Source organism: Papaver somniferum, chromosome 2, assembly GCF_003573695.1.
Source record: "Papaver somniferum cultivar HN1 chromosome 2, ASM357369v1, whole genome shotgun sequence".
Taxonomy (NCBI): Eukaryota; Viridiplantae; Streptophyta; class Magnoliopsida; order Ranunculales; family Papaveraceae; genus Papaver; species Papaver somniferum.
In genome coordinates this window covers 215,495,478-215,567,566 of record NC_039359.1, presented here as the reverse complement: position 1 = coordinate 215,567,566, position 72,089 = coordinate 215,495,478, and the positions used below count along the sequence as shown (strand labels likewise).

At 37.4% G+C, this 72,089-nt stretch overlaps 5 protein-coding genes, 4 non-coding genes and 1 pseudogene across 10 annotated transcripts; 5 read left to right on the top strand and 5 right to left on the bottom strand.

The window, feature by feature from the left end:
• Window positions 1-10,487: 10,487 nt before the first annotated feature.
• On the bottom strand, window positions 10,488-11,069 carry LOC113352842. Its single transcript, XM_026596607.1, has one exon. The coding sequence runs from the start codon at window positions 11,067-11,069 to the stop codon at window positions 10,488-10,490; it is 582 nt and encodes a 193-aa protein (XP_026452392.1).
• A 22,987-nt stretch (window positions 11,070-34,056) lies between these two features.
• TRNAK-UUU lies at window positions 34,057-34,128 on the top strand. Its single transcript has one exon. It is a non-coding gene; the product is annotated as a tRNA-Lys (tRNA).
• A 391-nt stretch (window positions 34,129-34,519) lies between these two features.
• On the bottom strand, window positions 34,520-35,720 carry LOC113350493 (receptor kinase-like protein Xa21). The gene is made up of 2 exons (XM_026594638.1): window positions 35,039-35,720; window positions 34,520-34,964 (listed from the first exon to the last, which is right to left on the bottom strand). The coding sequence occupies exons 1-2, from the start codon at window positions 35,694-35,696 to the stop codon at window positions 34,558-34,560; spliced, it is 1,065 nt and encodes a 354-aa protein (XP_026450423.1). The 5' UTR covers window positions 35,697-35,720; the 3' UTR covers window positions 34,520-34,557.
• A 45-nt stretch (window positions 35,721-35,765) lies between these two features.
• LOC113352840 (probable LRR receptor-like serine/threonine-protein kinase At3g47570) lies at window positions 35,766-37,820 on the bottom strand. The gene has a single exon (XM_026596606.1). It carries the CDS (start codon window positions 37,818-37,820, stop codon window positions 35,766-35,768), a length of 2,055 nt encoding a protein of 684 aa, XP_026452391.1.
• A 6,196-nt stretch (window positions 37,821-44,016) lies between these two features.
• On the top strand, window positions 44,017-44,087 carry TRNAK-UUU. The gene has a single exon. It is a non-coding gene; the product is annotated as a tRNA-Lys (tRNA).
• An 11,429-nt stretch (window positions 44,088-55,516) lies between these two features.
• Window positions 55,517-56,537, bottom strand: LOC113352839 (F-box/kelch-repeat protein At3g06240-like). The gene is made up of 2 exons (XM_026596605.1): window positions 55,732-56,537; window positions 55,517-55,583 (listed from the first exon to the last, which is right to left on the bottom strand). The coding sequence occupies exons 1-2, from the start codon at window positions 56,535-56,537 to the stop codon at window positions 55,517-55,519; spliced, it is 873 nt and encodes a 290-aa protein (XP_026452390.1).
• A 337-nt stretch (window positions 56,538-56,874) lies between these two features.
• LOC113352838 lies at window positions 56,875-67,386 on the top strand (annotated as a pseudogene).
• On the top strand, window positions 62,321-62,392 carry TRNAK-UUU. Its single transcript has one exon. It is a non-coding gene; the product is annotated as a tRNA-Lys (tRNA).
• On the top strand, window positions 65,711-65,782 carry TRNAK-UUU. The gene has a single exon. It is a non-coding gene; the product is annotated as a tRNA-Lys (tRNA).
• Window positions 67,387-67,885: 499 nt separating the features above from the next.
• On the bottom strand, window positions 67,886-69,859 carry LOC113350492 (protein ALP1-like). 2 transcript variants are annotated; one of them, XM_026594637.1, is made up of 2 exons: window positions 69,448-69,859; window positions 67,886-69,294 (listed from the first exon to the last, which is right to left on the bottom strand). In XM_026594637.1, exons 1-2 carry the CDS (start codon window positions 69,643-69,645, stop codon window positions 68,092-68,094), a joined length of 1,401 nt encoding a protein of 466 aa, XP_026450422.1. In that variant the 5' UTR covers window positions 69,646-69,859; the 3' UTR covers window positions 67,886-68,091. The 2 variants fall into 2 exon arrangements, with proteins under 2 accessions (XP_026450422.1, XP_026450421.1); XM_026594636.1 differs by having other exon boundaries at window positions 67,886-69,859.
• Window positions 69,860-72,089: the final 2,230 nt, after the last annotated feature.

Genomic DNA, 72,089 nt, shown 5'->3' with positions numbered 1-72,089 from the left:
TACGCCTCTTTGTGCTACTACGTACAAAACGTCGAAGGGGACTTGGAAGGCGTTAGGTTGCAGGTGTATCAATCTTTCTAGAACTCGCCAGTAGAATCAAACCACCCCGTGGTAAAAGTAAATACGAAATAAATCCTTAATCGATATAAAGTATAAGAACCAGTTAAAACAAGAAAAACTACTAACTAGCTAGAAGAATCCTCACAAACAATCCAAGTAAGAGAAGAAGGCGAGCAGCCAGAGCTGAAGGAACGTTGTACACCTAAAGGGAGCATTCCAGCAAGTGCACCAATATCTATCACTCCATTGTCACATCCAAGAGTGTAAACCTCAACCTGTTGGGGATTTCTGGAATACTCGTAGATCTATTGTACTTATTAGTTAAAGGACAGTAGCCAAATCCGGCCACCAATTCCATTTATGGGGTTACTATAGGGGTTAAATATCGCACCCATAGGTATCATGCGAAGCGGTACTAATATAAGGGGTCGAACGTACTCGCACGTATTATATCCCAGATGACGGAATCAATGACGTCGTAAGGTCACAAGTAAAGTGTGAAGCCAGTGCGAAGTTCAAGAGCACGTGCGAGAAGATCCAATACGCGGGTGCGAACACACGCACGTCAGATCCGAAAATTAATAGGGGCATTATTAGCTGTCCTCCACTATGTAAAACTCCTATATATAGGACCAACCCCTGTGTTGAGGGAGATCTTTTGGAGAGTTGAGGTAGAACTATAAGAGAGAGAAAGTTATTTGCTCCCCAAGTTAGGGTTTTATCTTCTTCTTTCCTTGTATTGATTTCTAAGCTTAATAAAATTCTTTTAAGTACTTCATGATGATTTCCTAGTTTGTTTTATATATTATCTAAGGGGTGTAGTAGTGAGATTTTTCACTACCACATTTTGGCGCTAGAATACAGCTCGGGGAAGAGATTACACCTGTTTGCGAAAGTTTTAAACTGATTTCTCGAAGATTTCTTATATTCTTGTTTTTTGTGAAAGATTTTTTTGCCTCTTTTCATTGAATTTCGGTGTGTAAAACAGATAAGTTCATAAGTTTTTTCTTGAGTACTCGCTGATTTCAAACCTATGGAGTAATCCCAAGGGTTATATTCTTCAAAGGTTTCTTGTTGTTCTTGTTTTCGTGAAAGATTTCGACTGTTCTCTCGGAATTTCAACATTTGAATTCAATCATTCAAAACATAGTTTTCATTTAGGAAGGAAGTCTTAGTTTACATAAATTTGCGAGAAAAGTGTTATTTCAGGAACACAAAATGGTGAGACAAGCATCTGCAGGAGAAAATGCAACACCGAGTAGGAGGAGTAGAAGAATTGCAGGTAGAAGAAGAGGCGAAATCGCAGAGACATCAAAAGTGGGAGAGAGGAACAACAGATCTCAAACGGTCAGATTACAGATCCATCAGGAACCAAGAGAGACCGATCAAAGAAATTTTGATGTAAGTGTTCACAATACGGATACTGATACTGCAGAAGAAAACGAAGGGAGAACGCAGGAGGAAGGAATGGTAGGAAAAAACGAGGAGAACATGACCGTTGCAGAGTTGAGGCAAAGGATGGTCGATGAAAGAAGAAGGGAGGAGGAAATGCACGCGAACTTGATACGCCAGAATGATGAACTAAGACAAGAGAACCACAGACTACAGGAACAAAGGTCACAGTCACGATCCATAACAACACGTGTGAGATCAAGATCAAGGACAAGTACAAGTACCTCCAGACGAAGCAGATCTGGTCACAGAAGCGATGAACGTAGACAATTTATAGATAATAATTTGGTTAATAATCTTCAGGTAGGTGACAACATGCAGGAGGAGCACAAACACAATCAAATAGAAGATCGATACGTACAGGCAAGAGAGAATGAACCCAGGCGTCGCATAGAAGATAAACTAGAGAGAAATGGAGAATATAACTGAATCCAAGGCGATTCAGAACAGGAAAATGACCCAGAACAAGCAAGGATGATACTCCATGGAAGAGAAATGTTGAGTCAACAAAATGAGAGAGATAGGAGAGCACGAAAGGGATGAAAGAGACAGGTGAAAAAGGAGGAGAGAAGAAGCTGAGCAACGAGAATTAGAGGAGGTCGTGCGTCAAAACAGGCATGAAAACAGACTAAAATAGGCAATCTTGAAAAGGCCGATACAGCAACAAGAGAACCCATTCTCTAACGATGAAATCCTAAGAGAAATAACAGAACTAAGAGAGCTAATGGCTAAAGGGAAAGATGGAGGAAAAAGGCAGCTAGAAGAGGCAATAGCAGAAGCAGCAAAGACGCCCTTCGCACGGCGGATACAATTAGTAACAATACCCACGAAGTGTACACTAACCATATTTCCTAGTATCTTTGATGGACCTACATGCGCAATCCAACACATAACGACGTACATATTATCTTTACTACAATATGAAGATAACGATGCGGTCTCATGCAAGTATTTCCCATCAAGCCTCGCAGGAGAAGCTTTAAAGTGGTTTGAAGGATTTCCAGTAGAATCAATAATATCATTCCAGCACCGGCAGAGTTTGTTCTTAAGACAATACATCAACAACAATATGCTAAGGCCAGGAATCGAGAAAGTATTCAGCCTAAGGAGGAGAACTAATGAAAGCCTGCGAGCTGTGACAACTAGATGGAGGACAATGTGTAGCGAAATGGCAGGATGAGTGGATGAAAGAAATATCATCTTAGCATTCATCATTGCCCTGTTTCCTACTGACTTGTTGTACACATAGATATTCAGTATGAAGGACAGGATAACAATGGAGGATCTACGCGAGTACCAGGAAGAGTATATTGCTCTAGAAGAAAAGCAGAGGGATATGGAATCTTACTCGGTTGCAGTCGCGAGTGAAAGAGAAGGGAATGCGAGTCTATTACCAAGAATAGCGAAAGCTGTTGGGAGCACTTCGCAGGGAAGCAAAGAGAAAATGATCATAGAAGATCAACAAAAACAGGTAGCAATGAGTAGCAGAGATCAAGAAATGTATGAGCGAGAGTACAGAGAGAGGCAATACAACAATCATGGAGGAAACAACAAAGTCGCAAGATACGACAATTAGGGAGACAGATATGGAGGAAATATGAGGTATTACAATCAAGGCGCGAACTACAAAGTCCATGAGGAGGTCAGGATGCCACCTCTTAACACAACAGTGGATAAAGTCTGGGAAGCTGTTGTATTCATGGAGGAGATAACAACAACACCTAATCTAGGGCAAGAACCACCATCAGGAAGAAGAAGTAAAGAATTTTGTTCTTATCATCGTTTCCATGGCCATACAACGAATAACTGCAAGAACATACAACGAATCATATTAAAGATGATTGGAAAAGGAAATCTTAACCACTTCCTAGCTACACCACTACCTCCTCCACCACCACAACCAACAACAGGTGGACAGACGTCAGGAGCGGAGAAAGGAAAAAATACCTTTCTGATAGAAGTGGGGGAGAATGCCAAGAATTTACATTGTAACTCAATAATACACTCATTCTAAAGTATAGAAGACTTTCACGACAATGTGTTAAGCCGAATATTTGCAAGGGATGTTGAAGGGAAGGAAATAATGAACCTAGCAAAGATACTAAAACTAAAAGAATGGCAGAAGCAGCCAATCACATTTAGCGTAGAAGAAGTATCTGGAGGAGGCGAACTCCACGAGAGTCCCCTGGTGGTTAAGTTAGAGATAACACCAAAAGAAAAGCCGGATAAGGAAGAAGGTGAATAGGATCTCACATGGGAGATAAATAGAATACTAATTGATTCTGGGAGCTCGGTGGATATTTTGTTTTATCATACATATAAGACAATGGGAAGAAAAGATGAAGATTTGATTCCTTCAACTTATAAAATATACGGCTTCAATGGATCAACTAACAAGCCAAAGGGAGAGATTACCATGCGAATCCCTATTAAGACAATCTTTACAGAAATAACCTTTTGTGTCGTGGACGTCGAATCTCCATACAATGCATTAATTGGAAGACCATGGTTACATAGTATTCTGGGTGTGGCTTCCACATATCATCAGTGTATCACGTCTCCATTACCACAAGGCGTTGGAGTCATCAGAGGAGATGTTAATGAAGCGAAAACATGCAATGAAATTGATGTTGAGAAAAGTGAAGTGCGTGCGAGTAAGAGAAGAAATTGAAAGCGTGATGCAAAAGAAAGTAAGTGATGCGAAAGATTGATGGTGAACTTCATAGAAAAAGAAGGAGAAGTCGATGATTATCATAAAGATGAGGAATCATCAAAGAAAGAAGATGTTGGGATCGAAAAAGAGAGTAAGGAAAGAACTAGTACAGAACCAATTCAGATGAGGACGGTCAACATAGCAAAAAGGCATGAATACGCGAAGAAATCTGAAAGGGAAGAATTACAACCAAGAGAGTTAGTCATGAGCCAAGTACCACCATATCGAAAGCAGGGGAGTAAGAATAAAGAAAAAGTAGCATGGGCGGGACCTTATGTGGTGAAGAAATATGTTGGTAATAGGATGTACAAGTTAATGGAAAGAAATGGAAGAAATATGGAGAAAAGGGAGAGTCTTCTCTATAACAAGAAATATCTAAAGAAGTTTTTTCGGTTAGGACGCGCGACTTAATCAATCCAAAAATATTACCTGCATGCGAAGTGAGTGAAGAAATAAAAAGGGTGAAGTAGCTAATAAATTATTATAAAGTATTAGTAAGATATTTCTATTTGTGCGAATAAAGAAGAGAAAGGAATATTAGAATTGTACAAGCAAAGATTATTAATAGAAAAGTTTTGTTCCTTCTACAACACATACTCCTAACATGCAAGTAGAGAAACGAGGCAAAAATAAGACCTCCAAAATAAGACCTCATTAGGGGGCAACAAAATTTAAAACCTCTAACTAGGGAGGCTAGGAATCCAATTGTGGCGTGCACCCTAGTTCGCACTTGTGCAAGAGGCAATATAAATAAGCCCTAACGCGCGTCATAATTGGGGAAAACCTAGTAATGCATGGCTCGGGCGAAAGCCACACCATCCCTGGAACCTGAGTCATGGATATTGGGGGCGAAATAAAATCCTATCCAGTAGAGACTCCTTAGTCGAAAGGCTAAGGTACTAAGTTCTCCATCACAGAGTGTAGAAACTCGACCAGGGCGTCGCGGTACATGGTTGAGCCAAGGGTGTCAGGGGCGTCTGGAGCGTACCTCACCGCTCTTGGTAAGTTCTGGCTATGATACACTCGGTCCTCAATATACCCCACTTAGGGTGCAGTCTCGAAAGAGACCGCGAAAACAACTTGTTGTTGCATCACTGGATGGGAGGATCCCACCCTAATCTGGTAGGGGTACGCCTCCTTGAAAGGACAACCATGGGGAAAATAAGGATGGCACCCTCCATTAGGGAGATGAATTGTGTCAAAAGACGTCAATATCATAGGACTATAACTCAAACAAGAGTATCGACCTGTCGTACTGGTGCATAAAAAAATCCTGCAGAGGCAATAATACGAAAGATGATAAGACGAGATCAATGGGTCGTTGCGCGAAAGCGTAGAGACCTCCTGCGATTTCGTCGCATGACCAAAATGAATACCCTGAGGCAGAGATAAGTCCTATTAACATGGGAGGCTGATTAAGACCTCTAATTAGGGAGGCTCAATAAGACCTCATGAACAAACACAAAAGACTGCACTAACACTATTTTTGCAGGATGAAATAAAACTAGAGGCAAAGGTATGATTTTGAATTTCAAAGGTAACATGCATAATTAAGGATTTAGCAGAGGCAATTGCACTCCTGCGATTAACAGAGGCAAGAATGGGATTATAAACACAATAAAAATATGTTATTCACACTAGTGTGATTGCCTCGTGTCAAACATGATAGAAATCGTATATTCGCACACGTGATAAAATCATACACATGTATCGTTATATTCGTGCACATAATCGTATATTAGCACACATGATAAACTCATACACATGTATTGTTATATTCATGCACATAATGGACTTACACACATGTATTACTATATGATAAACTCATGCACATAGGTTATTATATTTGCTTCTATAAGTTACCCTGAAACTACCACAAATTATTAGAAAGGAAAGCATCTTTCTTTTGATAAACAGTCAGGAGAAGGAGGGAAAAGCATAAAAAAAGTGAAATCTATTAAAGGATGAAAGATACTCAGTATATGTACAAAAAGGAAGGTATAATACAAAGAACGAAAAAGAAGGACAAAAGCAAACAACTACTTCTTTCCAGCATTATCTTCATCAACCTCAGAGTCACGATCTTCTTCATCAGAATCCTCATATTCAACATCACTATCTGAGATTTCAGAAGTTTCTTCATTTTCCGAAGGAGCCTCAAACTCATAATAAGATGGGAAAGGAATACGATTTTCAGAGCAAAGATCGCCCACTTCCTCTTTAATAGACCCATCACGTATGCGAATAACATCTTTGGTTAAGTTGGAAACGGTGGCTTTGAGCTTCTTCTTGAGTCGACGACACTTGGTATCACGAGCTACGAATTTCGCTTCCAATCTTTCAATCTCAGCAGAAGAATTCTCCTGTAAGCTTTTAGTATCTCTCTGATACTTCTGCTCCTTTCAAGGAATTCCTTCTCAACAACTGCGAAGAGATAAGGATAAGGGTCAAAATCGCATATACACAACTCAAGAGACAAAACATGGGCAAAATTATTAACAAAGACAACGAGAAACCTTCTTTTTCGAAAATGATGGTTTTAACCAGGGATGCATGGTCAGATTCTAAACTAACATTTGTAGCCAACCCCAGCCTAGCATTATCAAGGACTCTAGCAGCCCATTCAAACTCAACATCATTCTCTATTAGAAGACGAGAGCGAAGTTTATTTTCACGAGCGAGAAGAGCATCCCTATCACTTATCGCACGATCTATTTCTATCTGAATCTTGAGTTGAGCCTCATGAAATTGCTTTAAATCCTTCGCACCATTAGCGGTTACTTGATCTTTCTCAGTTATAAGAGTATTCTTTTTGGCTTCTAAAATTCTAATTCTCTCTCTATCCTCACGGGAACGACGTTGAAAAGTCATATTAGAAACTAATAATGGTCTATGATCATAAATAAGGGCTTCGTATTTTAGCCTCAGTTCCTTCCAGCTAAGATTCTCTAGACCACGCATGGGAAAATTGTCCACTGAGGTGTTAAGAAGCTCTAGAAGGGCATCATTATCATCAGGAAGTCTAGCCGCCTATTCGGTTAAGTTATAAAGTTTTGCAGGTTTAAGTAATAAAAAAAATATGAAGACACAACAGGATTTCACAAGATATGAGGGAGCGAAAAGAAATACACCTACTAACTGATTGTTCCTCTGACGAAGAGTATCTGCCTCCCCTTTAAACTTCGCACACTCAACCTCCAAGGAGTGATTCTTCCTATGCGAGTCAGAGGCAACCGCATGAGAAGCTCGCGCCACCTGTAAGGGCCAGAACACAAAGGAATTCAAAATAATTAGAATACAAAGAAGAAGCATTAGCTTAAACTCACCCCATCCTACAAGAGAAGGAGAAAACATACCATGGAAGCCATAAAAAATTGGAACTCTGGAGATATGGCTGAGGCAGATCCTCGCAGAGATTCATGAATCAAAGTGGGAGCATCGCATTATGAAAGAAATCATTTGGCAGGTACGAACTAAGTTATCATCACCAAAAGCTGCGAAGGAATCTTTGAAGATACGAGATAGTTGGGCCATGGGAGAAGCTGAAGTAGATTCATCAGGAAACGACAGCTCATTTCCCTGAGAGCGAGGAATTGAAGAATCAGGAGACGAGGTAGTAGAGAAAATCTTTCTTTTCTTCTTGGGATTAGTCTTCCTGTTGACATTCTTCGTAGAGGACTTGGAAGCAACTGTTTTTCCCTTAAGCTTTGTGCGAGTAGAAGTCTCTTTCTCATCATCAGAAGAATCTTCATCATCAGTGCCACCAATATCTAGCCCATCCACCTTCGCACACAGATAAAGATAAGAAATAGAGGCAACAATATTGTTAAAGTAAAATTAAAGGTATTTCTTACGTCATCAGTGATCGAACATAGAGTTTCCAGTGTGCTTTGTTTCTTGTGAGCATTATAGTCCTTCTTTAGCTTGGCAATCTGGAGATGAAGAACCTAGTGAAACGGAGAAAAAAAGAAAGTAAAATAAAGAAAGATTGTAAAGGGATGAAGGTTAGAAAGACATACTACTTTCTCCTCCTCAGCCCAACTAAACTCCCAAGGAGAGCAGAGCGAAAAACCCTCAAGAAGGGGGTTTATCAACCTATTGTCACCATAACCGGTGATATATGGACCCTCAAGAATAACAGGATAAACATCCAAGCGATTGTCATTAGAATTCCGTGCAGTGCGATTTGTCTTATCGTTAAAACCAACATCTAGCATAATCCTTTGATTCTCTGCGAGGCCATCTTTCCTCGAAAGACGAACATCACAGCGAGATGACTCAGACTTCATAATCACCACTTCGTAGTTAGCAAAGAAGATATCACCAGTATAATCAGAAGAAATAATTTCTAAGTCAGGATACGCTTCATTCCTGTATTCTCTAGGATAAAGGGATTCTAATCCATCCGCACGACGAGCGAACTCCACCATAATCCTTATAGCGTCCCCACTCAACTGAAAAATTGCACGTTTAAATTTATCGTGCGATATGATTTTATAAAACAAAGGAATTCGCGGATCCAAGAGAGGGATAGGCAGACCAACGAGAAGCTTCCCTACAGAGATAATGATTTTCTGATCATTCCATTGATCAATCTTGAACCATTTAGGGTTAAGCGTCAGAGTAGGCCCTGATGAAGGAGGAGTGGATAATGTGAAAACTTTATCCCTGAGCTCGACCTGTAACTTATCAAACTGTTCTACCATTCTCCAACCTGGCTTGTGCCCCATTGTTGTTCTTCTAGAATGAGATTATAAATATCAAAGTAGTCAAGATAACCAAGATGATCAAAGGGGCGGAAAAATACAAAAAACTGGAAACAGAAGCAACAGTTGGAACGAAGAAAGATTAAGGATCAAGGTCGAACGGAAAAAATGATTAAGGATCAAGGTCGAACGGAAAAAATAACCACAGTAAGAAAAGAAAAGTTGCATAGGTTGAAGGAAGAAAGTAAAAAGAAAGGAATGAAAACGAGAAGAGAGCTTATAAAGGATTTCATTTCCTCCCCACGAAATCCACTTTTATGAATGCATTAATGAGTGAAAGGATATGAAGAGACAGTTGTAGGGATTAATCGCAACGTGTCAAAAAAAACGATAAGAACGACACGTGGAGAAGTTAAAGTCCGAGATCTCGGAATATTGTCAGTTAAGGAATATGAAAAGTTGATAGGGTGCGGCGAATCGCATAAAAGGTGCGAAGAGGATTGTAAGAGCAGTTTCTCTCATCGCTCTTTCCATAATAAAGATCGCTAAGAGAAGAGGAAAAATGTAGGGGTTAAATATCGCACCCATAGGTATCATGCGAAGCGGTACTAATATAAGGGGCCGAACGTACTCACACGTATTATATCCCGGATGACGGAATCAATGACGTCGTAAGGTCACGAGTAAAGTGTGAAGCCAGTGCGAAGTTCAAGAGCATGTGCGAGAAGATCCAATACACGAGTGCGAACACATCGCACGTCAGATCCGAAAATTAATAGGGGCTTTATTAGCTTTCCTCCACTATGTAAAACTCCTATATATAGGACCAACCCCCCATGTGTTGAGGGAGATTTTTTGGAGAGTTGAGGTGGAATTATAATACAGAGAAAGTTATTTGCTCCCCAAATTAGGATTTTATCTTCTTCTTTCCTTGTATTGATTTCTAAGCTTAATAAAATTCTTTTAAGTGTTCTTCGTGCTTATTTCCTATTTTGTTATATAGATTATCTAAGGGGTATAGTAGTGAGATTTTTCACTACTACAGTTACAGAATACATATATGTTAAAGGACATGCAGTACGTATCCAAATCCGCTTAAGGCTTAACAATTCCGTTGATGAGGTTACACAAATAATAAGCAGGTTTCATAGTCCACACACCCATTACCAACACGCATAGAAACAAATTAAACCACTACATGGGCCAAGATTATGTTACTCCCTTGTAACTAGAGTCTGGAGCCAGAGGCCTGAAGTTGAACCTTGTGCCAGAGTACTCAGAGCAGTAAATACGCACTTTTATGCACAATCCTATATATCTAAAGAAAATAAAGATCAAAATACTAGTATGGGCACCATTTATTAAGTCGAACCATGGTAACATTATACACAGAATAAATCTTACTATTCAACTTGTTATACACACTCAATGATTCTCTTAAGGACTGTCTGTCATGTGAACTCCAAAATCCTTACACTTTCTAAACAAAGATTATAACAGAAACTAGAAACATAAAAAAATAACTACTTCGATCGATTCTGTGCCTAGTGTTTGTTCTAATCAATGCTTAAAAGATCACCAGGATATAAACGTCCAGATTCGGAGTTGTTTTTTGTCGCCCGTCGCAGTTGCATTGCAAGTGCATAATTGTCGACCTGAAGCATTCTTAATTGCTGGGTCATGCCATCATATCGCTCATTCTGGATATTTACAGCTCGCTTGAGGGCAGCATTTTCTCGGATTAGTTTTTCCGATTGTTGTTTCAGCATCACATTCTCCTGTTGGCTATTTCCTGCTACCTCCATACTAGCATCAAAGCGGATGGACTTCCTTAAAACCTCCAGAAGCTTAGAGGCACGAGTCTTTGCATCATCCATGTTATATGCACTCGTGATATCACGCACAAACAGCTCTACCCATCCTGAGCCGTTTCCTGGGAGACCATGCAATGCATGTTGAGAAGCTTCAGCACCACCTCCAGTAGTACTAACACCCGTATCTTGATCTTCATCTTCAACACTTTTGTTTTCAGATGTCCGTAGTCTTTTGAAACTATTATTAATTTCATCTAAGTCGTTCTGTGAATCATCATCCAAACTAGTACTTGTTCCACGTTTGCGTTTTACTTGTTTATCCATTGTAACCCTAGAGGTTTGTGGAGAGTCTAGTTAGAGAAAGAAAAACGGTTTGGGACAGGTTTCGATTGTGCTTGGAACCAAAAGAGAGATTATATTTATAATCTATGGCGGTGGACAAGGACTACAAAAGAGAAACCAAAGTGGAGGACGTCAAATAGGAAACTAAGTTAGAACGGGACTATGAATCCTTTTCTCTAACTATTTTGGCACTCACGCGCGCGTCTTGTTGATATCGGCTATAATGGTGGTTTCGGAAGTAAAGAAGAAAAGGAAAAAAGAAAAACACAACCTAGCTAGCCCTAAAGTCGCACAAAATCTCATCTATGATTCACACTGGGAAGATGATTCACGTTTACTTGTTACCATGTCTGAAGTTGAATCACTGGCGTGAAGAAAGGAGAGATTAGACTGACATGCAGACTGGCCTGGGTGTGCCCTGAGCTTGATATCTGTAAACACATGATTTGACCGAGAGCTGAGAACGGCAATGGGGGCTCCGGGTGTAAGCCAAAGCCGCCATTGACAGGGCCGGGGTCACTATGAATGATGACGCAGTATGAGTGGGTTGCCCCGAAGATGATGACCGGCAGGTGCCTAAATAATCCCAGCTGTAATGGTATATGTGTATGGCTAATAATAGAGGACTTTCTAGAAAAGGTATTAGGGTACACGTGTAAGGTATTTGTATGTCAAGCTTTGTCTATAAAAGGAGAGAATCCTCCCAGAAATAGTCAGAACTCTCCAAATAATTGTATTGTGCATTGGGATTAGTCTCCTCATAACCCTATAATAATATTTGGGTATTTACATTTAGCGACATCACTGGGGACTAGTCCTCGTAACCAATACATTTTAAACATGAGCTCGGAAAAAACACGAACCCGGAGACCCGGAGACCCGGACAAACTCACTTATCAACCACATAATTAAAGCTCACCAGGTAGCGTTGGTAGAGCACCGACGAAGAGAAGGAAGCTTAGATCCTATATGTATCGAGAAGGAGTCCAGGGGAGAATTTTCTTTCGGGGTCAGAGAGAGGACCCGGAAGACATGGTTGTACGAGAGTAGGGGTGTAAATTCGGGCAGGCCGGGCCGTCCGATCCAAAAACTAAGACAGGTCGGGCAGGCCAGGCTTAATATTTGTGAGTCCGTAAACAAATTCAGGCCGGACAGGCCGGGCACAAGTAGATAATTTGTTACCCAAAGACCGCCCAAAGCCCACTTTTTATACGGGCAGGCCAGATCGGGCCGGACAAGCCACTATTTTTTTTTATTTTTTTTTCTAAGTTTAAATTTTCAAATGAACGGTATTAAATACAATATCCTTTCCTTTCCAACATCGCATATCGTAAGTGATAGTATTATTTTATATTTAAATTACACTGACAAATTTTTAATTTTAGCCTATAATAAATAATTAATTAGAGTACAATAAACTTTATAATAAGAAAATATATTACCATTAATGTTTTGAAAAGGTTAATTATAAGTAAAAACAATTATATATATTTTATTTTTCTTGACATAAAATTGACAATTATAAAATTATAACTTTTAAGTCTTTTTAAGAGGATATTAAATGATTAATGGCACATAGAAGGCTTCCAGGCCGAGCACCAGGCCGGGTATCAGGCCGGGCATCATAATTAATCGCAAAGCCCGAGACCGCCCAATAATTTAATCCAGGCCGGGGCGGGTGGTCCATGACAGGCCATGACAGGCTTTGGGCTACTTCGGGTACAGGCGGGCTCGTGCGGATACAGGCAGGCCGAGTATTTTCGGGTATTATTTACACCCCTATACGAGAGGAATGTCGGGAGGTGTTCTCTAAGTTTTTTTCGAGAGATCAGGTTCACCGAACAACAACAAGAGCTAGCCTGCGGGCATATCTTGAACATCTTTGCCGGGGAAGACCTTAGTGAATACCTGGAGAAACACTTTCCAAAACAGATTACTTTCTCGGAAGAAGACCGAATGGCTGAAATAGGGCATTTACGCCCCTTATTCATCACAGTCGGGTGGGAAAAAACACCCTTAACCGAGCGTTTGTACACACCGGCGCCTCAATGAATCTAATTTCCCAGGATACCATTTGTCGACTACGCATTCCACCGGTCGCGATCAGACGTTTCAATACTAAGGTGCAAGACTTCAGTGGAGAGAGACATCGGACAATTGGAACTATACAGATAGAGATCACAGTTGGACCCATCAAGGCCATAGAACTCTTCCATGTGACTGAAGCAAGCTTGACATGTCATATCATCTTGGACCAGCCGTGGTTGCGTAGGCATGGGGTAGTATCCTCCATTGATCACCATTGTCTTAAGTTTCTATGGGAAAGGAAAGAAAGGCGTGTGGCGGCTACGAAGAATCCGTTCACGGACGAAGAGAAGAACTTCTTCCCCGAAGCTGCCTTCTACGGTGAACATGGTGCAATGATCCCGGAGGATGATTTTGGAAAGAAGAAGAAGCAAAGAGGAGGAACGAGTGAACGAAAAGGGTATTTTCGACGTTGTACCCAACCTGATGGGACGAAAAAATATCAATACATCGTTGAATAAATCATGGTGGCGGAAGAGGAACAAGTCATACAAAAAATAGAAAATCTAACTGTCAATGAACCTGAACACGACTGGGAACACCGAACTTTTGCAACCAACGGGAGCTTGGAACCGACAATCCCGTTAAAACCTAGGCACTCCGGAGAATTCGAAGGAGATTCAGATTGGTAGCAGTCTAACAGTAGAAGAACGAGAGGAGTTAGAAGGTGTATTAATGGAATTTCAAGATGTGTTTGCCTGGACATATGAGGACATGCGGGGGCTAAACCCAGCCCTTGTCTCACATGAACTCAAGACCTCACCATCTTTTAAACCAGTAAAGCAACCCCGGAGGCAATTTTCTCACAAGATTGAACAACAAATCAAAGAAGAAGTTTCTAGGTTGTTGGAAGCGGGTTATATCAAGCCCATACATCCTCCAACATGGCTATCGAATATTGTCCCAGTCGAGAAAAAGAATGGTAAGATCCGATGTTGTGTTGATTATCGAGAACTTAACAAGGCGTTCCCCAAAGACGATTTTCCCTTCCCTCTCATTGATCTGGTTGTTGATTCCACGGATGACCACGATCTGTATGCCTTCATGGATGGGTACAAAGGTTATAATCAAGTCAAGATGAAAAAATCAGATGCTACTAAAACGACATTCTCAACACCAGTCGGAAATTTTTATTATGTGGTTATGCCTTTCGTCTTGAAGAATGCAGGTGCCACATATGAACGAGCCATGACTCTCATCTTCCATGACCTCAACCACAAGGAGATGGAAGTATACGTGGACGACATCATTGTTAAAGCAAAGAAGAGAGCAGAGTTTGTACCAAACCTTAGGCGGGTTTTGTCTCGATTCCGGAGTTACGGCCTCAAAATAAACCCAGCTAAATGCACGTTTGGGGTAACTTCCGGAAAGGTTTTACGGTTTAAAGTCACTAAGGCTGGGATCGAGATGGATGAAGATAAGGAAAATGCAATCATGACAATGTCAGCCCCTAAAAACAAAGAAGAGCTTCAAGCGTTAATAGGCAAAGTCTCCTATGTACGACGATTTATACCGATTTTAGGCACCAGCATGGCAAGCCTTCTTCCGCTGCTCAGAAAAAGATCCAGTTGGGCATGGGGGGAAGAGAAGCAGATGTCACTTGACAAAATCAAAGTGTGTCTAATATACCCACATATAATTTTCCCGCCAATCCCGGGGGAACCCTTATATCTCTATGTTGCAAACACAGATAAAGCAATAGGTGCAGTGCTCGTCCAAGATATGAGGAATGACAACCTGACCCCGATATATTATATAAGCAAAGCACTAAAGGATGCGGAGCTACGTTACTCACCAGCGGAAAAGTCATGTCTCCCCCTAATTCTAGCAGCACAGAAATTGAGACATTATCTGCTAGCACACCAAACCTATGTAGTGGCGTCGGGAAACCCAATAGCTTACTTTTCTGCGACCACTATCCCGTCAGGACGGATGGCCCGCTGGTCAGTGCAACTTTTTGAATTCTCCCTCCAACCAGCAAAACCTAAGGGGATCCGGGGTCAAGCCATTGCAGACTTGTTGGCATCTTTTCCAGGGTGTGAAACAACTTTTCTCCACGAAGACATCCCTGGAGAAATAGCAATGACAGAAGAATTCAAGTCGTGGTTGCTTTAATTTGACGGATCGTCGCATGGACACAAAGGAGGTGCAGGGGTCGTTCTGATTACCCCGGATGATGAAATGATATCTAAGGCATATAAACTCGACTTCCCATGCACGAATAATGCTGCTGAATACGAAGCCTTTCTTTTGGGATTAAAAATTGTTAGAGACCTCGGAGCTCGAAATGTTGAGGTAAAAGGGGACTCTCCACTGCTAATACAACAAATGTTAGGGGAATTCAGTGTTAAGGAACCAACGTTGGCTGCATACCGAGATAAAGCCCAGAGATTAATCGAAGAATTTGACAACGTGTCACTTGCTCACACGGGCAGAACATCTAATAGACACGCTGACGCCTTAGCCACTTTAGCATCTAGTCTACAGATGATAAATGTGACCGAAGAAACTATCACGGTGATCAAAAACACAGTTCCATCAGCTTGGTTCGAGGATGTCATTTTTGAGGACGCGGATGACTGGCGACGCCCAATCCTAAAAGATCTTAAACAACAACCTGAGGACCGACAGTTACCGTGGAAGGCTTTGAGCAAGTATAAAATAATAGATGGGAGCTTATACTTTATCACTACCGGAGGAATTCTATGCAAATGTGTGGGAAACACAGAAGCCAAAAAATTATTACATCAAATTCTCGACTGCACTTGCGGTTTTGGACTCGAAATACTTTTACAAAGAAGGATTCAACGGGCTGGTTTTCATTGGCTGGATATGATACAACCATCCCAAAACCTGCAAGCCAATTGTGAAACCTGTCAAGGAGCCCCGGTGCACGAAGAAGCCTTCATCATTGGCGGGGACGACTGGCGAGCCCCGTACTTTGAATACCTGACTGAAAGGACCCTTCCAGATGACAAAAAAGCAGCTAAGATGCTGGATAAAAGAGCCAGAAAAATTTTCGTCATAGATGGAGAACTTTTCCGCCGATGCTTTAACCAAAAAACATTAAAATGCGTAGATCAACCAAATGCCACCCGTATCATGGAAGTACGTCATGATGGGGAACACCAAGGCAAGGCACGACTTTTCACCCAAATCCACGATGCTGGGTACTATTGGCCAACAATGGAGAGTGACATCATCGATGTTAGAGCATAGCTTGGTCAACCTCGCATGCATTGCTATCTCAAGCATGTTTGTCAATGTTAGTGATCAAAACTATAAGTCTTGATTTCTAGCCTACATAGCTAATTCTCGGAACAGGATAGAAAAGTGTAGTTGAGCTCAAGGACTTCATGGCGATTCATCATACAACGACGAAGATCTATACAAGGAACCGTGGAACTTCATCAACAAAAAGGTATATGGAGACTTGAACTTATCTATCACTCAAAAGTCTATCTCTTCTATCTCCTACTTCTTATGAGACAAAAGTCGTATGCTATATAGACTGGATCATACACATTTAACATTTCAAGATGAGTATTCACTACTTATCTTTTTCTCGAAATCGTGTTTTAGTAAAGCCTTTCGCTTTGATCAAGTTTATCTTCACCTAGTGACGAAAGTCATGAAAAGTTTCAATTACTTTGAGAATTGCTCTGACGTGAAACAATCTGTGAATAACGGCTACATAGCGTCCTCTGAGAATGTCTCAATGATTGAAATTAGAGTTTAGATTACATAACCATGTATTCATTGGACCGAAGTTCTCGAACTTTGTTGATCAAGAGAAATCGGGAGGATTGTGGAATTGGCTTGCCAAGTCCGCGAACCCAGTCCGCAGACTCAGTCCGCGAACTGTCGGAAGTCCTCGACCGAGAATTTCTGCTGGATTTTCCAAAACTCGTTTGTGTGCTAAGTCCGCGAACTGGCGGAAGTTCTCTTTCCGAGAATTTCTTCTGAGTTTGGAAAACTCAACCGATTAACTTAAGTCCGCGAACTTGTTTGTGAACTTAATAGGTTATAATCTAAATATGTGCTTTGAACATGAAACTTAAATTACTAAGGAATTCTTTATGCAAACCGTGGCTATAAAGTTCTGATAGACACATTTTTGTGTCTAAATTGCCCTCAATGTCTGTTTTGTTGGAACTCGATTTTTGTACTAATATTGTGTTTTTATGTATTTTTAGGAAATAAATATTGTTGGAAATTCAGCTCGAAAAGTTGCTCGGAGCACCCCCCGGAGGACATTTGCTATACGGACCCTCACATTGGATAAGGGGTAACCTAATTACTAAGGGGCACCCCATTTCTAGGCAGCTGCTAACCGCACCCCAGAACCGGATAGGGGGCAACCCTTCTTCTTCATTTCAAATTCATTTTTTGGCGGTAAGAAGAGTTCACTCTTGGCAGTTTTCTCGATCGGATTTTGGATGGGTTAGAGGTAAACTAAATCGCTGAAACTTCATGGGTGGACGTGATATAGCCTAAAAGGCTTGGTATGGGCCTTTGGTTTGATCCAATTTGGCTGGATATTCCGCGAGAAGCAAAGCAGGGCAGTACGTGCATGGGAGAGTTATTTCACGGGATTGCATGAGTCTGAACGATTTCTGAGCATGTTTGTTGATTCGAGCAACAGTTTGGAGCGTGTCAGAGGTAAATAAGGTAGATTCAACAGCAGCAGATGTGTAGGAGAAGGATTTTTAGAAAGAAAATATTCCGAGAATATTACGCAGGATAAAGAGAGATTACTGTGAGTTATTACGCATGATTTTCTTCGCCTGTTGAGTATAAATATCATCCTGGGGTAGCAGAGAAGCGGACGGCGAGTTTGGGGAGAGTTTTAGAGCACCACGGAGCTTAAACACCAAAGTTGCAGAGCTGCCATTTTCTGCTACTGCATTTCTTAAGAACACGAAGAACGGACTCCCAAAGACAGTCGTTTTCCAACAGTGACAACGACGCTTAACGTGGGTCTTATAGAAACAGTATCAGTGACACATACTGTGGGTCGTAGTTCTCTGGTTTGTAACACTTATAACTGTTACAAACCCGGTTTTATTGTATTTCTCATATTCTCATCATTTGTAAACCATTTTTGAGCATCAATGAAATTCTTTGAGAGGTTTTCCAACATGATGAGCGACTAATTCTCTCACAACCAAGACAATGAGGAAACTATTCACGCACGAATAATTGGTAATTATTTATTCTCTCTTATTTATAATTTATAATTCACTCAATCACTGCTTTTGCAGAGGTTTTAATTGTTTGCAAAAAATTTCTTCATTAGTTGTGATTCAATTAGATAGGTTATGCTTTGTTTAGATAATCTATGCTTAGGGATACAATTAATTTTTGACAATTTTCCAGATTATTTTTGAATTAAGAAATAAGAGTCTTAAAAGATAATTAGAGTTTCGGATTGTTTACCATAATTTATTCATGTGTAATAGTGAAATCAGTGTCTTGGTTGTTTTCTAATATCTTGAAGTCAATTTTGTAATAAGTTTTCTTTGTTTTTAAATTTTTATTAAGTCTAAAATTCATTTCCTTCACAACTCTTAAAACAACCCTTTTATCACTATCTACAACGACAATCAAAAACATTATCAAGTTCATGAGCCGATTCAATCGAATCGAATCATCTTTGTTTCAATTTCGTCTTGTGTAGTTACATAAGATCTCATAGCAATTGAAAAACTCTTTAACTAGTTCATTTGAGTCATTAAACTAGTTATGGTGGAGAAGAATAAGGTTAATATGAAATGCTCATATGGTTGACCTTTTGGGGTTACTATGTTGAACCAACATACACATACACGTTTGGGCATGGTTTTCACGAACCTAGTAAACGTTTACCAAAATGTGTGTGACAAGCTAGGTTTTTCGATCTAACGGTTGAGAAATATTAGCTTGAATCTAAATCAGGTTTTCATCTAACGGGGGATAAGGATTGCTTTGTAACTAAGGCAAAACCTGATTTGAAGGCTATATAAAGAAGACATTAAGCATTGTACAAAACTAATCCCCACACGTCTGTGTGCTACTAGTGCTCCCGCTAGAGTCGATCTCCATTAACCTTTGATTTTATTCTCTAAAATCAGGTTAACGACTTAAGGACTTTATTGGGATTGTGAAGCCAGACCGATACTACTTTATTGTAGTTGTGTGATCTGATATTGCATCTTCTATCGTACGAGTACAATCGATTGATTTGACTTGAGATCGTGAGAGTTCTCCGATAAGAAAGATAAAGAAGTCACAAACATCTTCGTCTCACTGTTTGTGATTCCTCGACAAACCACCTGTGTAGTCGGGAAGGATTGTAGAGAGGTGATTGATTAATCTAGGCTATTCTTCGAGAATATAAGACCGGATTATCAATTGGTTCCTGTTCACCTTGATTTTATATCTAAAGACGGAACAAAACCTAGGGTTTATCTGTGGGAGACAAATTTATCCTTTGATAGACTTTTCTGTGTGAGACAGATTTGTTTATTATCAAGTCTGTGATTTTGGGTTGTGATAGACACATTTTTGTGACTAATTTTTCCTCAATATTCTGTATTGTTAGTACTCGATTTCGTACTTATTATGGTGTTTTATGTTTTTGTAGATGTTTTTGGAAAAATAAGCTCTTGCGGCGAAATTGGCTCGAAAAGTGGTGTGTTACACTCCCGGAGAAAAGTACTAAAGGCACCCTCAATTTGGATAAGGGGCACCTTAGTTGAGCACCTGCTATTCGCACCCCCACTTTAGTTAGGGGGAGACCATCTTCAACATTTCAAAAATTCGTTTTTGCGGGAAAATTTTATTCTCAATTGTGTAACTTTCGATCGATTCTTGAAGGACATCTGGGTAGACTAAAGGGCTGAAACTTAATGGGTAGACGTGATATGTCATAAAAAAGCTGGTATGGGTGTTTGTTTCGATCAAATTTGGCTGAAAAATCCGTGAGAAGAAAACAGGACAGCACGTACACAGAAGAAGATATTCATGGGATTACAGCGAGTTAGACGTGTGCTGCTCGTGTTTGGAAGAACCTAACCACTATTTGGAGTGTGAAGAAGTTAAATATGGTAATATGGAAGCTTTAGAACGCGTGAAAATCAATATCCGTGATAAAAATGAAAAGAAAATAACCCGAGTAAATGAAGATTATTTGGAGTTAATGGAGGAGATTCAATGTCGCAATCACGTATAAATATGTTCACAAGGTATCATAGAAGGGGATGGAGAGTTGGGGGGGAGAGAGAGAGAACACAACAGAGACGAAAAATCAGAGTTTCAGAAACCTCCATTGTTGCTGCTGTACCAAGAACACGAAGAACATAAGACCCACTCCGAGCAGTCTTATTTTGCTACAAAATTTTGCGACACAGCGGCAGCAGTCTTATTTTGCTACAGTTATTGCGACATAGCGGCAGCAGTCTTAGAGCAACAGTATCAGTGACACATAATGTGGGTCGTTCTGGTTTGTAACAAATATAATTGTACGGTTTTAATTGTTGTTCCTCCCTTTTCATCCTTGTAAGCACCTTTTTGAGCAATGAAAAATTCCTTTGAGTGTGTTTTCACCATGAGAAGCTAAACCCCACCACCGGGACAATGGAGGAAGCAACTTTTCATGATTGTGGTAAATGAATTAATTGTTTTATTGACTTTTTGTATAGATTTAATTGCTTTATGATTTCTATTAATTACTTGTTATTTTGTTAGATGCCGCATGCTTAGTTTCAATTACTTCAGATGCATCATGCTTTTAACTTACAAATAATATTTTACGAAATCAATTTTTGGCAAAGTAGAGTCACAACTTATTTTGTTTGAGCTATGGTTTCTAGAAGTAATGACTGAACCACAAGAATATGAAAATTAATGAAATCCCGAGTCCCGGTCTCTCTTCATCATGTGACAAGTTTTGTATATATATTTTTCCTTATTTTCTTTATTAAGTCTTAAAACAAATTCTCAACAAATCTGAGTGAACGAATCATCTTACTACAACACAATTGAAAATCCCATCAATTTTTGGCACCGCCGACGCAGATTTGTTTATAAATTTGTTTTTAGTTTTTTTTATTTGTTCCTTTTTACGCCTTTTGGTATTTCTTGTCTGCTTTCAGATTTGGGACTGAGCTAAAGAAAAGGGGAGAAAGTGCTGAAAACAAAAGCCAAGCCAAAGAAAAAAAAGAAGGAGGAATCCAAAAGGAGTGAAGAAGAAATTTTTGTATATAGATATTTTATTTTATTTATTTTTTTAGAAACTGTAATTAAGGTTTTTATTTTTGTAATCTTTTATTTTTGGATTTTTTTTTTATTTTCGGACATTGAACTTTGGGACTTTTTTTTTTTAAACCCTACGGAAGGGTAGTTTTAAATATAAACTGTGTGCAGAGAAGGACGGCGATTACGATATCGTCTCGGCCCCTAGGATTCGTACATGACATAGGAGTCGTGGCACGAGTCGACTTTAATGGTTCATCCCCCGTCTGGAACGGGAGGTAAGAATTCTAAACACCCGCGAATCCCTTGTCAGCGGGTTTACTGGATGATTTTGTATGCTTATATGTTAAGGACCTGAAATCGGATTTAATTTTCTAGTAAAGGGAAAGGCCTGGCCAAATCAAGATAAAGACTCGGATTTCATCACTGTTTCCTTCTTGCCCGCCTTAGGAACACGTAACCTACGCGAACCTAAACCTTAAAATTTGGACTAGAACGAGACCGATAGGGTAACGAGCTTAATAGGAAAGTCATTCGAGAAATATTGGTTACTGTTTTAAGCATACTTCGAAGTTCATGATGGTTTCTATGAGTTGAATGCGTGACTGCGCCGCCTTGTAATGCGGTGAGGCCTTGGGTATCAAAGCTCCACGCAGGTTCCCTCGCCTATGTTCAACTTACTTTGACTCGGATTGATTCCATAGGGGTTTGCTTAAATTGTAACGAATTCCCTTTCGAAGGATTAGAAGCTGGTCTAGAAACAATCTAAGTGGAATCATTATGCTTTTTGTTTGCTAGATAAAATAGGCTTGCTGTGGTCGAGTCAGCCTTCTTTGTGTTTGTTTAGAATTCCCTTGCAGTTAGGATGTCGAACTGGTATTATAATAACCAATACAATGAGTATCCGACTGAGCAGCTTAGACATTATCCTTTTTATGACCATAGTGTGAATAGTGATTGGGAACGCGAAACCTTTGAAGGTTATGGTCCATACCATTTTGAGCCCAATTACTATCCACATACCCACAGGTCATACGAGCAAAACAATCCTTATATTTCTCTAGAAGAGTCTCTCAAGAGTTTCAATGAGTCATCACGGAAGTTATTTATGAAAGATACTTATAATATTCTTCTCCCAGAAGAGTCCGTAGAGCGGTCAACTAAGATATCTCTAGAAGAGACCCTCAAGCAATTTACTGAGAATACAAATAGGATTTTGGAAAAACTTGCTCAGGTAGTCTTAATTTCCAGTGCAGTTTTCCCAATACCACCCTCGAAAATAAGGATAGTTTTTATTCACATAATCAAGATGACGAGGTTAGAATTGGTAACACTACTTGTTTTGATAAGGTTCGATCATTTTCATGTTATTATAGTGATGATTATGATGAGGATAGTATTGATGAAGAACATGAAATATGTAGGCATAGTGATCAGGAATTTGTTACTCTGGTTGAGCTTTATAATGATCGTGTTATTTCTAGTACAAATCCAAATAATATTAATAATTATTCACCTATTCAAAAGGATGTGGATTTGACTAGAGATACCACCGTTTTAGAAGATGTAGTTCATGATCCTTTAGCCTGCAGTATGTTGGATAATCCATTATTTGATGTGCCTATCAGTGAATCGGAGGAGGTAACTATGATTAAAACCTTAGTTGATGAGCCTTTATATAAAACTTTCTCTGATAATCCTTTATATGATTGTGATGATGGTTTAGAGGAAAGAGTTTACCCTGAGAATACTGTTTTAGAATCTAGCGATTTAGAAAAACTAGTCTTAGAAGATGATAAACTCATAGAGATGAGTGAGGATGAACCAGACTTAGAAGAAGCAATTGACCATTTTCAGGAATCTGATGACCTAGAAATTAGGGAAGTTGTGACTAGTCTTTCTAGAGACATAGAAAACTCTAAGTTTGGGGGTGATTATCATTCTCCGTGTGCTTTAACTCTTAGAAAGTACACTCCTGTAGGACTTGACATTTATGCCTCAACCATCTTACAAGATTATCTTCATACACGTTTTCCCGAACCTAATGATGTCCAGAAAGAAGCTCAGATGTTAGAAACCCATCCTCTGGTTGATGTGGTTAACCCAGGCTATGATACCAAGATTGACTTTGTTTTCCCACCAAAAACTTTTCTTCCAATTGTGGGAACTTTTGATTTTAAGATGTGTCGGTTATTAAGTTTTGATACTAAACCTAATCACTTTAGGATATTAGGGTCGACACATTTTCTTAAGGAAGACCACCTCTTTCATTGTGGTCAGCTGTGTGAGTTAAATCTAATTGACTTAGAGGATCCCCAATTATTCAGGTTGTTGTTATGTGCTTCTAAGTTCTTAGTTGAGTTTTTCCAGACTCTAATACCTGAACCGGATCTTAGCTTTGAGGAAATCCAACCGATGAAAACCTGTTATCTAGACCCAGTTATAGAACCTGAACCTGAGCCACAACTAGATGTAGTTATCTTATACAAGGGTATGTTCGGTATCTTTCTGGTCTGTTGCAGTTTCCTCTTCTTGTGGGTAATACTTTTTGATCCAGATGACCCACAGTTATTCCGACTACTTTTATATGATTCTATGAGGTGACTAATTCTTTCCGATGTCTGGCTGAAGACTTTAAACTTAGCACTTCTTGGGAGGTAACCCAATATTCTTGCGACACGGTAATATCTTTCCTTATCTCTTTTGCTTGAAGTGGTAACAGTTTCTCCTTATTCATGTTTTTAATTTTATCTTTAGAACATTGAGGACAATGTTAGATTTAAGTTTGGGGGTGGGGAAGAACTTTTTAGTTGCACTTTTGAGACTTATAGCGTCACATGATATCCGGTTAGCTAAGTTTACATACTGTTTCTCACCGAAAAAATAGAAATTGGAATGCTAGGGATAACAACCTTTTGAGACATTAGAGCAAAAGACATTGAGATCCTTGAAATTCAGAAGAGAACTTGTTCCTGGGTAACCGTGATGGACCTAACCATACATGTTGGAAAGGCAAGTAGGTCAGGAAATGCCAGAAAGACAAAGCAACCTCACAATATAGTCTTAGTTACTGGATTATTACGACTCTCTCTCAGTAGAAACTTATCATCATCAACAAGCGGAGCGACATGAAAATATATGAAGAAAGTTGAAGACGTTTAAGGTTTAGAAGTAACAATAGAGAAGAATATTTCAAAAATCAAAGTTGAAGACTTAGTTACAAAAAGTTATAAGAACAAATGATATAATTTGTTGAATTTCATGATACCAAGACATCACAAGTTGCGAAGATCAAAGTTCTAAAGTCCTTCTCTCATGGCCATCTAAACTTTTGTCTTGTTATTTTTGTCTACATAAAAAAAAATGAAAAATGAAAAAAAAAATCATCGTTAAGTTTTGTTCAATAAGGCCATAGGGAAGTAGAAATCTATAAAGAAGTTTCAAGCAAGAAATTAAGGAGAAAAGTTTATTGTCAAGGTTCTACGAGGTTCGAGAGTTTATCATCAACAGTTGAAGCCGAAGAAGACGTTGTTTCTACTGAGAACTATGAGATAGTCGAACAAAGATACATTTGGTTGCTTTGTTAGTCCGCTTTCAATCTGGCACAAGATCTTTCTAGCACTGGTTTAACTCATCACACGTAATTAGTCCAGCTGTGTAGCAGATGTCCCTCTCATCTTTATCTCCCTCCTAATCTTATCCAGCTGTAAAACAGCGGACGCATCTTACAATGTTTATCTAGCTGTGTAGCGGATATCTCTTTTCTTCAGTCAGATTTAGAGCTGACACCTTTAATTTCTCTGGCATTCTAGTTACTTGGAGATAGGTTGAGAATATGTATGTCCTCATATCTCTTTTGATACTTGTGACCAATTAGAAGTCTTGGTTTTGTGGGTACACCTCTGATAAACCCTCCCGAGATTAACTCGGTTTTATTTTTTTATTAGTTTTGCTCGAGGACTAGCAAATAGTAAGTTTGGGGGTATTTGGTAGACACATTTTTGTGACTATTTGTCCTCAATGTTCTGTATTGTTAGTACTCGATTTCGTACTTATTATGGTGTTTTATGTTTTTGTATATGTTTTTGGAAAAATAAGATCTTGTGCCGAAATTGGCTCGAAAAGTGGTGTTTTACACTCCCGGAGAAAAGTACTAAAGGAACCCTCAATTTGGGTAACGGGCACCTCAGTTGGGCACCTGCTATTCACACCCTCAGTTTGGTTAGTGGGAGACCATCTTCAACATTTCAAAAATTCGTTTTGGCGGGAAATTTTATTTTCAACTGTGTAACTTTCGATCGATTCTTGAAGGAGTTCTGAGTAGACTAAATGGCTGAAACTTAATGGGTAGACGTGATATGTCATAACAAAGCTGGTATGGGTGTTTGTTTCGATCAAATTTGGCTGAAAAATCTGTGAGAAGAAAACAGGGCAGCACGTACATGGAATAAGATATTCACGGGATTACAGCGAGTTAGACGTGTGCTGCTCGTGTTTGGAAGAACCTAACCACTATTTGGAGTGTGAAGAAGTTAAATATGGCAATATGGAAGCTTCAGAACGCGTGAAAATCAATATCAGTGATAAAAATGAAAAGAAAATAACCCGAGTAAATGAAGATTATTTGAAGTTAATGGAGGAGATTCAATGTCGCAATCACGTATAAATATGTTCACAAGGTATCATATAAGGGATGGAGAGTTGGGGGACAGAGAGAGAACACAACAGAGACGAAAAATCAGAGTTTCAGAAACCTCCATTGCTGCTGCTGCACCAAGAACACGAAGAACATAAGACCCACTCCGAGCAGTCTTATTTTGCTACAAATTTTGCGACACAGCGGCAGCAGTCTTATTTTGCTACAGTTATTGCGACATAGCGGCAGCAGTCTTAGAGCAACAGTATCATTGACACATAATGTGGGTCGTTCTGGTTTGTAACAAATATAATTGTTACAAACCCGGTTTTAATTGTTGTTCCTCCCTTTTCATCCTTGTAAGCACCTTTTTGAGCAATGAAAAATTCCTTTGAGTGTGTTTTCACCATGAGAAGCTAAACCCCACCACCGGGACAACGGAGGAAGCAACTTTTCATGATTGTGGTAAATGAATTAATTCTTTTATTGACTTTTTGCATAGATTTAATTGCTTTATGATTTCTATTAATTACTTGTTATTTTTTTAGATGCCGCATGCTTAGTTTTAATTACTTCAGACGCGTCATGCTTTTAACTTACAAATAATATTTTACGAAATCTATTTTTGGCAAAGAACTAGAGTCACAACTTCTTTTGTTTGAGCTATATTGTCTAGAAGTAATGACTGAACCACAACTATGAAAAGTAGTGAAATCCCGAGTCCCGGTGTCTCTTCATCCTGTGACAAATTTTGTATATATGTTTCCTTATTTTCTTTATTAAGTCTTAAAAAAAATTCTCAACAAATATGAGCGAACGAATCATCTTACTACAACTCAATTGAAAATCCCATCAGGTTGCAACAACTCTTAGTTGTGGGTGAGATCAGCTAAGGGAATCAAGTGCGCAGTACCCTGCTGGGATCAGAGGCGTAGGAGTACAACTGTACCTTGGATCGGTGGGAGACTGATTGGGGTTCAATTATAATCCAGTCCGAAGTTAGTTTGCAGTAGGCTGGTGTCTGTAGCGGCTTAATACAGTGTGTATTCAATCTGGACTAGGTCCCGGGGGTTTTCTGCATTTGCGGTTTCCTCGTTAAAAAAATTTCTGGTTTCTGTGTTATTTATTTTCCACATTATATTTTAGATAATTGAAATAATACAGGTTGTGCGTTCGTGATCATCAATTGAAAATCCAACCTTTGGTTGATGATTGATATTGATTGATCCTTGGACATTGGTCTTTGGTACCGTCCAAGTATTCCTTGTATTTGATAAAGACTCGCTATTGTTTTTAGCTTGAGTAAAAATCAAATCAAGAGAGAGATATTAACTCCTTGAGATACTTTTATCTAGATTGAGTCTGACTGTCTAGTTGACTCTAGCAAAGTATTTAGGAGTTAGTCCATACAGATTGCTAAGCAAAATATTGGGTGGTATTGTTAGACCCCCGTTTTTTCAACCGAATATGTGCAAAAATGTGAACAATGACAAATTCATGGAAATCTAATCCATGCGCCACACACTATGCTGCAAGACACCTGTACTTCATGGCCCTTTCATAGCCGGGGTTTAGAAATCATTGGACCTATCAACCCAAAATCGTCTAAACAACACGAATACATCATCACTGCCACGGAAGGCTTCACAAAGTGGGTTGAGGCCATACCGCTAAAAGGAACCACTGGAGAGTTGATCTCGTCTTTTATCAAAGAACACATCATATGTCGTTTCGGCATTCCCATGTATATCATCTCCGACAACGGCACACCTTTTGTCAACAGCAACGTGACCAAACTTTTAGAAGCTTTCCGGATCAAGCACAAGGTATCAACCCCTTACTATCCACAAGGGAACAGACAGGCAAATTCTACTAATAAATCACTACTCAGAATCTTAAGCCGAAGCCTCTACGGCAATAAAAGAGCATGGCACGAAGAACTCCCACTTTCCCTAATGGAATACCGAATTGCCAAACGAACATCGACAGGATCCTCGCCATATAGCTTGGTATACGGGGAATATGCCATCATACCCGCTGAAGTGATTATAGCTTCAGCACGAATCCTATCAGTAAGCGGGGTCGACCTGGACAGTCAACGCTTTCGCTCTCTTGACCTGATTGACGAACGACGGGATGTTGCTTAACACAAGAACAAGCAATATCGTGATCGAAAAGCGAGATTCTACAACCAACATGTCAAAGAAAGACATTTAGAAAAAGGGAAACTCGTCCTTGTTGTGGCCCCACATGTCCAAAGAGAAGACAGTGCAGGCAAATTTTCCCCAAATTGGGAGGGACCTTTCCGCATACGCAAAGTCGGAGGTCTGGATACTATAAGCTAGAACATGCCGACGACACCAAAATCAAAGGCAAATGCAACTCCAAAATCAATGGAACCTGGTTGAAGAAATTTTATGCCTAAAAGAAATAAATTTACGCAAGGACAACATCCATCACTATCTTTTATTTTGAATGAAACAATACATTTTCTACTTCTCTAAGTCTTCTTCTACTTCAGCACACTCCAACTTGTCAAAATGAGATTGACGCAACCACATACTCAGCATAAACTCTACACAGAGGGCACTGGGATTGAACCCCAAACATACCCACAACGGGCCTACCCCGCATAATCTAAACTCGTAAAAAGGAATTTACTTTCCTTCATATTCTATACTCAATCACGTACCCATGCAAAGCAACCTCGGACAATACACAATCTTACCAGACTCAACCAGAATTAGGAAACCCTACCTCGGAAATCTTCTTTCCTTCTTTAAAAAAAATGGGAGAAACCCTAGCTACCGAACACACCATTCTTAGATTCACTAGCACACTCTTAAATACGAACAACCCCAACAATCACACACCACCCCACCTCGAAAATATCCGACATCGAAGAAAAAGAGGGAAAAGAAACCCATAAAATATAACTAAAAAAATGAAATTCGAATAACCACATCTACGACATTGACAAACAGAATAACACATGAATAATAAAGTAACAAGTCGTAATTTTACATAGGAAACGAGAAAATAAAACTTGAAACCAAATCATCAACGAAACAAACGAAGCTCCTCCCGCTCCCGCGCCAGAGCAATGACGACTGTGTCCTTACCACGAAGCGCCGAAAGTATCCGGAAGAATGTTATCAAACGTTGCCTTTGGTAATAACGGTAGTACACGAAAAATAGAGGAGGAAACAGGAGACCTTCATCCCGAGCTTCATCCATCAAACGCTCCGAGTTTACTATAAGAGTATCCAAATGAGCATGGCAGGAGATGAGTTGATCAAAAACAATGGGAAGGACCTGAGAAAGGTGTTCAAGACGAACTATTTCCAAAACCAAACGGACATGAGACATCGCAAAAGAAAAAATGGATTAAGATTTAAAAGATAACTAAATACCCCTTTTTATAGAAGGGAAATTAATTACAACCATTAATGAGTCTAACTGCCACTCATTTAAGATACAAGACCTAAAAGAATAAAAGAAAAGCATTAATGAAATGCCTATGACTAAGCTTAACGATGACGGGCAATAGCTTGATCCAGCTCCTCCAAGAAAGCACGAGCCTCATCTAGTGAACGACGCGCCGCTACACACCCGGCATCCATATCCAAGAGAAGCTGATAAGTGCGTGCTAATTCCTCCGAGGAAACCTTTGACTGGATAGCCATTTCATGCGTTCTTGACTGATCCGACCACTCAGCCCAAAGGCGAGCATGGACAGCTCGACGATGAGTCAACAGACATTCCACTTCTTCTCGGACTAACAATAAACGACGGGTTTCCTTTGCAGAATCCCCTCTAATCACTAAACCTGATGATGATCCCAAAAATACTAAATGACCATCCTGGGACGCACTTTTATAACCACAAAGAGCAACAAGGAAGGACACAAGAAGGGAAAGAATTAGAGACAAGACGAGAAAAATGATGATCAAACCGGACCAAGAGACAAGCATTTATACTAAAAAGAAGAGAATTTTCAGGGTAAATAAGAAAGGTCTAGAAGGAGGCGACACGTGGAGAGAGAAGAACTCTGTAACACGAATCCCTAAGAAAAATAAGTAAAAGGCAAAAGGGGACATTACATTGAGAATCTACTCGCCTAAACGTCAGCCAATCGAAGTTGGAATCCGGGGTTATAATTAGCAGGGGGCTCCGCGGAAAAGGGATCCTCAGAAGGTACGAACACGAGATATGACTGATTATCAAGATTACTAGACTCGACAATACAGCCACGAAGCTAATGTAAACACATGATTTTGACCGAGAGCTGAGAACGAGAATGGGGGCTCCGGGTATAAGCCAAATCCGCCATTGAAAGGGCCGGGGTCACTATGAATAATGACGCAATATGAGTGGGTTGCCCCAGAGGTGGGTTGCTCCGAAGATGATGACCGACAGGTGCCTAAATAATCCCAGCTGTAATGGTATATGTGTACGCTAATAATAGAGGACTTACTAGAAAAGGTATTAGGGTACACGTGTACGGTATTTGTATGTCAAGCTTTACCTATAAAAGGAGAGAATCCTCCCAGAGAGAGTCAGAGCTCTCCAGATAATTGTATTGTGTATTGGGATTAGTCTCCTCATAACCCTATAATAATATTTGGGTATTCACAATATCAAGATTCCAAACCTACCTGTACGTGGAAATTCGGCTTGCCTCTTTGTGATAGATATAAAGGGACTCTGGATTAAGGTTACAGACAACATCGATGAGAGGTTAGCAGCTGGATGGACCTATTATCTAGCTATCTAGAGCTGGTAAAGTTGTATCACTCTTTCCTTTGTACTTTATGTCTCTTTTCTAGATGCGAACTTCGTTATTAATCGAGTTCAAAAGTTAATGCGCGGTTTGTTTTTTTTTTGTGGATGATAGCAGAAAGTTAAGTAAGAAGTGACAAAGATTGTCATGACATGTATATTATGAATATTAGGGTTGTATTCAACGTGAGAAATGAGTTACAATACATATATTCTTATATACAAGAAACAGAGATAAACAAGGAAACAAGATATACATGATACGGAAAGAAATAAATAAAGATACACACAAAGATATACATGCCATGTAGAAGAAGATATACATCTAAATGCAGTAACTAGGATTCTACAGTATTTAAAAGGATCACCAGGAAGAGGAGTTTTGATGACAAAGAATGAAGTCTATTCAATTTCTAGCTACTGTATAACAGCATATTCAGATGCTGATTATGCGGGATGTCCAGTTGATCGTAAATCAACAACAGGGTACTGCATATTCTTTGGTGGTAATCTGGTTACATGGAGAAGCAAGAAACAAAATGTTGTTTCTCGATCAAGTGCTGAAGCAGAATACAGAGCCATGGCTTCAACAACTTGTGAGATTGTTTGGCTGCGAGCATTACTTAAAGATTTGGGTTTTCTGTCACCTCAGCCAGCTAAGATGTTTTGTGACAATCAAGCAGCGATACAAATCGCATCAAATCCCACCTTTCATGAGCGTACAAAGCACATAGAAGTGGATTGTCATTTTGTTAGAGAGAAGGTATTGGCCAAAGTAATATGCACTCCCGTCGTTCGTAGTCATCAACAACTGGCAGATGTTTTTACTAAGGGTTTACCTGTCAAGCAATTCAATGGAATTCTATCCAAGTTGGGCTCCATTGATATCTTCGCACCAACTTGAGAGGGAGTGTTGGAACAAAGGAGAATATTTGGTTTCTCTATTTATGATTGGCTCACACTGCAAGAAAATATTCTCTAGATATGTTGCTATCTATACGAATATGTGGCATGTATAGGATATATATATACATGTCTTGTAAAACCTCCATTGATAATAAGAAACCCTAATCATTCTTCTCCCGTGGACGTAGGCTATAGCCGAACCACGTTAAACTGTGTTTCTTTTTTAATCAGTTTTAGTTTACTGCATAACATCTTATGCAGATCCAATATTGACTGCATAACATCTTATGCATACCAACAGAATCATTATCACAAGTTATGTTTAGTTTGTTTTCCAGTGCCTTAGAAATGTAATTATGGTCTTCTCTTTTATGCATCATGATCCAATCAGGTACACACACTTGTTCCAGCAGCCTTAGGCGCGGCGAGATGTCATAGTCCCCATCACTTTCGACTTCAAATTTGTACAAACCCACATCTTTAGATGAGATTATGGATCCCATCGTATGGTAGGGCTTACCGAAAGGGAGAGTGTAATACAAACAACCTCTTTCCAGTCCCAACTTGGCAGCTGAGCAACAAAGGCTGTTTTTTTTGCCAATAAACAGAACATCATCACCTAGATTATTCACCAACTCCCACTTCATTACACTGAAATCCAATCTGGTTACAAATATTGAGATTACTACCGGATTAGTATCATCAAATCCTTTATAATTGAAATGCACTCTTATCATAAATAGGTCATCATGCATGACCTTGCACAAAGTACCTGCGTTCCCTAAAATCGTCCTTTGCTCCTTGGAATGGAACATTCCAGTCCTCACTTACATGGAACTTCTTCATAGAAAGGGATGTATTAACTTGATGTTGTTTTTCAATCTCTAGGAAATCCCCAGTGACACCCATAGCATATAACTTGCCTTTAAAACACTGAACGTACTCAAGCTCAAGCTCGTCTCCGTTATTTTTTTCAGAAAATAATTGGCTTCTCCATTGTTTTTCTCCAGGATGGAAGAATAAGAAGGTGTAACTTTCAAAGTTTGACCGTGGTTGATAAATAACTAAAACTAATGGATCACCATCATTAATACTATCAACATCCTTGTTTCTAGGAGGTTGTGATAAGACACAATCAAGCAAATACTCATGAGGATCACTAGTAATCAGATTGAGTAGACTTGGTAATTGAATTGTCTCTAGTGTCGAAGGGTTCCACAGAAAACAATCCCCATATCTGTTTTCGTCTTTAATATCACATAAGACAATTAACCAACCTTGATGAGAGGGTTTCTGCCAAAAAGTTTTTCCACTCAGGTTCAAAAATATTATATAAAGCATGCTTTAGCTTACGTTCGCCATATGGAATAACAAGCCAAGGTGCTGAATTCGGTAGTTCTAATGCTGCTTCCCTTTCATACGGAATAACAAGCCAAGGTGCTGTTTTTGGTGGTTCTAATGCTGCTGCCCTTTTCTCCATCACACTCATTAAGGAGACACCCTAATTTACCAAGGGGAATTAAGAGAATAAGAAAAGGGTTGTATGTTTGCTGCTTCTGTAAAGATTCAGACCGCATAAGATTGAGATAGATCTATTGTTTTCTCTTTTACGAGTTATATAGGACGTATATTTAATTAATTAAGTTAGGAAACTTAGTTGGTTTAGGAAAGCCACAGCTTGTTTCTGAAGTACAGCAGCTTAGTGACCAAGGTTCTTAGAGTCAAGTTAGGAAAGCCATTGCTTGTTTTTAGGGTCAAGTTAGGAAAGCCATTGCTTGTTTAAACACCACAAGGGTCTAGCAATATCGCGAATTCGCGATGTTTGAGAATGTGGTTCCAACGCCAAGAGGCATCTGACGGAATGTTCATCGTCCAAAAAATTTTGTGCTTGATAAGGTTATTTCTAACCCATATAACCCAAAGACTTTGATCATTATTTATTATGTACTGCATGTGTCTTAGATTAATTTGCAGCTGTCCCATTTATCTCAAATGCCGTATAGAGAGACTTCCTTCCGCGAAAGAAAAGCACAAGTTCCAGACCATATAAACGTACTCGATAACAATAATCTACTCAATTCATAGATATGTTAGTGTTGCTAATAATATATTTCATAGTCTTTCAATTCTAAAGTTAGCAACGTTAAAAAAGTGTCAACAGCTAACTTTAGTCCTCGTCGTAGAATTAAGAAACTTTCATGATGCAGTGCAAAGTTAGGTATGCAAAGCTCACCGGAAGTCAGATCCAAGGTAGACTGTAGAGTCAGGATTGTTATAAGAGGGCCAAATTATAGATATTATCAAAGTACTTCCTCTCACAATTGCGCCGACTTAGCTCAGTGGTAGAGCGCGTGACTTTTAATCCCGTGGTCAAGGGTTCGATCCCCTTAGTCGGCGGGAACAAAACTGAACTTTTTTTTTCTTACCCTCTTTGTGGTCGATCTCCCGGGCCTGGCTGAGTAGTTTTGCAAATTTTCTTTTATTCCAGAAAAGACTTTAGGCTGGGGGAAGTATTTAGGGGGGGTAGATCATATTTTTGTATCAAAAATTTATGTTCTCAAGTAAGTTTGGGGGATCTTCTTTTTGTGGAGTTAGTCACTGCAGCAGAAGGTGCAAAACAAGAAGAAGCTTATGGATGGATATATATATATAAAACTAGGTTTGAAAAGGCTTATTTTTACTACTGTATTCATGAGAACTAGGAATACAACAAGACACTTTAAGATCAACAAAGAAAAAGAACTAAAAAAAAAAAGAATGCAAATATAGATTAATTATTACCAGGAGATGTAGATATATATATGCTTAAATTTAATTTTGTTAAATTTAAGCACCAAGAAACTGATTTTTTACAGCTTGAACTTCCACGGTAACCTCATTCATGCTGCTTCTATCCGAAGGTAACTGGGATGAACATTTAACTCCAATCTGAATTATGGAAGCCATGATTTGTCTCATTGTTTCTCTACTTATGTTTCTTCTTTCGTTCCTCAACATATCGTGATTCATAATTTCAGTATCATTATGGTCTTCTCTTAATTCCAACAGCAAACGTGAATCGATAATCTCCTCAACACGTTCCGACGACATATTCATCTTACAGAAGTTATGAATGTTAAGACCATCCTTAAACATGACATCAGTGGGTCTTTTTCCTGTAAACATCTCTAACAAAAGAATTCCGTAACTATATACGTCACCTTGTGTAGAAACAGCGCTACCCGTTCCATATTCTGCGTACCAAAGTAAAGATTAGACTTCAGTACAATTCATTCTGGTTAAACTACTGCACATTGGAATTTCTTACCAGGAGAAACATAGCCGATGGAGCCTTTTATTGCAATGGAACTTGCATCTTGTTCATTCACGTTCAGCTGTAGAGAATTACTAGATGGATTGGAGATGATAAACTTAGCCAAGCCAAAATCGCCTACATGTGCAATTAAATCATCATCAAGCAGGACATTGCTTGGCTTCAGATCACAATGGACAATGGGTGATGCACAATCATGGTGAAGATAATTCAATGCAGAAGCAACATCGGCAGCAATGCTCAATCTTCTTTGCATGTTCAAATTCTTTAGTTCAAGTTGATCTTCACCTTCAACCGGGTGCAACCAATTTTCTAGACTGCCATTAGCCATGAACTCAAAAACTAGAGCTTTGAAAGGATTACCTTGGAAATCAGTACTTGAACAACAAGTTACGATCTTAAGTAAATTCCTATGCCTAATTTTCCTTAAGGCATCACATTCAGCCATGAAACTCTTAGTTGCACCTCTTTGTTGAAGGTGTATAACCTTAACTGCAACAGGTCTTGATTCATCTCGACGAAGAATTCCCTTGTACACAGAACCAAAACTTCCCACACCAAGCAAATTGGTAGAATCGTTGAATCCATTGGTAGCTTTAAGAAGCTCATTATAAGATACTCCGATAAGCCTATTATCCACGTCCAAAGGCATTGAATGTAATATGGATTTTGACTTTCTTCTCCAATAAAGAGTGAGGAGAAACACAAACAAAGCTAAAAATTAAATCATAGTAACAATGATGATAATTATAACTTTGATAGAAATGGATTTCCTCGGTTTTTTCTTTAATGGGATGGGACAACTCGGCAACTTCAGATCAGGTATACCACCACAAAGCTTACTATTCCCTTCAATTATAAATGTACTTGTGTTCTTAAACACTCCAGTTTTAGGCACCTCTCCTTCAAGATTATTATATGATAAGTCCAATCCACTGAGGTTTAGCTTTTCAAAACCTTTCGGTATCATACCAGACAAGTTGTTATGGGAAAGAACTAAGACTTCAAGACCTTTCAAGGAAGTGATAGCTTGAGGTATATTTCCATGGAAGTAGTTGTTGTCTAAACTTAGATATCTTAAGCTTAAACACTCGCCTATGCTACTTGGAATTTCACCAGATAATGCGTTTTCATTCAAGTACAACACGTCAAGATTTCTCAAGTTACCAACTTCCATTGGAAGTGAACCGGTAAATGAATTATTACTTAAATCGAGAAACCTTGATAAAGAAGGAAGTTGGAGAACTTGTCTGGGTATACTACCATTTAGTCTGTTGGTGTTTAGGTTCAAAACCTGCAAAGATGCACAGTTTCCAAGACTTGATGGTATTAGACCTGTCAGGTTATTCTCATATAATCGGAGGATAATCACCTGTGTTAAGTTACCGAAAGAGGAAGGGATTGAACCAGAGAATTTGTTTTGGTTTAGATTCAGTAGTCTCAAATTTTGAAGTTTCCCGATACCTGCAGGTATACTACCTGTGAACATGTTGGAATACAAAGAAAGTGACGTTAAACTTGTAAGGCTCTGAATGCCTGCCGGAACACTCCCGTATATCAGATTCTCACTGAAATCTAGAATGTCCAAAGTTGTTGTAAAGTTGGCTATAGAGGTAGGTAATGTACCTCCGAAATTATTAGAGATTAGGTACAACTCCCTCAAGTTGGTACAGTTGACTAAAGAATTGATGAAGTTGAGATCATTAGCTTGTCCACTTCCAAGGTTGTTTAATCCTAAAAATAGAACTTCAAGTCTTTTTAAATAACCAAGGTTATAAGGTACTGATCCAACTAGATTATTGTTTTGCAATTCTAACAATTCAAGCCTCGACATATTGGAAAACGAACTTGGAACGGTTCCGGTGAAATTTATATTATTTGCAACCGAAAAATAGTCAAGATTTGGAAGTGTGAAACCAACATCAAAAGGAATACTTCCATGGAGTTGATTCCACATGACTGAAAATACCGAAAGTGATGAAAGATTGTAAAGTGAAGAAGGGACCGTACCTGAAAGCTTATTCATACCAAGCTCAAGTCCTTTTAAGCTTCTTAGTTGGCCTAGAGTGCTTGGAATCATTCCTCCCAAATTGTTAAAACCAATATCAAGAACACTAAGAAATGAAAGGTTACCCAATGAAGATGGAATCTCTCTTGAAAGATTATTATCACTAAGCCTTAATATTACTAGACTAGATAAGTAGCCTAATTCATCTGGAATTTTTCCCACAAGATTATTCCGAGAAATATTAAGATGTATGAGATTCGAACAACGAGAAATATTTTGCGGAATTTCTCCTTCCAAGGAATTATTTGAAAGACCCAGATGTTTCAATCGGAAAAGACGATCGATTTGTTGCGGGATTTCTCCGTTTAAACTGTTGTTGTGGAGGATGAGATATTGAAGAAAGCTAAGGTTTCCTATATAGGGTGAAACAGAACCTTCCAATCTTTGGGATCGAAGATCAATCTTGGTGACTCTACTATGATGACGATGACTGCATGTAACTCCTGTCCACTCACAATGATGAAGAGAATTATTATTGTTGTTCCAAGAACTAAGTGTTCCTAGTGGATCCTGAGTAATTGCATCCTTAAAAGCCAGTAATGCTACTCGATCATTTGATATGCTGTCGTCGATGATAACATGGCAATCAACGTCCATGACAGCCGTGGACATGCACGAGATGATTATGATGATGAGAAGGCTGTTGCACCATACCACACTGAAACTCAGATTCAACTCTTGTAGTAATAATAACTTCATATCCGCCATAGAATACATGTAGAGTTTTTTGGTTTTTGCTTCTTTTTTTTTTCTTCTTTTCAAACAAAGATACTGATGGATTTAGCTAGCATCATATCCCCTTTTAAAGATATGAGCTTGAAAGAAAAATCCGTGTGGGGCAATTTTACCTTTTTCTAAGAGAGGGACAATCATTTATAGCATTTGTATGGTCATGATTAATTTCAATGTGCATTGATTATATTTGAAATTCGAGACTTCCAAATACCAAATGTCAACTATGGTAGGTACGTAACCATAAGAGCATCTCCAATGCTAGGGGTGAAGGTCTTAAAAAGACAAGACACCTAGGATTTAGTATTTTTCTAACCAAGAATTTATCTCCAATGCCAAGGTCAAGGTAAGGTAAAAGCATGACATGGATGCCATCTCATAAAAAAGGGTAAAGGAGAAAGTCATATCTTTACCTTCTCCATGACCCAAGGTCTTTTGACACATAATCAATTCTTTATTCCAAAATTAATTTGTCTCTAAGTTCTAGGGTAGTAATATCTTGGCATTGGAGATGAAATTTGAGGTAGAAAGTATAACTTTCATTTTTTTTAGCCACATAATAATGACTCACAACAAAAAGGTATTAATAGGACCTCCACCTAGGATTACCTTCACCCCTAGCATTGGAGATGCTCTAAAGCGATGAAATTTTAAAGGCGGTCTCTAAATACAAGATTACAAGTCACCATTGGATTAAATGCAACCCCCACTAAGTGCAATACTCTTAAACCTAAAATACAATCTTAATACTCCCTCCGTCACTCAATAGATAAACTAATTCAAAATTTACACAATTCTTAAGTCAAGGAGAAGAGAGAAATGTTTTTTTTTTATTATACCATTAGGATCAAATATTCATAATAAACTTTCTATCACAAAAAAATCAATTTAAATATTTATATTATTAACGAATATAAATATTGCTATCAAATTATACATATTTTTTTATACTAATAATAATCAATTAAATATATAATTTTAGAATATACCTTGTTTAATGATATAGGTCAACTTTTAAATGGACCAAATTTAAAAATAAACAAGACATCTATTATAGGGGGAGGAAGTGCTAGCTAGGAAGTGCTAGCTAAGATCTTTTTAAATATACAATTTAAATTCCAATCAGTGTAGACTCTCCTTTGCGCAATTTTCTTATCCTATTTTTTAATCGATTTTTTTTTTAAAGAAACTTTCGAAACTCTATTTATATTTCAAACCATCAGATATTTTCTTGATGAGCAATTATGTCAAATATTGTACGATTATGCCTAAATCATTAATATTTTTCGTAAACATCACGCCAAATTTATGATGCTTGATGATTATTACCTGTAATTGATCATCGTTTGTTCTATGCCTTTCAGTTTTATTTTAAAAACTAGGTTATTTTTGTTGATGGCAGTTTGGGGACTATCAAAATTTTGATCTCAACTTTTTTGATGATATGGGGTGTCTAAAGTATATGAAAATACTAAACTACCCTCTACATTAATGTTAATAATTCTACAAATATAATACTAAAATTATTTCTATTAACAATCTTTAACCAAAATCTTTAATCAAAGCTATTTTTTTTTCAATTTCTACAAATACTAATAGAAGTAAACATTTTTCAATTTTCCAATGTTGCCATTAGCTTTATTATGATCTTTGTGTAACAAAAATAAAAATCACAAAATGCTGAATTAAACAGTTGTGAGACGGTATATATTATCTCAATTTGAGCAAATACTTTTCAGGAATTAAACAGTAAAAGAAGCACACATAAACGTTAGATAACTTAAACGTTAGATAACTTAACTTCATGGTAATGACGGAGGCTTTAACCAGTCGAGCTCTTGAGGAGTAGACTTTGGCTGGGTTTGGTAATGTTCTTTTTCCAAAAGCACTTTCAAAATCTATATATGTCAATAATTTTTGAAATTAGTGTTTGGTAAAAAAAAATTAAAGTGCTTTTTATCCAAAACACTTCCCAAAATCCTCAGTTTTTAAAAGTTAAGCTTTTGTCCCACTTAAATTTAATGCTTGATTTGTCTTTTTTATCCCTATTTTATTTTATAAATGACAAAAATTACCCTTAAATTTATATACAATCAATTTTTTATATAATTTATTTTATTCTTTAAATAATATTATTTTATTTTATTCTTTAAATAATATTATTTTATTTTATTCTTTAAATAATATTATTTTTTATTTTCAAACTATTTTATATACTCTTTCATTTAATTTTTCAATAATAAAAAAAATGTTAAATAATTACTCAATTTTAGTTCTATTTTTTATTTAATTTTTTTTATATATATCAAAAAGTGGTTAAGTTAATTAATTTTTTTAACAATAATAATAATAGTGACAATTAGTAAATTTAATATCATATATTTATATTTAATGGTAAAAAAAAATTATTTTTAAACTTAATAAAATTGAATAAAACTATTTTCAGGGATATGTCTGTTTTTGTCATTTGCTACAATAACAATGGATGAATCTGATATTTTTACCAAACACACTTTGATTGCTTTTTTAATCAGCTTTAACTTTAATTAATATTTTTCCAAACTTCTAAGTGCTTTTTTCTCACAGCACAACACAACAACGCACAGCAGAAATGTGCTTTTGCAAAAGCCGCAGCAATACCAAACCAAGCCTTTGCCCAATTGGGTTCAATCCATGTGCAGTCTTTTTTTTTTTTTCTTAAACTGAAAAATGAATAAATTGAAAAGTTAAGAATGAACATAGTTTGCATCCTCTTCTAGTTGAGTAATAATCAAGCTAGGGGGATCAGATGACCAAACATTACTTAGCTTTTCTACTTTAGATAGCTTAGACAACATGTCTGCTATTTTATTTTTCTCTTTGGGCACATAAGAACATTCCCAAGAGTTAAAAACTAAAAAACAATTCTTAATAATACGAATCAAGTTGTGTAATCTCCGGCCACAGTTGTTTTTCTCATTGTTCACTGCATCAGCCATCATCTTTGAGTCCAATTCAAATCTAACATTCCGTAGGTTCATCTCCTTAGCCCATATAATCGCCTGCCACAGACCTTGACACTCTGCGTGTTATGGACTATCTGAAACTGCTAAGTGGATGCATTTGCTCCCTTTGTGAGTACCTACAAAATCACGAGCAATTAGTCTTATACCACCACCGTTATTAAGATAAGAACCATCTGAATTAATAGTAATTATTCCTCTGGGAGGAGGAGACCAATGCAAATTATGTTTGTTCTGCCTATGAGGGTTTACAGTTTTCTTCCTACACATGTCAGTAAAATCAGAAAGATACTTCCTGCAGTTTTGAATAATAGTTTCAGGTGACACTGAAACTCCCTTGAAAATGGTATCACATCTGTGAGACCATATGCACCAAGCTACAATAGCTATTCTGCAGATTATATCTTCATTAATTTGTCCAGATTGAAACTGCGTGAAATGACTTATTATCCAGTCTTTGAGAGTGACATCAGAAGGACTTCTTACACCCAACACAGCAAACCAGACCAAGTGAACGATGTGGCATTCCAGAATACAGTGAGAAGTTGTTTCAGTGACTTGCTTGCAGAAAGAACAACTATAATCACCATCTTGAATAACATGCGTTAGTTTATCTCTTGAAGGCAGAACATCCCTCACACATTTCCAGAGAAATAGCTGGACTCTTTGGAATAATGGCAACCTCCACAGCCTCTTAAAAACACTCTTCATAGCATCACTAACTATTTGACCTGCATTTTTCTCTTGAAACATTTTCTTGTAGGCAGATTTGACCGAGAAACCTCCATTTTTCTCCAAGGTCCAAACAAGTTTATCTTCATAGTCTGGAAAAATATTAATATTAAGAATAGCATTTGCAGTCTGGTCTTCAAAAAGTGAGAATAGCAGATCTGAATTCCAACTGCAGTTGTCAGCAGCCATAAGTTGATAAACGTGAGTATAATGGGAAGTATTAATAGCACCTTGTTTAGGAATTGGCGGTTCATGCACTCCATGCACCCAGTTATGCTTCCAGATAAGAATTTTATGGCCATTACCAAGAGACCAAAAACTGAACTTGAGGATGAAGTTTATCTCAGAACTGATGCTAGTCCAAGACCAAGTGGTGTTTTTGCTTTTCTTTATATTAGAAACTTGGCCATCAGGGAAGTATTTTTCCTGTAAAGATTTAGCACATATAGAAGTCTGATCTGTGCTAATACTTGTGCAGTTTCTAAACCAGCCTTGTGTGCACAAAAATTCTTAGCAAAATGCTGACTCCCAAAAGAGTGATAACTACCTGTTTCAAGTGAATAAAATAAAACCCCTTCACCATTCAAACATAATCTAGGGAAATATATTTTGTTCTTCATCCGCCTATTCGGAGCAACTGCTGAGAAACAAGTAATGCCGCTGATGAACAACATATGCTTCCCCAAACTCTCAACTTTAACCCATCGCAATTTAGGAAAATCCAATCTAAAGATTCTAACTGGCCTTTTGAGACCTCCTAGTTTCACTAACAAAAGATCATCTCCACACTCCACCAAAAAACTTGGATATGTGTCATCAAATTGTTGAAGGCCTTTTACTATAATCTCGTGATAATAACCATCATCCTTTAAATCTAACTTTACAAAATCTCCATCATAACCTACAGAATAGAAGTCCCCCATGAAACGAAACTGGAGTGTTGCTTAATGGTGAGTACGGCCAGTACTTTCCTACGTTAAATTTAAAGAAGTCCCATTCCCCATTCCCCCTTTTAATGCAGTGGATACTGAATATTTCAATGTCAGAGTAGTACAGTTCCACCCTTCCTTCTGTGGCGAAAACAATACAGTCTGAACAAGTCGGTATAGAGGTGAAAGAAATGTCAGACATGTCATAACACCGAGGAAAATCTGGAAGTATGATGATCTCTCTAATGAACGGATTGTAGAAGAATAATTCATCATATCTTGACATTAGTATCTGCACCCACTGAATAATCAAGTTATCTGCACCCACTGGATTATGTGTATTTTCGTTTAGTTTCTAAAGCCAATCGACAGATAATGCCTGCAGTAAAGTCTACAATTACGTCTACCCAGATCTTAAAAACCACATATATATCCCCATGGCTACTGTTCTCCAGAGATAACGGCTCCACTGTCTACAGTTTAGTAAACCCGATGCATGAGAATGAGAACTACCTCATCAACTTCTCCGAATTGCTACTAGGAGCCACAATACGTTTTCAAAATGGGGGTTGGCTACTAATGTCAAGATATGATGAATTATTCTTTAGGCAATCCCCATTGATAACCAAAGCATATAACTTACCTTTAAAACACTGAAGGTACTTAACCTCACACATGTCTCCATTAATTGTTTCAGAAAATAATTGGGTTCTCCATTGTTTTTCTCCAGGATGGCAGAATAAAAAGGTGCAACTTCCATAGTTTGAACATGGTTGATACATAATTAAAACTAATGGATCACTATCATTAGTACTATCAACATCCTTACTAGCAGCGTTTCTAGGAGGTGATGATAGGACACAATCAAGCATATAATAAGGCTCAATAGTAATCCATTTGAGCAGACTTGGTAAGTTAATTCTCTCTAATGTTAAAGGGTTCCACAGAAAACAATCCCCATATTTACAATTTGTCATTGAGTTGAAATATTCATCTTTAACATAACACAAGACAATTAACCAACCTTGATGAGAGGGTTTCTGCCAAAAAGATTTTCCACTCAACTCGTGTATGAAGAATTTTCTACAGTTTGTGTTATCAGGTTCAAAAATATTATCCAAAGCATGACATAGCTTACATTCATCGTATGGAATAACAAGCCAAGGTCCTGAATTTGGTGGTTCTGATGTTGCTTCCCATTCCTCCATCACACGTATAAACGATAGACACCCTTTAGAATTGAGAGAAGAATAAAAGGGTTGTATATTTGCTGCTGCTATAAAGATTACGGCATAAAAATTTGAGAGAGGTCTGTTTTTTTCTCTTTCACGAGTTATATAGGACGTATTTAATTAATTAAGTTAGGAAACTTTAGCTGGTTTAGGAAATCCATTGCTTGTTTACCAGTTTACCAAGGTTCTTAGAGTCGAGTTAGGAAAGCCATTGCTTGTTTAGGACAATGATGAGCCTTTAGTAGATTTATATTATTTCAGTCACTAAGCATCACAAGCCGACTTAGCTCGTGGTAGAGCGCGTGACTTTTAATCCCGTGGTCAAGGGTTCGATCCCCTTAGTCGGCGGCGGATGTTCACCTGTTTCTTCTTTTTTTTTAACCCTCTCGCTAATCTTTTTATTTTCTTGGCACGACTTTTCTGAGAGGACTTATATTTGGATTTACACCTCGTTAGTCCATACTCAAGGCATCGCAATATAATTAGTCAATACAATTAGTCAATGAACGAGCCGGACGCATCAGGGTGTAATTGGTCTCTTAATTTAAATCGTAGAAGATTGTACGATGTGGAAATTGTGGAATTAACTAGCATCATCTCTATTTTAGATGCTGTCAGTTTCCGTGCTGATGAAGAAGACGAATTGGTGTGGGTGGGAGATAATTCAGGTATTTTTTCGGTTAAATCTGCTTATGATAATGACGGGTTGATCAATAATGGCTCCTCCTTTCCTAGTAAGAAAGTCTGGTCTCGTGCTTGGCCTCATAGGACTGGATTTTTTCTTTGGCTGTTGGTGTTAAACAAGTTACCAACTATTGATATTTGCGCTAATTGTACATGTTGATTTATCTCATCCCTCTTTCTGTTCTCTTTGTAACACGACGATTGAATCCAATATGCACCTATTCTGGAATTGTCAATTCTCGGCTCGTGTTTGGAGTTACTTATTTACTCATGCTGATTTGGTTAAGCCTTCGCCCGGGTCGATGATGGACATTTTCCATTATTGGAAGCGTTTTGCTTTAAATCCAGGTGGCAGGGAGCTTTTGAAACGCCTTCCCGCTAGTATATGTTGGAACCTGTGTATTGAAAGAAATGCGAGAATCTTCGATGGTAAAAAACGTAATGTGGAGGCGATTATAGTAGAGTCGAAAATCACATCTCTTCTTTGGGCTAGATGTCTCCCTTCCATGTCTGGTATTAATCTTCACGAAGCTATCTGTAATTGGAAAATGATGTTTTTTTATCCTCCTTAGCGTTGTTCTGTTTGGGTTTTCTTTTTCTTGTTGTGTTTTCCCCCTTGTTTGGTGGCTTAGCTGCGTTGCAGCCGTGTACTCTTTGCATTCCTCTTAATATATCTCTTTATTTACCGAGCAAAAAAACAATTAGTCAATGAACATGAACGCAGCATATATAATCCATCCCATACTCAAGGCATCGCATTCCATAGAAACATTTATGTGAATAACATGATTGGTATTTGTTTTGTTAGTGTTACACATAGGATTTGAATCCATTGACACGTTTTAAAGCTAGAATAGTTGAAAAAAATGTTGTTTTATTCCGCTGATCGAGCAAGTAGAGTTGGCTTACATCTATCTTGTGCTTTACAATAGGTACAGAAATTGAAAAGAAGTGTGTTTAAGTATGTGTACTGTGACAGAAAACTGTTGCCTAGTTGTGCTTCTTCATGTGTTGCACCAATGAACATTTTCCTTTCTGAGAGCTGAAATCTTTTTGTTTAGCCTTAATTTATTACTTCATCAGTCTTAATCGTAAAATCGTGTTTTGGATTATGGATAAGTAAACGTGAAGCTGGAAACAGATTGCATGAGGGCAAATATTAGTCTTCTTTGCTGTTTTTGTACTAGTTAGTTATCTCTATCATTTTCATTGTAAGATATGGGTAGTAGAGATAAAATCAGTTTTGCAGGATTAATCTATATCCCGGAGTACTAGTTTGTGGAATTTGGTTGCAAAGGTACACTATTTACAGCACAAATATGATCCTAAGAGTAATAAGTTGGGAACTCTTGGAAACCTAGTGTCCATAAAATATTATTGCAAATCGCATTTTAATGGAGATAATTATAAAAGGGAGTTATCCAAGGGATTCGATAGTACATTCTCAGGTAATTCGTCTAAACCCATAAAGCACTAAAATGTCTAGAAACCAAGTATGGTGCAATTGAATTGGTTATAACGTTTTACTCTTGTATTATGAAAAAAGTGGAAGAAACACCTGAACTTATCTCACAGTTTTACTTGTTAACTACATCACGTGCTAATGATAAACGACTTATTTAATTTCTGTTTAACTTTACAGTGTGCTCATACCTCTGACTGCAGTCTGGAGATAAGGCTATGGTCCTGTGTTTTGTTGAGTTTAGTGATACAAAGTGTGCTTTGACTGCTATGGACGCTCTTCAAGGTTCGTATAGTATGAACATATTATTCAAGAATTTTGCAGATTGGCTACCTTAATGTGCACTGAAACCCTTCTGTTTAACATTTAACACACTGATACTGTGTGCTGTGATTTTGGATGTACTCTGCAAGCTACTCATGGTTATGTGGTCATTGAAACTTCAATTTATTGATTGTATTGCACTGATTAGTACTCAAAGAGACCCACAATCTATTGTTCGTCAATATAAACATTTATGCTGCATCAGGCATTTTATCCTTATATTATTGTCTTGTTTATTAGAGTTTCCAATTTAGAATCATTTTTTTTTTGACAAGTCAAAAAATATATTGATAGGAAAAAACAAAGGAATTGAGGGTTTTGAGATCTTTTCGGTATACATGATCAATGTCCAGATATGAATCCTACTCGCAAAACCAAACCGATACCCTAATTTGTGAGCTCGAAAGTAAATCCCTAATATCCAATTCTGCTTCCGATTTCCCTCTGCCTATTTTCCTTTGTTTTTACAGCACCAAGAAACGTCTGTTGCCGGGTCCCTCTGCCTATTCTTCTTCATTCATACAGCACAAAGAAACTACTGCGTTTACTCTTCTTCCTATTCTTCTCTTCTTTGGTTTTTACAACAACATCCAAACCTGTTTTGTATTCTTTTTAGCTTTATTCTTTGTTTTTTTTTTCAGGAACATGCGTAGAGAACAAAGGAGCTTCCCGATGCTTATAAGGAGTATAATTGCTTGATTCCAATACTGTTGACTGATTTGCTTATTAGAAACCCTAATAAGGTAAGATTCATTTTCTTATCTCATTGATGAAATTCTATGGCTGGTGTTAAAATTGGGTTACTTAAATATACATTGAAAGTCACTAAGTCGGTGAAAAGCCTTTTGCAATTTTATGAACTTAGTTGGGGAGAATCCCTTTGTTTGTCAAAAAGAAAAAAAAAAGTCCTAATATTCACTCTAAAATTTTCTTAAGAGATTAAATCCTGAAACATGATAATTTGCGAAAGCTTGGGTTAAGTAGAACATTCATATTTTTGATGTTTTCAGTATACACTTATATGTGCAGGAAGTAGCCATGAAAATCTATCACAAAAAATTGATTAAAAAATTGATTCAAGAATGATAGATTTTGATGACAGTGTTATAGGTTGCCTGAAGAAACAAGCTTCATTTGTTTTTAGTGTTTGAGAATGTTTATTATAAACCATTCATGTTGGGCTTTGTACAAGATGCTGAACTCAATGGCCCTAAAAACGAGTGTCTCTGCATCTGAATATTTTGAGAGAAATGGCAGTTAAAGTTTGGGTGATGTTATTGTATTTTTTGCAGTCTTGGTTCTAAGAAACCACAGTTTAAGTTTATAAGAATACATGGTCTAGGTAAATTAAACTCAATATAAGAACATTCATATTTTTGATGTCTTCAGTGTACACTTATATGTGGAGGAAGTAGCCATGAAAATCTATCACAAATCTCGGTTCATAAAAAATTTATTCAAGATTGAACTCACAGTTGCTAATCCCTGAATTGTCAATTTATGCAAGTGGAATTCATACTTCTCGCCAATTCTTGCATGTAAACTGTTTTCAAAAAACTTTTAAGTAAAACTTATGCTTCAAATTTTTTATGTGTTGATTACAATGTCCTAATCTCCTTTCCTAGAAATTTCGTCTGTGCTAATTTGAGTATAGGATTACTAACTAATTTTTGTTAAAGATGAAACAAATAAGAGCTTATAATCTTTTTATATAAATATGGTAATAGGAAAAGTAAACTTGAAAGATGTTCTTAAATATGTTCACCACCAGTTAATGTAATTAAAGTAAGTATTTTTGGTCTCAAAGCCGGGAAGCAGGGGCTCCATTTAGATGCCATTGATGCTTTGATAGCACTTTAGCAGCAAACATACTGTTGCATATGTATCCAAATACTTTTTCGAACTTTTGATGTGTTCGAATGTGATATTTCATTGTGTTAAATGCGTGTTAGGTTGGTGTTTGTGAATGCAGGTTTACATTCCTTTCGCGTAATGAATGATATATTAAAGGAGTTGAAATTGGACTTTTGCTACTTCATTTTTTTGTGTTTCTCATTGAAAATTGTATGAAGAATGCTTTGTTTGTGCTTATTCATGTTCGGATGATTATTCTGCACCGTTGATGACCTTATAATTTGTGTACGCTTTTTAAATTTTTTATTTTTAACTGACTTGGATTGTCATTCTACGCAGAAAAAATATGAAAAAGCCAAGAAGTCACCCTGTCCAGTATGTGAGCATTGAATCGACTATGTTGTATCTTTCTATTGAATGTAGTTGGTGCTGCTTATTAGTAATGGCCATGAATGCTCAAGTAACTGCGGGTATATATGACAAGGCATGGGCCTATTTTGAAACTAAATATTTTATTAATTGGTTTCAGCTGGTATATATGACAATGCAGTAGGTAGAGAAGTGGAGTGAAAACTACAAGTTGTCGTTATTGTTGATTCTTCAGCTTCTCAAGGTACATAGACATTTTGTATTGCAGTTTCCATGTCTTCCATTTTAACAAAAATAGGTTTGAGACACATGTCATTAGCACTTACAATGAGTACTAGCTAGCGATCCTGCCATGAGTTTGAGGAAGTAATAGGATGATAAATATAGATAGCGCGTTAAATATGTCTAGCAGGTTGTTTTGTACTTCGTTCACTTATTCATTTTAGTTTGTTAATTTAGTGTTTTAGCCAACTCTTTGTGTGTGCGTGCTGTGTGTGTGTGAAGACTAAAAGTCATTTGCATACATTGTTGAAATGACCAATAATCAATGTATTTTTGTTCATGTCATAAACATTTTTAGGTACAAATACAAGTGCAACTAAGAAAACAAGAAAGTGTGAAGCTACGGATTCGAAGGGGGACTGATGAGAAGATAATAGATAAGCCAGCAGAGGCATCACATGGGTAACAATGTGTTCCGGATTGTGCCTATTTTGCTTTCTTATTCAAATTAAGTAACATCATTCATTCTGCAAAACGGCATATGGGGCTCCATGAATTACAGGTTACTATCTAATCTTTATGACACTAATTTATCTTAAGAACTTCATTGTAGATCGAGAATAAGAAAATTCCAAGTATTCTTTACTGTCTTTTGTCGACACGAGGTTGAAGTGTCGCTTATGATTAAGTTGATTCTTAAAACATTTGTTTGGCGTCACATCTCACAAATATGAAATGAAGTTTATCATGCCCCACGGAGCACTGCTAAAGATCCAAGGTTCTCTCCTTGACGACTTCGATGTATATGTTCTTATGATCGATCTTCATGTAAGTACTATTTTAAGATATACTATCTCGATAATATTATTCAATATAAATGTTCTTATTACGTGAAAAGCTGCAGATGCATTTGGAAATTATTTGCCTCTATCCACAATATGGAAAGCTATTCATGTTATTATGGCGTACACCAAATTGGTACTGCTTGCAATTACTTGATGTTGTTAATTATCTATGTTTATTTTGTTTCCAGATTGATTTATTTGCAAATGTTAGCAATCAATTATAAATCCGTTTCTTGCTTACACAAAATATTTTGTACTTGCATATTGTAGAATACACGACCATTCCCCTTAGATACCATCAATTCTTAAACTCTTAAACTGTTATCAACGCTTATAATAGTTCAGGCTCCATAGGGTATACAATGGATGATGCCATAGAAATCGTGGAGTTAGTGGTTAATGTTTTTGTTGCCAGTTCATTATGGTCATACTCGGTATGTTCATCTTGATTATTCTTTGGGACCTTATTCTTTAGATAGATTGTTTTTTTTTCTTTTTTGTTGAATGTATTTTGTTTCTTTGTTAGGTGAGCAAATACGAATACAGTCCGTGGAGAGCCCAAATAATGTTAACGGAATGTTTGATGCTGCAAAGTACTCTGAGACAATTATATTATAAGAAACAGCGTTGCGAGATAGAAGCACAAAATTGTAGAGAGATGGAAGCAGAAGAGTGTTATAAGAGAGAAGCGCACATGATAATTAATAGAACATTTTCAAAAAGTAAACAATTCCATCCATCTTGGGAAGATGTTTAATATCTTATAAGAACTGTCTTCTCCTTCGTATTGGGGATAGTTCTTATGTGATTCACAGGTTAAGCGGGATAGCTTAAAGGGTTCAAGCTATTCAAAAAAAGACTCACCATTTCCCTTAAAGGGTTCAAGGCTGTTAGATCTGGTTTTAACACGATCTAACGGTAAAGAAGCCGTTTAAGCGGGATAGCTTTCCGTAAAATGGTGCGGGACAGCACTGCTCTAATTGCATTGCTTGTGCAGCAGTCCAAGAAACCCACCACGTAAATTTTCACCGACATAAATACTAATGCCGCATCAGCGACATTTTATTCTGGTACTATTTATTTTTTTCTATTAGAAATTTAGAATCAAGAACTAAGAATTGTGTATTTGTGTAGGTTATAGGTTCGGTGTCAAGAATCCAGAGTCGCCAGCTTTGAGACCCCAGTCATAAATATCGTGATGAGCGAAGGAATGAATCACATGATGACCCAACGGATGAATCTCACGATGAGCGAAGGGATCGACACCAATCGACGGTGAAGTGTCTACGATCATAGCCATTTCAAATCAGATATTCGCTACCGATTAAAAGTTTCACTGAATCAGAGCAATAAAATACTTAGGGCTTGTTTGGTACAGTTTTGAAAAACAGTTTTCAAAAATAGTTTTCCACTGTTTTAAAAACATACCTTTTTTTCCTTGTTTTCATTTTCTAAAAATTGTTTGGTAAACTGTTTTTGAAAAAAAAGGAAAACCAACTAAATCGGATCAAATGTAAAGATTCGTCTAAGAGATAGTGATATTAGTCATGACTCACTTGCAGTCATTCCCCATCTCTTACTTTGTTCTGAAAAGAAGAAAAGAATAAAGAAAAGAAAAAAAGAGAAAACACAGAAAACAATAATTTGTTGTTTTCATTTTTTTGTTTTTAAAAACAGAAAACAGATAGAAAACATTTTCTGAAAATGTTCTTACCAAACGCGTTTTCTCCTGTTTTCTGTTTTCTCTGTTTTTAAAAACAGAAAACTGTTTTTGAAAACTATACCAAACAGGACCTTAATTTCCCCTTTCGAATATGATTTTTGGCATATTCGCGCTTACAATGAATCCTTGTACATAATCTTACTGAAACTTAGCTAAAAATTAAAAGATTATTGCGGTTCATCTTCTGGAGTGAACTCATTTTTTTCGCAAATATTCTTAAGTTCTAACATTTGATCAAAATAAGACCGGTCAACAAGTTAATCCATTTACTTTGCTAACTCTGTGATAAGGTGTAGATGCAAGGCACCTAATAGGAGATATTGTTCTGCTTGGGAGTGTACCAAGATCCCCTTACATATGGATCACTATAAGAAACTTAATATATTGCAGCACCCAATGGTTATGGCATAAACCCCTACTAGTGTCGTGATAACCTACGTAGCAAGAATTCTGTTGCTGCACTCAATCTTTATTGCTGCAGCAAGAAATTATACTTTTTTGCCACATTCTTTTCATATTGTTGCTACAGTTGTGTGGCAAAAGTTTCATTTTGCAGCAGTAAATTATAACTTTTACCTGCAGCTGAAAAATACCGTGGCTAAAAAAATTCTTTTGCAACACCTATATTGAAGGTGTGGCAATATATGGTGTAGCAATAGCTAGATTTTCTTGTAGTGGATTGGTACACCTCCATGCAAAATGGAACCTGTAACGACTCGCAAGCTCGCCAACTCTATTTGACCAATCAAAAGACGATTTAATCGTTAATGACTTTATTAATTAAATACAAATATTAATTAATATAGATTCAATGAAACAAACATTAACTTGAACATGAAACTAGTACCACTAGGTAGATCTCGAAAAATTACTCATAATGGACTACTTGAACGCGTCATCCGGACACTGAACGGAGAAGAAATTATCAAATTAGTATAAAGGGTAAAATTATCATTTTTGCGGGTAAAAGCTATTAAAGCAACCAAGATTTTTCTCAGGGCACTACCTATCTCAGATATTAGATGCTCATCTTATGGATACTTGCACGGCTGCACCTGATCTTATGGTTGTGACTTATAGACCAAATACCAGGCTACATGCAAATTAATTGTAATCGATTCTCTTTCTCATATCACTTTCTATTTATTTTCCCTTTTTGTCTCCTGGAATTCATATAATTAGGCTTTACAAATAGTTTATCGGAATAGGTAAATAAAGAAGATGAAGACACAAGAAACGAAATGGATCAAAAATTACAGATATTCAACTTTAGGAAAATGAATAAACCCAAACCTAAATAAATCCAAACCTATGTAAATTTGAAACGATTTATATCACAATGAGAAAAAAATAAACCCTAAAGCTGACAGATTTTGTAAGATTAATCTGATTTATTTTGAAGTAGAGATACTACTTAGTTTTTTTGAAGTCGTGTTCTATTTATGACTACCGGATATAATATGAAAATATTCGAGGATAATGACATGTTTGGTAAACAAATCCCCAATATATCTTCTTACTGTTAGCAAAAATACATCGGATCGATTTTCCGCAAACAACTACAATATAAGAATCGAGGAATACATCTAAACACATATATTTTTCCGTGCCATTAGAGTAAGCGTTAAGATCTAGTAATTCAAATAAACTATTACAATAGATGTGACTAAATATATTTAACTGTCTTCCTGTGCATAACAATAATGTGAAATTATATTCAAATGTGAGATAGCTTCTTCTCCAAAATTTGAATAACTAATGGATAGTTGACTTTGTTCTTCTGGTTGATATTCCAACCATAGAGAATATATTTACGAACTAGATGAATCTAGATAGAAGTAAAAATAGTAATAAAAAGTCAAAGTCGAAGAATCGTGGCAAACCCCTTAGTCAGCTATTACATACATACTTCATCTTTTTATAGCATGCACAATTGCGCATACATAGTTCGTCTTTTTAGCCTCCTCTAAGGTTGTCAATGGTACTTAATGGAACGAGTGTAGCATATCCGAATCCATTAAGAATATTCACATATTCGTATCAGATAATTATCTATCGGAGGGTAGAAATTCATTTTCGTGTTTGAATCTGCTAAGAATAAGATTAACGGATATCGAATAATCCGATAATTTTTTAAAAATTATATACGAGAAAGAATATTGTAATTAATTTGGTTGTGTGTTTTTAATCACTCTTTCTTTTTGTGGTTCCAAAATTGCACACCAAATTAATTTTGATGAATTTTTTATTCTTTCATTACTTTACGAAAAAATCATCCAATACAAGTAAAAAAAAAGAATCAAAAGTTTAACGTATAATAGTAATAGTTTTATATACATATGTATATATACTTTATCAGATACCTGATAAATATTCTATAGGATAGCAGTATTCTTGTATCCGTATCCGATAAGGAGAAATTATCCGGTAAGATATTCGTATCTGTATCCATATCAGAAACTTCCAATAATATCTGGACGGACATCAAATATTCGGTTATCTCGTACAGGCCTGTCTTCCTTTCTTCTCTACATACTTCTCTGGTTCTAGGGGTGAGTATGTGGCCCGAAATTCGTGGTTTCCATCCGGCCCAATAACAGGTTTTGCATATGAATGCCCAAGACTGTTCACTAGTGGATTAGATGCGGATGCAATTTTTGGGATCCGACAAATTTTAAATTGGATGTGGATGCACTTTTAAAATCCGTAAGTCATCCACATCCGTTAAATTTAAAATACTTATAAGAGTTTTTATAATATGTGACGTGATGTTAATTATGTATTTTTAATAGCCCACCATATAGCGGATTTATGTCTTCATCATTTTCTTCCATCAAACTTTTAGAGTTTGAGACGTAAAATTAAATCATATCCTTCTCTTGTATTTTCCTTGATCGGTCATTATTCAATTCATTTTTGTTAGTTTCACTTTTTTAGTTTAAAATTTTAATTATAAAAGAAATTCAATGGATCATCCGCATTCTATCCGTCCATTCATCAGATGGACGATTGAATGCGGATGCCATATTTGAAATCTGTCATCGAATTGAACGCGGATGAGGCAAAAACCGGCCAATACCGCCCCATGCCCACGCGCCTACCCGGTTCCCCTCTCAATCTCATCAATCTCCCGAACTGGGCCTGGCTGAGTAGTTACAGGTGATTATTTACAGGCCTAGTTTGGGTTTCAAAGTATAAAAATCTGAAGTTTTTCTTTTGCGTAACAAAAATAGAATTACAGCGACGGGAGATCCTTACTGGAGATTTCCCATTGGTGCTCTGCCACTATTTTTCTTTATGAATCACTGTTTTTCCTCCGGCTGCAGCTGAAAAACCCCATGAATTCTTCAACTTCCACCTCTCGAATCCCAGAGGATATGGGATTCAAAAAAAATAATCAATGTTTTTCCCATGAAGTCAAAAGCAAAAAACTCGGAGCGAAAGTATCGAATGAGAATGAAAATGATGTAGAAATTACATCACTATTGATCTTGCGAAGGCTGTAACTCTTGTTCGTATGGAGGTAATGATAGAATGAGACATCATCATTGGGGTATGGTGTTAAATATCTACCTTGTTCTTCTTCTTCTTCAAACTCTCATCTATTAGTCTTTCTCTTTTCCCTATATAAGTACCATTGTTGACTGACACCAAGCTTTCAACATAATTCTCTTCTCAGGTCATCTCTAAACCGCGGATATTCGGTTTTCTAGAAGTTCAATGTTAGGATCTTCACGGACCGCCGGATCCTACTTCCGGGACCCGACCACATAGTACTGATATTGTCCCCACTTGACCACCTGTTGCAGCAGGTGTGGGGTTTTAATCTAAAAGGTCTCGGTGTTATGTAAGGAGATGCCCAAGCTTATTAGGAACCACATGTACTTCCTCTTATTCCATGTGGGACTATCCTAACTATACATATGTGGTTTATATCGTGCCACATACTCCAATGATCTCCACCTTGGCGAGATTAAACCACCTCACCAATCCACTCATACTCCACCATATGATCACCGTCCGTATATGCTACCCATCGAACATGATTATTGTCACTACGCGCCTTGGTACCCTACTCTACCTTGAGCACAACCTTGCCCACCATAGAACCCTGCTCCACCTGAGTTAATTGGGTGCGGCATTAACTCCACCTTGAGCGCCAGCTCTACCTTGGGCCTTGCCTGCTCCACCTTGAGTCTGACTCCACCTGCGCCGTACCGGGTGACATCCACAACCACTTCTCCATTCGGACAATAGCCTCAACCATAGGCTCTCATACCAGTTGTTAGGATCTTCACTGACCGTCGGACCCTACTTCCGGACCCGACCGCATAGCACTGATATTGTCCCCACTTGACCACCTGTTGCAGCAGGTGTGTGGTTTTAATCTAAAAGGCTTCGGTGCTATGTAAGGAAATGCCCAAACTTATTAGGCACCACATGTACTTCCTCTTATTTCATGTGGGACTATCCTAACTATACATATGTGGTTTACATCGCGCCACATACTCCAACATTCCATTCACAGGGTCGTATAAAACTAGATCATCTGTATCCAGAATCTGAAGCAAAATCTCACCATCCTTAAAAGACCACACAAGCCTCACAATATCATAAGGAGAAGTAAACACTCTATAGTTAATGTTATAAAGTTTTGTCCAAGATTCTTGAACTCCATATTCTTGCATTACCCAGACATGAAATGTCTCATCAACATGGACGAATACACATAGGCGCCCTTCCAATGCTCCTATACTCACCATATAACGGTCATCACCCAACATTTCCTCAGCTAGTTGCATCTCTCGGAATCTCTCATCACTGATATCCAAAGAAACTATAACCGTGGAGTTAGACTGCTCCTTGACACGTTTGTCGCCCCACCAATGAAGAGCTCCATTGACAAGCACCCCAAATACTGCCTTTCTATAAAACACATAAGGGATAGGTTCAATGTTTTTCCAAGTGTCCGTCCCCAACGTGTAAACTTCGACGAACCAACGACCATCCTTTACTCCGTTATTACAGTCTTCATCACATACTCCTTCAGGGTCTATCATATTCACCAGCTTATAATCATCATTCTTGGCATCATAACCAAAAGCATATACGTCATGTCCGACGTACATATATTTATTTGGTGATCGAGGTGCGTCTTTGTATTCCATGGTGTCCGGGTTCCAAAAACCGAAGCAATTGTTTTGATGATTCCAGATGCATATAATACCATTACAAGAACCATACAGCTCAAAATCAGATGGTAACGCGAAATCCATTTCAACAAGATCATCTTCATTATCATCATAATTTTTCATTGTTAACGGTGTTAATAAATCATAGCTTATGGAATAAAGTCGATAACAACGCTTCATATAATTAAGACTTCTAAACATTAGGCTACATTTGCTTCTTTGAATAGTAAAATCAAGGTGCAATTTAACAAAATCAGGTTTCGAAATTACTGCTAACCAAGTTTTGGAGACACACTTACATACAAATGTTGATTTTGCTGGTAGCCTTACCAAGATTTCATGGAAAATCTCCTCTGGAATTTTGGACATATAAAAAAATTGCATCTCTTTTCTTCTGATATCTTGTGAGCATTCCCTTTTTGGGGGGTTTTATTTTAGGTGAAGAAGACTAGTTTATGAAATGAAATGGAGGCAGTATCAGTTTTAAGTGATATTCAGGGTTTTCTTCAAAAATATTAGTGTTATGACTGACATGACCTTCCGAAACTGAACAGTGTTACACATGTCAATGATAAATGGGCTTAAAATCATGGGCCATCCACTTATTATTGGAACGATTTTTTTGGGACCATGATTTTTCTTGGGAGACTATGGTTTTATTTTGGGTAAAGACATTAGAAGTAAATCTAGGTCACCCCTTATCTAGATATTTATATTAATACCTAAATCACCCTCCTGATTAATTTTTTGGTAATGATTAGTTAGTGTTAATCATAGTTAACGTAGTGATTAGTAAAATGATGAAGTTAAAAATAATTAATGAGATTAAAAAATCAGATGGCTTTTTTTTTAAAAGAAGAAGAATTATTGAGAGAGTAAAGTTGGAGAAGATGAAGAAGGAAAACATGAAAAACAAAGAATTTTACCAACCACAACCGAAGGAAGAGTATTTGGGTACCCAGGTATGTTTCAAACTTAGATAATGTTGGTTGAATTGCTCCAAATTTTCAAAAAACTGTAAATTTTTAGGGTAGATTTGGGCTTGTTCGGTTAACCATAGGTCAACAACATGTAACCGAACACATCTGAAAGTGTAGTTCGGTTACCATATGTCAAGAACATGTAACCGAACACACCTGAAAGTGTAGTTCGGTTACATTTTCCAAACACGCAGGTTACCGAACTCGCTCGTTAATGGAGGTTTTGGTCGTACAGTGCAATGTTCGGTTACCTAGGATAAAATGGTAGGTAGCCGAACTTTGAACTTGACAATTTATTTGAGTACATCTTGTGTGTTCGGTTAGTTCGCAAACTTCAACGCGAATCAACCGAACCGAACTTATGAACTTTAAACTTGACAATTTATTTTGCGAACGAACCGAACTTATGGACTTGTATTGTTCTAATACAAGGAGTTCGGTTAAAAGTATTTTTTTACGAAAATCAACCGAACTTTGAGTTCGGTTAAGAAAAAAATTATTTGTGATAACCGAACTTTTTACTGAAAAAAAAACTCCATTAAACCTCTCTGCAACTTCCATTTTCAACTCATTTTGATGATTAGTTCTCATTTATTCAACCAAAAACGAATGACAAGTAATGGGTTTGTGAGAACATCTTTGTTAATATTTTAAATTAAGTTATATATATAGTGGTGGTGGTGGTAATCGGAGGTGGTGGTGGTAATCGGTGGTTGTTGGTGGTGATAATTGGAGGTGGTGGTGGTGGTAATCGGCGGTGGTGGGAGGTGGTGGTAATCGGTGGTTGGTGGTGGTGGTGGTGGTAATCGGCGGTGGTGGGTGGTGGTGGTGGTGGTTGGTGGTGGCAGTGGTAATCGGTGGTTGGTGGTGGTGGTGGTAATCGACGGTGGTGGGAGGTGGTGGTGAGAGGAGGTGGTGGTTATATATATAGAGAGAGGTGGTTATTGTGTTGGTTTTAAATTAAATTAGGTTAAGGGTAGGTTAGGTTAGTCATTTCAATGTTCTAGGACACCCCTTATAACTATTGGGAAGGTGGCCTAATAATAACATGGTCCAAAAAAAACCATAGTCCCTAAAAAAAAAAAATCATTCTATTATTGTTCATCAAAGTTTCATCATTCAGAGCTTCTGCATCTCCATTTTTTTTCTGGTTTTAGACGGTGAAATCTTGAGAAATGGTGGAAATAGCAAGGTGAAATCTTAAATTCAGAGCTGAAACCCTAAACCCTAACTCATCATCTTCAATTCACTCTCTTCATCTTCAAATACTCGAAATTATTTCTCCTTACACCACTGATTACATCTGGCAACCTTTCACTCTTACTCCCTCAAACCCTACTTCTGAAACTCCTCACTTCCATGGAAAACCCAAATACGGTGATAATCTTGAAGATGAATGGTTCATTATATTCCTTCTCTTTGAAATCTCAAGAAGAATCAGTCAACTGTCTATTCAAGTTTGGGATACTGACGGAGAATTTCTTCTAATTGGAGCTGCATTTCATCTGCCCAATTGGCTGAACCCTGAAACAAGCAGGAATCGGGTTTTTATTAGAAGAGGTGAGCTTAATATTCTACCTAAACTGAGTTTTGCTTCAAACCCTAAATTGATTGATGTTTTACGCTATATTGGATTGGATTGCATTGCATGATGACGAAGTTAGAGCACCGGAACCGGTTCAATTAGCGATAAGGAATATGATTTTGGAGTATCCTGATAGAGCTAGGTTGAATATGCATCGAGTTAGGGTTCCGGTTTCTATAGCCAAGGTTTTGATAAAGATAAAGAGTTTTTATGATAAAGATATTGATTCGATGAAGTATGCTGCTCGAATGGAGAAATTCATAAGTGGTGGAAGTAGCGACGAGATTGTTTATGGGCAATTAGTTCAACAAACTTTTCAAGCACCCAAGTGTTATCCAATGCCGTATAGGAATGATGGTGCTGTTTATGTTGAAGCTGAACTGGGTATGAAAATAGCATGTGGGTTTGAAATGATGTATCAGCAAAGACCCATGAAAATTTGGATGGTAAGCGAACTAGTAGTACTTGGGAAGCTTTAAGAGAGAGCTTGGAGAGTAGTGGGTATTTTAAAGAACTACTTCCTGGGTCAAAAGAATATCGTCACCTCATGGAAAATGCTCAAAAATATTATAGAAACAGTTCTTCCTTTTCCCAGGCAAGTGAAATGATGAGTGCCCCAGTTAGATGTATTGACGAAATCTTTGCTTTGCCCCACTCCTCTGAAGAGTTTAAGTGTCTTGAGCTTCATCCTTCAGATAATGATGCTTGGCTTTACGATGGTGAAGATGAGTTAAAATTGGCCATGGTAGAGAGAGAGAAAGAGTTGGAGCTCTACGAATTAAAGCAAAAAAAGAGTCAAAAGGAAAAAGAAAAGAAGGATGCGGATCATCCTGCTGAAAGTGCCGTAAATGATTCCGATCTTGGTGATATTGTAAATTCAATGCAATTATTCGTCCAAAAGGTTTCGAGCTATGAGGGCGCAGAGGTCCCTACAGACAGGAACTCAGACATGGTGGATCTTGACGTAGAACGCTTTATTGAAAGACATTGAATCTGTAATGGGTAGATTTGGTGGCCGTGATGTTACTGATATTGAAGAAGGATCTTCTTCAGATATGGATACAGGGAATACTTGTATGGGCACTTACTCTGATGCCTTAAATGAGGGACTAAAGTCTACTACTCTGAAGTAAAGTTTTGTCCGTGCAAATGCACAACCATCTAAAACAAATATTGAGGGATCATCATTGTCAAATGTGGAAATGGAAGCGGAGGATGAGGAGTTGACACCAGTTGATGTTGATGTAAATTTAGTGAAGCGCCTCCTTGATTCTTTCTCTTCTCAACAAGGTTTTCCTGGACCTGCTTCCAACTTGCTTGGTCTAATGGGGTTACAACTCCCTCAACCTGAAGATGATGCTACTACTCATGCTGCAAGCAAGAAGGATTCCAAATGAACCCTTCCACATCTTATACTTGAACTGAAACTCACAGTTTTCTAGCCTTACGGTAAAAAACCATAAATTTTTGCTCGTAGTTTCTTTTAAATCCTTAATTTTGTATTAACTTTCTTAAATTGCAGAATCAATTTTGTTTTTCTTGAATTTGAGTTTTTACTTATTACTAGTCTTAGATTTTTCATGGCAAAGAAGTAAATCTGAATCTAAGAAACAGATAGTGTGAGAGCAGATATTAGTGTACTAGTAACGTAGCTGGTTTCACTGTAAGTTTTAGGTGGTAGAGGTAAATATCAGTTTGTTGTGAGAACTACTTTGTGGAATTTGTTAATGAGAAGATGATAATTATGAGATACTTTTGGTTTTTGGAAATGTTGGTACCATTGTTTGCTTTTGTATACAAGATTGTAGTTTTAGATCAATATGCATAATCGATGCAGTTGTATTTTATATGTCATAGTCCATTGTGATTCGCCTTGAAAATTAGAGTGCTTGGAATTATTATGCACTTATTGATAGTTATTTTCATTCTGTATCATATATGCACTGTGATCTAATGAGTGATAAAATGGATTTAATTACTTCATCAGCTCACTGTGGGTAGGTCTCTCTTGCTAAGTCATATAGGGATACATTTGGTATGATTCTTCGTTAAGCTGTCGAACATGGTTTGGCTTTAGTTTCCACTATTCAGCTTGAGTTTCATGATATATGTATTACTCTGTGCCTCTATTTTTGAACTTCCAGTTACCAAGAGTCCAAGACCCACTTATAGACCTTGTCCTTTGCTGATTTCTCCTGTTGTTTTGATCTGTGAATCTTATTGAACAGAAAGTGTTCCAAGATCAACTTTTCCTGGCCATTTCTGAAGCATCTTTTTTATCACCTCATCACTAGCAGAGGAGCCTTTTATTGGCTTTAAGTTGTCCACTGTGGAGCCTGAAAGGTATGTCACTTTAGGTATTCTTATTTTTGCATGCATTGTTTCTGTATCTTTATTATAGTGCAAGATTCGGTTCGATAAACAAATCGTCACTTAAGCTATGAAATGAACATAGGGAGTAGTTGTTATAATGTCTTCTTACTGTAGGAGCTGAAAACAATTTATGTATTACATTGTACTCATAATGGGATTGTTATACTTGATGATTAAAGGTATGCATTATACTAGAAATAAGTAGGGAACTCTCGGAAACCTAGTGTCATTAATTTGATTCTTACTGCAAATCACATTTTGATGGAGACAATTATAAAAGGGAGTTGTCCAAGGAATTCGATAGTACATCCTTAGGTAATTCTTCTAAACTCATTAAGCAATAAAATGTCCAGCAACCAGGTATGGTGAGGTTGGAATTGATTTTAACTCTTTCCTCTTATATCATGAAAATATTGAAGAAACACCCATACTGCAAAGTAGGGAACTTCTGAAAATTGCAGTCATCCTCACTCTCCAGTTGAGTTTCATAATACTCTCCAAGAGAATCTTGTGTTTTACTTGTTATACTAGAAGTTTTTTTTTCAATATCTCTTTAATTTTACTCTGTGCTATACCTGTGAACCTGTTGAACTGCAGTCCAAAGATAATGCTATGGTCCTGTGTTTTGTTGAGTTTAGTGATGCAAAATGTGCTTTGACTTCTATGGACGCACATTTTGTGATTTCTTAAAATGCAGTTGAGGGGAATCAGTATGTGGATAGGCATGTTGGTGCTGTTGTTTAAGTCTCTAGGTTTTAGGTCTAAAATCAGCGAAGTTCATAAATTTCCGCTAATTTCAGGCCTTCCGAGTAGAACTTAGAAGCTTTTATGAATCATGATGCAGTGCAGACGATACGCAAAGCACACCGGAAGATCCAAGGTAGACAGACTATCAAGAGTGGTATAAAGACGGTCATATCAATTGGAAATGGAAGTTCCACCTAAGGAGTACATGTAATTGCAACCGAGCCGACTTAGCTCAGTGGTAGAGCGCGTGACTTTTAATCCCGTGGTCAAGGGTTCGATCCCCTTAGTCGGCGGATATACACCTACACCTGTTTCATCTTTTTTACCCTCTTGTTAATCTCCCGGGCCTGGCTGATTACTTGCAGGTAATTTTGGCACGACTTCTTTATAGGCCTTGTTTGGTTCTCATAAGGATTAAAAATCTGAAGTTAATCTTTTCTTTTGCAGCAAAAACTTTAAGCGGGGAGTAGTAGAGAACAAAAGAAATTAGTGATGGTAGATCCTTACCGGAGATTTCCCAAAGGTATTCCTCCAAAAAAGAGGTATTGTACCTTATTACCCTAATTATTATTTTTTTTTGTTTCTTTCAAATCCCTATAAATCTGTATAAAATTTTGTTAAATTGCAAAATCAAATATATTTGGGGGGGTTTAGAAAAACAGACGGTATGATTTCTTCTTTAAGCTGTCATTCATGGGTGATTGTCTTTAATTTTAATGATTCGGCTTTAATTTCTTTTAGTCCATACCTCTAATTTTCGAAAGTATCAATTTTTGTGGAGTTGAGTTTATACTCAAGGCATTGCAATAAACACCTTGTCAATGAACATGAACACATCGCATGTAATTCCATAGAGACCCTTATGAGGATGACATGATTAGTGTTTGTTTTGTTAGTGTTACACATAAGATTTGAACCCGTTAACACCTTTTAAAGCTTGAGTTGTTGAAAATATTTTATTTATTTTTTTGCATCATTTTACGTAAGTAAAGTGGCTTGCATTTATCTTGCGATTTGCAGTAGGTACAGAAGCTGAAAAGCAGTGGGGTTTAGCTATATGTACTGTAACACAAGACTGTTGGGTAGTTGTTCTTCTCATTGTTGCACTAATGAACCCTTTCTGTGAGCTGCAATCATGTTGTTCTGCATTAGTTCATTACTTTGTCAGTCTTAATCGTAGAATCGTGTTTTGGATTATCAATAAGTAATGGTTAAGCTAGAATACAGATTGTATGGGGGCAAATATTAGTCTTGTTTGTTTGCTGTTTTTTTACTAGTTAGTTATCTCGATCGTTTGGTTGTAAGATATGGGTACGTTGGGTGATAGAGGTAAAATCAGTTTGGCAGGATTAATGAATATCCGGAGAACTACTTTGTGGAATTTTATTGCAGAATAGCACTATGTACAGCAAAAATATGATCAGAAGAGTAATCGTAGAAAGAATCATAAGAAGAGGGTAGCTATGATTAAGCTCCATTGCTTACTTTTGTATAAAGCATTGTAGTCACTGATCAATATGCATGAACAATGTAGTGTATCTCATATGTCATGATCCATTTTTGCTATGTAGTAATAATATATCATAAAATTTGGTTCGATAAGCAAATCATCAGTTAAGTTATGAAATGAATATAGGGAGTAGTAGTTATAATGTCTTCTTGTTGTAAAAGCTGGAAACAATATATGTATTCATATTTATCGTTGCAGTCGTAATGGGTATTGTTATACTTGCTCATTAAAGACATCCATTATACTTAACATAAGTAAGAAACTCTTGGGAACCTAGTGCCCTTAAAAAACAATCTTACTGCAAATATCATTCTCATGAAATCGATCAGAAAAGGCAGTTCTCCAAGGAATTCAACAGCTCATTCTTAGGTAGTCCAAACCCTTAAAGCAATAAAATGTCCAGAAACCTAGTATGATGCAGTTGAATTGTCTATAACTCTTTACTCTTGTGTTCTGAAAAGGTGGAAGAAACACCCATAGTGACCTCATAGTTTACTTATTAGCGTATCATATGCTAATGTTTTGCGTAATTCTTTTTAATTTTACTCTGTGCTCATACTTCTTTTGAGTTTTACTCTGTGCTCGTTCCTGTGAACCTGTTGAACTGCAGGCACTTCAAAATGTTTTTTCTTGAATTTATCATCAGATATTACCATTACGACCTGGACCATATGGTTTTGACGATCCTTCCCTAGCATTTGCTGGAATTGCATCGGGACCAAGGTTACAGGGACTTCCTGCTCCTTTAGAAGAACATAGTTTAATAAGTCAAGAGGTGGGATGTTGCACTTGGTGACCATCCAGATACTATAGCAGAAATGAGGCTTGCACTAATAGTATCTGACTATATGAGGCGTTCAGTAGTAAAAGCTGATGATGTTTCAGCTGATAAGCCAAGTATGACTGTACACGAAGAGAAGTATCTTGTATCCTTTTGAAACTTTATTGAACTGTTTAGTTTATGATTTGTATTATACTTGATTGCAGCTTATAATATACCCTAGTTTATACATCATCCTTGACTCATAAGTAAATATTTTTTCGACCTTTTATTGGCTTTAAGTTGTCCACAGTGGAGCCAGAAAGGTATGTCACTTTAGGTATTCTTCTTTTTGCCTGCATTGTTTCTGTATCTTTATTATAATGTAACAACCATTTATAGCAAGATTTGGTTCGATAACCAAATCGTCACTTAAGCTATGAAATGAATATAGGGAGTAGTTGTTCTAATGTCTTCTTACTGTAGGAGCTGAAAACAATTTATGTATTACATTGTACTCATAATGGGATTGTTATACTTGATGATTAAAGGTATGCATTATACTACAAATAAGTAGGGAACTCTCGGAAACCTAGTGTCCTTAATTTAAATCTTACTGCAAATCACATTTTCACGGAGACAATTATAAAAGGGAGTTGTCCAAGGAATTCGATAGTACATCCTTAGGTAATTCTTCTAAACTCATTAAGCAATAAAATGTCCAGCAACCAGGTATGGTGAGGTTGGAATTGATTTTAACTCTTTCCTCTTATATCATGAAAATGTTGAAGAAACACCCATACTGCAAAGTAAGGAACTTCTGAAAATTGCAGTCATCCTCACTCTCCAGTTGAGTTTCATAATACTCTCCAAGAGAATCGTGTGTTTTACTTGTTATACTAGAAGTTTTTTTTTCAATATCTCTTTAATTTTACTCTGTGCTTATACCTGTGAACCTGTTGAACTGCAGTCCAAAGATAATGCTATGGTCCTGTGTTTTGTTGAGTTTAGTGATGCAAAATGTGCTTTGACTTCTATGGACGCACATTTTGTGATTTCTTAAAATGCAGTTGAGGGGAATCGGTATGTGGATAGGCATGTTGGTGCTGTTGTTTAAGTTTCTAGTTTTTAGGTCTAAAATCAGCGAAGTTCATAAATTTCCGCTAATTTCAGGCCTTCCGAGTAGAACTTAGAAGCTTTTATGAATCATGATGCAGTGCAGACGATACGCAAAGCACACCGGAAGATCCAAGGTAGACAGACTATCAAGAGTGGTATAAAGACGGTCATATCAATTGGAAATGGAAGTTCCTCCTACGGAGTACATGTAATTGCAACTGAGCCGACTTAGCTCAGTGGTAGAGCGCGTGACTTTTAATCCCGTGGTCAAGGGTTCGATCCCCTTAGTCGGCGGATATACACCCGTTTCATCTTTTTTTCCCGGCTGAGTACTTGCAGGTAATTTTGGCACGACAAAACAGATAGTATGATTTCTTCGTTAAACTGACATTCAGGGGTGGTTGGCTTTAATTTTTAATGATTTTTAAATTTTTAATGATTCCGCTTTCGCTTCATGATATTTGCAGTAAGTCCATACCTCTAATTTTCGTATGTATCAATTTTTGTGGAGTTGAGCTTATACTCAAGGCATTGCGATAAACACCTAGTCAATGACCATGAACACAGCATATGTAATTCCATAACATGATTATTGTTTGATTTGTTAGTGTTACACATAGGATTTTGACCCATTAACACCTTTTAAAGCTTGAATTGTTGAAAAGGATGTTTTTTTGGGGGGTAGAGCAAGTAGAATGGCTTACATCTATCTATCTAGCGATTTGCAATAGGTACAGAAACTGAAAAAGAAGTGGGTTTAAGTAGGTATACTGGGACACAAGACTGTTGCGTGATTGGGCTTCTCATGTAATGAACAATTCCCTTTTTGCGAGCTGGAATCATGTTTAGTTCATTACTTAGTCAGTCTTAATTGGAGATCCGTGTTTTGGGTTATAAATAAGTGAAAGTGAAGCTAGAAAACAGATAGTATGAGAGCAGATGTTAGTCTTGTTTGCTCTTTGCTGGTTTTGTACTAGTGTCTTAGCTCATTTTCACTGTAAGATATTGGTGCATTTGGTAGTGGAGGTAATTAGTTTGGCAGGATTAATTTATACTCTGGGAAACTACTTTGTGGAATTTGGTTGCAAAATTGCACTATTTACATCACAAATATATGATGAGAAGACCATTCGTAGAAAGAGTAATGAGAAGAGGGTAGCTACGATTCGGTTACAATATTGTTGTCATAGATCAATATGCATCAACAAGGTAGTGTATTTCATGTCATAATCCACTATTCCACTTTGATTCACTCCGAAGATTAGAGTGCTTGGAGTCATTGTATACTTGTATGCATTGTGATCCAATTAGTGAAAGAATGGAACTTCATTGGTTTATTGTTAGTAGTTACCTCTTACCAAGACATAGGGATACATTTAGGCGTGATTCTTTGTTAAGCTCTCAATCATGGTTTCGCTCTGATTTTAACAATTCAGCTTCGGTTTCATGATATATGTATTAGTCCATGGACTCCGTACCTCTAATTTCGAACTTCTTTTTTACCAAGTCCCACTTATTCTATGTTGTCCTTAACTGATTTTTCCTGTTGATTTGATTGGTGAATGTTATTGAACAGAAAGTGCTCCAATATCAACTTTTCCTGGCTAGCATTGTCTGAATCTTCTTTTTTATCAATGAAGTTCAGCCGATACGCCAAGTGCCCAAGTGCGCTGTTTGTAGATGGACTTCCAAAGGATCGTAACATTAGACTCCGTATCAAGTCAGATGTCCTCTGGATCTGATAATTCACTGAATCAGAGTAACTAAAAATACTTACTTTTTCCTTTCACAAATTTTCAGCATATTCGTGTTTTCCAGCAAATGCTTGTACATAAACTTACTGAACTTCATTAAGAATTAAGATTGTTGGTGTTGTAATCTCTGACATTGAACTCATTTTCGCAATTAGTTTATAATAAACCTAGTAATTTAGATTAAAGTTAATCAGGAGGATTCAGGACCACCACCATGTGCATTATTTGTCATTACCTTATCTGCACCATTACTTAGATTAAACTACTACTTTTGTTATGAATATAGTCGGACATTCTTTTAGCTCCATGGATTAAGTCCCAATAATTACACATTCATTCAGATCCACAACAGATGCTAATGTCAAATTGTCAATGAAGGTAAGCCAAACAGAAGAGAACAAAAATTAGCCCTACAAGCTAAACCGGAGCAAGCCGATATCACTGTAATACACTGGATGATGTTACCAGTGACCTGAGTTCGAAACCGATCAGCATCAAATTTTTTACCGTTCAAAAAAAAAAAAAAAAAAAAAAAAAAAAAAAAACAGGAACAAATCTGAGGCAGAAAGGAACTTAATTGTTGCAAAGGTAATTGCAGGACAGACCAATTTGGAAGACGAAATTTGAAGAACAAAGAGAATACTAGAGTTCAAAAAATTATGATCATCTCTTCATATAATTAGTACTTTCAGGTACATATGGAACAAACTGGATTTTACAGTCAATGTATAGAGCAAAAGATCAAACTTATACAAAACATTAAACAAAACAATCCCCATTTTGCTTCTTGGCCTAACAAAGTATCCTAATTTCGAAACAAAAAGACTTGCAGCAAGCTAAATTCTAAGACTACAAGAAACTAGTACCTGCAAGACCATGATGCAACAAATTATGAGCAATGTTGTCTCTAGTTTTTATCGAACTCATAGATCTCAAACTATTTTCCGGTATCATTTCATCGTCGAATAACTCGAATTTCACATCAGGATCCATTTCTTCATTCCTCATCTCGCAGATATTATGCAGAACACAACAAGCTCCGAGAACAACAGGCAAATCTTGAAGCTTCATTTCTGTTCTTTTCTGCAAACAACCCCATCTACCTTTCAACCTAGCAAAAGCACTTTTACCAACACGTTGAACCTCGCCGATTTTCTCATTAAAAGCGTGTTGAGTCCATGTAAGATTCTGTTGAGTGTAAGGAACCAACACCCAGTCCATTAACGGATACCCACTGCTTCCAACAATCCAAGAGCCTTTCAATTGACCACCATTAGCTCTCTGATACAAAGCCGATTTCTCCAAGACTTGGTCATCCGGCATCGAACCAGGCCACCCAATACAAACATCGGTAAACACCCCTTTCGGATCAACAACCCCTTGCACCGTAATCGAATACGAAGTCTTCTGATTCCTCTCGGTATGCCTCTTATTGAAATAAGCCGAAACACTAATCTTCGGCGCAATAATCGGTATATGCGTCGTATACATTGATCCAACCACATTAGGTATCCTCGAAACCGACTCAAATTCCTTCTCGATGCTCTTCAATTTCTCCTCATCGGGCCATTGTAAGAACTTAGGCATCAACACAGTCTTAATCGCCAAACACACCTCGAGAACAAGCTTATGACAAGTCGATATCCCCAAACCGAACCGTTCCGAAACGTGCCTGAGCGGCGCACCGGTCGCCAATCTCCATATACACACAGCGACCCTTTGTCGAACAGGTATCGCCTGTCTAAGCATTGTATCAACTTTCACCACATCTTTACTCAATTCATCACAAATCAAATTAAAAGTCTCTTTCGACATCCGAAACTCTTTACGGAAATCCGCCTCTGGGTAATCAGGATGACTACATTGATCCCACCAAGCTGTTGATCTATCTTTAACCCATAATCTCCTTTGATTCCCCCCACCTTGAACTTTACCCTCTTTTGCAGATAACCCTTTATTAGCAGCAGCAGCTGCAATCTTACTAGCAGCTGATAATCTTGACTGTTGTATGTAAAATTGATCAGATTGTTGTTCTAAATCAGTGTAACCATCCTGTAAATCATTGTAATAATCAATCATGGTTTGTTTTTTCTGTCTGTGATTTTTCTCAATAAGTTGTTGGATTTCATCTGATGATTCTAATAACTTTTCTTGTTGTTCTTCTTGTTCTAATAATAAAAATGATGTAAGTAATTCTTTTAGTACCTCTTTTTTCTGTTTCTTCTTTGGAGCAGTCTTCTTCATATTGTTTCCCAGTTCTTCTTCATCAGCTTGTCTTCTCCTCTTGGTGGCGGCGGTGGTGGTGGTGGTGGTGGAGGTGGGTTCTTTCATGGTTTCTTCAAGTAAACTGTAAATGAATGAACAATCCTCGGCAAATATATCAGGGGGTGTTGGAATTATCATGAAGTAGTAGACTTTTTTTTTCTTTTCAAAGTGGGACTATCAGAGAAGACTTTTTACTCTGTTTTGCTGTTGTTTTATGACTTTTTGAGGATCTGGGTACTGTAAATTTTGATTCAATTGATGGAATTGTCTTTAAGGATGATTTTTTTTCTTTGTTGTGCAGAAGGATGAATATTTGATTTTTGGAGTGTGAAATGAGAAATGGAGTTTTGAAAGTATATATATATATATGAGGATTTTGGTCTATGACTGTAAATGGGAACGCGGTTTAGAGGGTTCATGGGAAGATGGGAAAAGAGGAGGCGTGTCGGTGTAAGCGAGGAAGATAACGCGGTTTGGGGTTTTGTTTAGGGCACGAGTTAGCATGTGAAGGTGGAAGGGGCCACGAAGGGTCGTATTGGGGGGAGGGGGTCTTTACTTGTTGAGGACGAGTTAAAGTCTTTTTCTATGGATTGTTTTTTTCTTTTGTAATAAAAAAAATGTGCAGACATTCTTCAGGTGACACCTGGAATTTTAAACTTTTATGTTTTTGTTTGTACTTTCTAGCTTTTCTTTTCTTATATATTTTGTTTCTTTGTAAATAGTTTATAATGTCTAAGAGATTTTCACCTTTCCAATTATTTTGGATAGTAAATTTATTACAAAAAAACTGACAAGTTCGCTGCCCAAATGATATTGAATCTACTGGTTAATACAAAAGCCATAGTTTTAAAATTTATATCAAAGTTTGAGTTATTTCTAAAATCCGAAATTACTTTTAAGTAGCGTTAGTTTGGATACCAAAAATATATTTTGTTTTTTCCGGAAATAGAGGTCAATCTAAAATGTCAGAAGTTGGAATTTATATTTTACAAAAAATAACATTTTTACTTTCAAAAGTCATTGTCAATTCTCACGAAAAAGGAGTTTGCATATCAGAAATAGAAGTCATCTGAAACATCATAAACATGAAAAATTAACTTTTTTGTTACCGGAATGGACTCTGTAATTTTGTTCCCAAATTAGTTTTTGCATATTTACAGTTAAAATTTGAAAAGTAATTTTTTAAGTGGTAAACTGGTTTTTTTCTTTTTCCGAAGAAAAGGTTATATTAAAGAGAAAAGCACCTTACATAATACAAAGGGAGTTACACATTCATGAGAGTCTCTTAATTGCTCCAAATCAAATTAGGATTACCAGACTTAAACGTATCTGTATCACAAGACCATACCACTACAAGTTGTTTAACAAGATCAACAATCTCCGTCGCTTCCTTCTTCCTTGCCCCCAAATATTCTCCCATTACATTCTTTCCATAATCTCCGACAAATAAAAGAATAAGCTAGGATCTCTCTTCAGGTCACCTACTTTTTGATTGATTTTTTTTATTATTATTTATTGTTGTTGATCTTCACGAAAATGTTTGAAATGGTAGTAAAGAGAAATAGTACAACCATCCTAGCATGGAAAACCATTTACACCTTCCATTCCATGGGCTTTGGACGCACAATGGCCTTTCACAATGTCCAAAAGAGAGCTCAATTTTTGGGTAGGCATTCGGTCTTCCATTTGTAGACACATTTTTGCTTGCTCAATAAATAGCAAGCTATTGCTAACTGTCAGCCACTCTACTTAAAACAGAAAGTCTTGAATAGTCTTAAAATCCATCAAGAAAAGATTTCAATGCCTGTGTCATAGCTTTAAGGCTCTGGCACCGGTCTGAAACATAAATCTAACTAACTACAGTCCTCTTGATTAGTGACTCAAAAAAAAAAAAAATAGCTTGAACTTCGTTAATAAAATGTCTCTGGTCATACTGAATTAGTAAAACAGTGGGTGTGAATTAATAAATGATGGGTGCATTCTTATAATAATATACGAATATAGTTGACATATTTTGGATTGAAAAAGAGATTAGAAGAAGGGCCGAGTCCCAAGCATAAAATTAACATGCTTTCCTCATTATTCAAATCCGAATTGATTATGTAAATTATCTGCTGTTAATGGGCGTAGAGCAGAATCCTTATTATAAATATCATGGACCCTTACTTAGTCATGTATGGTTTAGTGATAAAGTAGTCATTATCGGCTTCGTCATCTACACTTCACTTGTAGTATCAATCTAGATAGCTGCCGATAAAAACAAAGGACACTGTTCCCTGTACTATTACTCGAGCGTTTCACTGTATTTTTCTTTTGACGTTACTTTTCAGATAATTTCTTGGCATGAAACATGCCAAGGTGATGACAATATTCACGGTCATTGCCATAAGTGAAAGTGGTCTAAAAAGTGGCTAGACCAGCTAGTCGGGAGCTTGATTCTCATTCTCGGTTTCTTGGGACTTGGGAGCATAGTTACTTAGCCAAAGTTTGGTAGTTTTAATGTATTGGAGTTCGATTTGCAATAAATAGTATTTCATGTGTTTTTGGAAACTAGATACCGTAACTTTTTCATTTTAGCTTAA

Bases quoted from the DNA above. Each gene is read 5' to 3' on its own strand.
- LOC113350492 (XM_026594636.1), bottom strand. From the start codon at position 69,645: ATGATAATTCCAACACCCCCTGATATATTTGCCGAGGATTGTTCATTC.
- LOC113352839 (XM_026596605.1), bottom strand. From the start codon at position 56,537: ATGAAAAATTATGATGATAATGAAGATGATCTTGTTGAAATGGATTTC. The intron at 55,584-55,731 runs GTATGTGGCGCG...CTGCTGCAACAG, and splicing joins CCTGTGAATGGAATGTTGGA to GTGGTCAAGTGGGGACAATA.
- LOC113352842 (XM_026596607.1), bottom strand. From the start codon at position 11,069: ATGGATAAACAAGTAAAACGCAAACGTGGAACAAGTACTAGTTTGGAT.
- LOC113350493 (XM_026594638.1), bottom strand. From the start codon at position 35,696: ATGCCTTTGGACGTGGATAATAGGCTTATCGGAGTATCTTATAATGAG. The intron at 34,965-35,038 runs GTAAGAAATTCC...TTTGGTACGCAG, and splicing joins CATCGGCTATGTTTCTCCTG to AATATGGAACGGGTAGCGCT.
- LOC113352840 (XM_026596606.1), bottom strand. From the start codon at position 37,820: ATGGCGGATATGAAGTTATTATTACTACAAGAGTTGAATCTGAGTTTC.